Source organism: Myotis myotis, unplaced genomic scaffold (genome assembly GCF_014108235.1).
Source record: "Myotis myotis isolate mMyoMyo1 unplaced genomic scaffold, mMyoMyo1.p scaffold_m19_p_2, whole genome shotgun sequence".
Lineage (NCBI taxonomy): Eukaryota > Metazoa > Chordata > Mammalia > Chiroptera > Vespertilionidae > Myotis > Myotis myotis.
In genome coordinates, this window is record NW_023416324.1 from 212,630,016 (window position 1) to 212,700,506 (window position 70,491).

Consider the following 70,491-nt stretch of genomic DNA (forward strand, 5'->3'; position numbering starts at 1 on the left):
CATCTAGTACAGTGGTCGGCAGACTGCGGCTCGCGAGCCACATGTGGCTCTTTGGCCCCTTGAATGTGGCTCTTCCACAAAATACTGGCTCTTCCACAAAATACCGACTTCTGCGCATGGGCCATGAAGTTTCAATTGCACGTGGTATGTTGTGGAAGAGCCACACTCAAGGGGCCAAAGAGCCACGGTTTGCCGACCATGGATCTAGTAGATGAACCAACTACTTTATCATTTGGGACTAACTGCGCGTAAAATAGCCAATCGACTTTTAAACCCCCCACGAGCTCTGCCCAGGTGACTAAGAAATGCCTTCGCTTCACTGACAGCAAGTTCTTTTTTTTTAAAACGAGGAAGTTCAAAGACAACATAAGTTCACGCTGCCTCTTTCAACACATGAACTCCGGTGACTGCTTCTCCAAACCCAGGAGTCGCAGGGACACCATCAAAGTCTCTGAATTTACAGGGAAGTTTCTTCTCTGGGGCTGTGCCCGGCAGCTTGGTGCCATCACAGCTTGTCCACGTCCGCACACTCTGAAAACGTCTGACCGCACCGGCCAGGCGCGCCCGCCTGAAGTGGAGGGATGGCCGCCGTAATTCTCAAGAGAGGCCCGAGCCCCGTGTTGGCTCTTTGGGTTCCACAGACAGACAACCTCCCGGCGACCTACAGAGCGACACGGGGCCTGCCAGAGACACGCAGCTGTACAAAACCCTGAGCTCAGAGGGGGCCATCGAAGACCACTGCTCCCGAGATGCGTTCACTCACAAAACCAACAACCGTCGGCCACGCTCTCACGGATGGAGAAGCCGGCAGGGAATTACCCGCTGTGCTGCCGCAGAACGTTCCCAAGAGGGATTAAGATAGAAGCCCAGGAAATGTGCCTGGTGGGCAGCAGAGGCGGCGTTCATCCTTAATCTGTTTCTGGCTTCACAGATACAGGCTGTCCCGTGGGCTCGGCGGCCTCAAGGAAGCAGCACTCCCTCCACGTCGGAAGCAGCCTTCCCCTCGTCCCGGGAAACCAGCTCCAGCTCCGTCCCACGGAGAACCACAGGCTTATCCAGCGGGTCAGAGTCTCAGAAACAAACTACCAGGGCCTCACCTTCCACAAAACAAACGGGTTCCACTCTTGGAGGACAAGTAGGGCAAGCATCAGGACGCCCATTTTACAGGTTAGAAAACTGAGGCCCAGAGAGGTCCAGCAAACGGTCCAGAGTCACACAGCCAGTAAGTGAAAAGCTGGGGCTTAGAACGGGTCTTCTGGGGCCCCACCCATCGTTTTTTTTTTTTTTTCTTTTCTTCTAGAGATTGAGCTTTCCAAATTAAAAAAGCAAAAACCCAACTTTTAGTAAGACTTGCTCACTCACCTTGAGTGTCCCTCTGTAACTGTTAGACACAGGGGCCACCTGGTCCATGTTCTTGATTCCAAAATCATTCATCTTTAAAAAAAAGAGGAAGAGGAGAATAGTCAGAGGCAAGTGCTCCTTTTTTAAGGAGTCTTCGCTGGCTGCAGACCCCCTCCCCACTCCCCGTCAGTCCAATCCTACAACTGTAAAATCATTCAGTAACATCGTTCAGAACCGAATGCCAGGGATTCTTATTTAAAAGGCCCTTCTCACAAAGGCTATGCCATTTATGTCGCTCAATAATAATGCCGATTCCCACTGAATTCCACTTAGAGATGAGGCACACCGATAAAGGCACTTTCCGGCTGGCCGCCCAAGGCAGCCTGTGTCCCTCCACAGGAGGGGCTGCTGTTGGGGGGGGGGGGGGGTTGAGGGGGACCCAGAGGGATGCTAGGGGACCAGGGCTACCTCCTGTCTGCAAGAGGGGGATCCTCAGGGTTGGGGATCCTCAAGGGTGACCCCCCAGGCAGCTCCAGGAAAGCATGCTGGGTGGGGCCAGAAGGCCCCTTCCTCTTATTGGAGGAATTTCTGGCCCAGGAAGATCAAAGGGAGACCTGTGGCTTCAGACCAAACCCTCTCTCAGGGTCCCACCTCCTCCCCAGATCCTCCGGGTCCCAGATCCTCCCGTGTTAAATACACGGCTCCAAACACGTTAGCTCCGTGAGTCGCCCAGCTGTGCCCTCCCTCAGAGGAGATTCTAAGCGCAGACCTGCCTTACTTGCCCTGATAGCATCTGGGCTCATGCTAGACCTGCGATCCCAGGGTGGTGGCCACAGGCCACATGTGGCCGGCCGATCCGGCCTGAGATGCGCTCTGCATGTAAAATACACATGCAGGTTTCAAAGATCTCACAGGAAAAAGTAAACCCTCTCAGTAATAATGTTAGGTTTACTGCATGTGTATGTAACAGCTTGCATATACTCAGTGAATGGAAATCTACTGAAATTAACTTCACCTATTTTATATATTTAACGTGACTATGACCGCATTTATAGCTACATATGTGACTTGCAACGGAACCGTGCTGAGATAGGCCGAGAACTTATTTGGGGCCCTAAAATGGAATTGGTTGGTTATATATTAGTAAGTGAGAAGGGTACATAGATAATGCCACCAGGATGCTAGAGAAAAAAACCCAGAGAAATGAAAATGAAAATTCATTTTCAAATAAGCTGGGTTAGCATAGCTGATCGTAACCTTTACCCTACTGGCTTTCTGGCCGCGGAACTGAAGGCTTACCAGGCAGCTTTAGGGGTTGGCTAATTGCACCCGCCCGCCCCGCCCCATCTCCATGGGGTGTTCCCGCCTGTTACAACTAAGACCTTCGAGTAATTAAAATATTGCTTAATATTGCGCAACTGATAGCACTTACTGGAGGTGGCAAATAGCATATTTCCCCCTAATTGGTTTTTTTGTGCTTTCTTGTTTTTTCTTTATGACCAATGTTATAGCTAAACCAGACCTCCCAACGACTCAAAACACACACACACACACACACACACCCCTGTCCTGGCTGGAAAGGCAGCGTGGGAGGTGAGTGTCTGCTTCAGGGGAGGCCAGAGGCACTGCCCAGGGCTGTTAAACCCTCCAAGTGCCGGTAATTATGGGGGGGGGCAGTAATTATCCTGGGGGGCCAGAGGAGCCTGGAGCCCTGGGAATAATAATAGTGCTGTGGGGGGAGGGCCGGGGTGGGGAGGGGCTGTCCTGGATCCAACGCGGCCACATTTGCTCAACCTCCACTTGGTGAGCCGTGTCACCCACATGCACTCAGGCATCAATATTCATGCGACGGTGGCTGCACTGACAAGGCTCCTCCTCGCTCAGGGCTGGGCCTGCCGACGCTGAGGGTGGCTGTGACACAGTGCGGCCCAGAGACCTCCGGGAACGTGCCCAGGATCACACAGCTCCGGTGGGGGCTCCTCAGGGGCGCAGTGCGGACCCCATGGCAGCGGAGAGTGGCCCTCAGTCCTGGGCGCCCCCATGTGCCAGGGTAACCCACCACGTCCTACAGGCCGGACAGCACACAGACGTTGTGAGACCCGGCCCCTGCGTGCTACTCTTTAAGGTGAAAGGCTCCTTAATTCAGAGCTTTCTGTCATTGATCTGAAAGTTAACCTGTTGATACAGACACAAGCCTCAAGCAGAAGACCCATCTGCCGATGACCCACCCAGGCCGACTCCTTTTCCGCGGCCGGTTCGCAGAGGCTCGGTGACTTGGAAAATGGAGAATAAGTTCCCACCTTCACTGAGACGGACAGAGAATGGATGTGGAAGGGGCGATGGAAAGCCGGGCGGGGGTTTTTGTGTACAAATACTTGGGGGAAAAGGCAGTCTACCCCGCCCACATGAAGAGCTGTAATTACTCCTTACAGAACAGAATTCTTTTGTTGTCCAGCTTTTAATTTGTTTTGTAAGAACCATGCAGAATCAAAGTGGATTCAGGCAGACACAGAACTAATCAAATTTAAGTTCACTTCTTTTACTCAACATGGCTCCTTAAGGTGGCAGACAGGCCACAAGTCCTTTCCATATAAATCAATTTCAAGTGTGGGTCCCTTTGGTGTTGCCCTTTGGATCGCTGCTGGGGGGAGGGGGGAGAGAGAGAGAGAGAGAGAGAGAGAGAGAGAGAGAGAGAGGGAGGGAGAGAGAGAGAGAAGGGAGGGAGGGAGGGAGAAAAGGGGAAAAAGAGGCAGAAATGTAAGTGCTGAGGATGGTTAAATTTTTAAAACAAGCAGAACTTGCCTGACAACCGTACCCTTCTTGGAACAAGCGATCACTTATGTGAGATTAGACCACAGGTTTGTATTCGGGCAAATTTGTAAAGAAAAAGAAAGGAGCACCCCCCCCCCCACAATGTACTTTTTGAAGGTTGGTGTGCTTTTTCCTTTGAAAGTTATCACTTTAGTGAGAGGAATGACTAATCCCAACGATGAGTGTTTGCTATTCCCTGCAGGACCCACGGTGCTAGCATTTACTGTACTATGATATTACTCAGAATTTTAATAAACCTTAACTTGGAGATTTATCTGCCTGATGGGTGGCGGTGTGGGCAGGCAGATGGCGCACAGGCGCTGCCATTGTCCGGAACACATATAATCTCTTAGTGGTGAATGACAATAAATTACCCTTATCTCCAAGGGGACTGCTCACTGCTTCACTTTCTAATAAGGAGCGCGTCCACTACTTCAGGCTACCTTGAAACTGAATACAGGCCAATATAAAAAGTGCCTTATGCTTAAAAAACAAACACACAAAACAACCCTCAAATGCACAAGCGCTCGCTGATACCTGCATTAAAAAGACTTCAACAGGGAGAAAATAAAGACAGCCCTGCGCACCCATGTCCCCACTTCCCACAGCTCTCGGCGCTCGCCTCGCAGGGCCGAGGGGCCCCATCCACGCCCGGGCGCCCTCAGGGGGTCTTGCCCTCCAGGCCGGACGCGCGGGCCGCCCCGGCTCTGCTTCCCCGCGCCTCCCTCGCCGGCCGTCCGGGCCGGGCCCCGGCCGGGACCGAGCAGGTGACCCCGGCTCTGCGTTTCCCGGGAGCCGCAGCCTCCAGGTGTTTCAGGAGGCGGGCGCCCCAGATCCGCCGGGTCCGGCGCGCTCCAGTAAGTCCCCCGCAAACGCGGGCGCGCCGGGGCCCTCGGGCCCCCTCTCCCGAGTCCCTCCAGCCCCTTCGCGGAATCAGATCGGCCGGGCGTCCCCTGGAAGGACCCCCCCCCCAGTAGGCCCCCGGTTCCCTTTAAAAACAAAAGCAAGCGAGACAAGCCGGCGCGCACTCCCGCCCCAGCCGGCTCGGCCACCCCCGGGCCGCGGCCCAAGTTCGCACCAGCTCCGCGAGTCACGATCGGGCCCACCCCGCACCCTGTCCCGGGCCCCGCGTCTCGGCCGCCCCCAAAGCCCCCCCGACCACCCGGCCCCGCAACACGAGCCCGGAGAGGCACGGAACCCAGACGCGCGGCGCCCGGTCCTAGGAGTCGCCGCCACCCCGCCTGGACCCCGGCGTCCCGACCCGTCGCTGCCGGCTCCCGGGCCCGGGGTCCGAATCCCCCGGGAGAGGAGCCGGCGGGCGCTCTGCACGTACCCCCCAACCCGCGCCCGCCCGCCCGGACCCCGCTCTTACGGCGCCGCTTGGGCAGGGCCGGCGCGCGGTCGGCGGCAGCTCCTCGAGGCCCGGGCTCCTGGGTGAGCGCGCGGCGGGGAAGATCGCGGCCGGGGCGCGGGGGGCGGGGGGCGCTCCGGGAGGCCGGGCGAAGGCGGGCGAGCGGGCGAGCGGGCGAGCGGGCGGCTCCGGGCGCTCGGGGCTGGGCTACACCGCGACCCGCACCGCCGCTGGAGGAAGTAACCGGCCCGGCCCCTTCGCGGCCAGCTCTTCAGGATCCAGGCGGGGAGGAGGAGGGACAGGGGGAGGGGAGGAGGGGCAAAGAGAGGGGAGGGCGGGGCCGAGGGGCGGAGAAAGAGGAGAGGGGAGGGAGGGGAGGGGGGCGGGGGCGGGGTGGGACGGAGTCGGGGTGTCTGGCTGGACCTCGCCGGCACCCGCTGTCGCCGGGCGCTGTCCCCGCTGCGCTGAGCCGGGTGGTGCTCCCGGGAGCGGGGCGCGGAGTCTCCCCTGGGCTTCCTCCCCTTGGCCCGAGGATTTGACATCAAACGCGCCGCTCCCATTCGGCCGGGGCCAGCGGACCGAGCGGCCGCAGGACTTGGTTAATAAAGGGCCCCATTCTTGGGCCTCTAAGTAGACTTTTTGTTTCTGATCATTCTTATCCTGAAAAGACTCTAAATGACATGATGAGCGGACCCTTGGCTGGGTCGCTGAGTCCGCCCGGCTCCCGGAAGCCCGGTCGCCTCCGTGCCAGCGGCGCCCCCTAGAGGCGAGCGGCGCCTTAATCGTGACCAACGTGAGCGTCTCTGGGCTAATGCGCAGGGCAGTTCTCCGCTGCACCATTGTTCCCACTTAAACAGGGAGGGTGAGGGGGCGGCGGGGGGGCCGTAAATAACTTGCCCCGTCGTAAGACGTACAACTCCCGCTCATGGTCAAAACCATCAGTTCCCATTTTTAGCAGAAAATACTTGAGTCGGTGGCTAGAAATGTGTGCATTTCCTATGCAAATTCATGTCAAGATTCTCAATATTTTGGAGGGCGATTAGCTGGATATAAAATAAAACAGCCCAGCCTAGGCTAGGCCATGGGACTTAACATCGATGCATCTCAGGGACCCAGTGCTGTGAAGGGAGAGGAACGGCCTCACTTCTCTGTTACCAAGGTTCCCGGTTTCCATGGCAACCCTACATCCGGAGTTATTGGGATAATTGAGATACTACCGGTGCCTTAACGTTTCCAGGTACCTGAGGGTCTCCAGGTATCATCACTGCATGGGCCAGCGACAGGGTCTACACGGCTGAAACAACCAGGTGCAGAGGGGATACTGAATTCATCCTGGTGGCTTCTCAGTGTATATTCAGGCCCCATCAGCAACCACAGATGATAGGTCAAGAAGAGTTTCACCAATGGAATACAGATCCACCGTGAGTTACCATGGAGACACGGAGAGTATGATACTTTTTATTTTGTAACGGTAGCAGAAAATACTGACTCCTCTGGGCTGCGGTTTTAGCTAATAGGGGGGACCCCCCACAGCCCTTAGTAGTGTCTGAGAAGCTGGGTAGTGTCACCCAACCATGGGGTCAAGTTCAGTTGCCTAATGAGACTGCCTGTCCACCTGCTCAGGGCTGAGTCACTGAGGTCCAGGGACTTTGGGAAGGCACGGTTTCTCCTTGAGGCTCTGGTGCAGCCGGGGGGGGGGGGGGGGGGGACAGGGGGGCACTTTGCTCCCCCTGGGCCATTTCCAACATATCTGAGCAGAAAGACGTCAAAAGAAAGGAGCATGGCGACTTCCAGGCAATCCCTTCCTGACAAGCAATTTTCCTCTGCTCTAAGTGGTTAAACCTTGGGCTCCTCTCCTCCGTAGACGTGTGCTAAGCAGTCGGACAGACAGGAGCAGAGCAAGGACAGGGCTGGGGACAGTGGGTCACCAGGGCGAAAAGCCCTGGGTGCCCAGCAAAGGGTGGGACCTCACCCCCAGGGTGACCTTTCCTCCCCTAGCGTAGGGATAGTCATGCAGTTTGGACCCCTGACCTTTCCTCCCTAGAGATAACATCTCGGCCTCGGTTGTATGTCAGCTCCAGGCCCAGAAAAGCAGCAAAACCAGACCAGCGACCCCATGGCTGCCTCAGGACCAGCTGCATTGAGGAAGGACCCCCTGCCCTGGTGCCAGCCGCCTGGTCAATCAGCTCTGAAAGGACACACCTGGAAAGCTGCTGAATATTCCATTAGGAGCTCCTGGGACCTCCCCTCAAATCTCCACCCTTAAAGCCCTAGGACTGAGGACCCAGTGTGCTTGCTCTCCCTCCTGGGAGCTGCCAGAACCTTTCCCTTTTCCTGTTCCTGTTCCCTCCCCAGACACCGCCCCCCCCCCCCCCAGGCTTGTTACCATTATCATTACCTTCCTCACTCCCAAGCTTCCAGGGCTCTTCCTCTACCTCATAACTCCTTTCCTCAGCCCGTCTCTTCTACGAATGACTTCCTCTACCTCTGTGACTTTAGAAATAAATATTCTCTTCTAGTTGAGTCTTGGCTCTGAATTCTTTCCCAGACAGAACCCAAGTACCGAGGTTGCTGAACCCAAGTCCAGTCTGACCCTATGGGTCTAAGACCCAGTGCCATGGGCGCCGCCTGCAAGGGAAGAAAAGATGATTCTGGAACCTACATCATCAGGCTGGAATGGACACTGGGCACAGAACCAAGTAGGTCAAGAATGTATCAGTGTTGAGCACATGGTAGAGAGGCTCAAAATGATCTAGCTATTACGTTTCTTTTTCCACGCTCTCCTCTGGGAGCATCTTATGAAAGAGACCCTTTGGGGAATATATATATATCCTAGTCCGTTTGGCTCAGTGGATAGAGCATCTGCCTGCGGACTGAAGGGTCCCAGGTTTGATTCTGGTCGAGGGCACATACCTTTGTTGCAGGCCTGATCCTCAGCCCTGGTTGGGGCATGTGTAGGAGGCAACCAATCGATGAGTCTCTCTCACATGGATGTTTCTCTCTGTCTCTCCCCCTCCCTTCCACTCTACAAATCAATGGGAAAATATCCTTGGGTGATGATTAATTAAAAAAAAAAATACACACACACACACACACTCGTCCCTACCCTCTCAGTGGTGAGTGTGTGAAACCCTATTGAAAATGATGAGACCAGAGCACACATGGCCGAACCGAGAGGGACAGGAGGCAGGGGAGGGAGCCCAGGTCACACCACCTGGACCCGTGACTCCCACGCAGGCCACACCCTGAGTCCCTCATCCAGCCAGCACCCTTGTCCTGGGCCCTACACTGTGGCCAATCCCGCTCTGTGCCTGGGGGGTCGCATGGTCATAGTAAAATGGCTTATCCTAGTTCTGGGGGATAGCAGGCTTCCTAACATTTCTTACCTCTCTGTTATTAGTCGGTTTCCTAGTTACTCAGCTGCACTAAGACCTGGGCCTGGCTGAAGCCTGCGATTACTCATTGACTATTATGGCTTAATTTACCGAGCTTCACAGTAAATCAAACCCAATAAAAGTCCGGCCCTTGTGCTTCAAGATCAAAAGTCGAAGGTGTTAGGAGGAAATTAACAGTCAGAAGTCACCTGGGCTGACATGATCAGAGGCACCGTGTCCGCTGAGCGCAGAGCGGCCTCTTTTCCCTTAGAGAGAAGCCCCCAGGGGAGGGGGAAGGGAGACTGCAGGGGGGCGCGTGCGCTCTAAAGGCCAAATGTCTAGGGAGTAAATTGCAGATAAAGAGCTCTTTAAAGTCCAGACGTAATTATTAAAAATGATTAGCTTTCCAAGCCATCCCGTAAAAAATCAGTAAAAACGTTTCCTTAGAAACATGTCTGTTTCCGTTGAAACCCAGCTCAATAGTCAACATACAGTTGGAGGTGGTTTCCCATGCAAGCTGAACAGACGTCCTGGGTCTGAGCGGTCTGATGTATTCACTCAGCAAACAGTGTCACCTGCTGAGAAGACAAAGGTGAGGAAGGCTTAGAGCTAGAAAGAATTTCATTCATGCATATTGGCACCTGTGTCTGCTTTGCTGCCCATTCACCCGCCTCCCTGGGTGGGGATTAGAGGTAGCAGTTATTCCACTGATACTTGTTGGGGGACAAGGAACGGATAAAGGGAAGCTTTATACCATCCCCAACCCCCACCCCCTCACCCCATCTCTACCTCCCACCTCCAAGTGTAGGTACAACAGGTCTAATATCCACCTGGCCCTCCACTTCATGCCCATTTGTAGCCGCCACAGGGACCAGGAACCCTCAGCTGACCTGGGCTCACCTAGCTGCCTCCCAGCCCCCCAGCAGGGTGGTCCCAAACTGGGCAGGGGCAAGCAGTTCTACCCAGGAGGTCACGGTTTGATCCCTGGTCAGGGCACATGCCCAAGTTGTGGGCTCCATCCCCAATGGGGGCGTGCAGGAGGCAGCTGATCAATGATTCTCTCTCATCATGGATGTTTCTATCTCTCTCTCCCTCTCCCTTCCTCTCTGAAATCAATAAAGATACATTAAATAAATGAGTAAATAAATAAATAAATAAATAAATAAATAAAATTCCTGGGAATAGGGAACTAAGGTGGGACTCTCCTGGAAGTCCAACCCTTTTCCTAAGGTCCCACTGTACTCGCTTGCAGCCTCATTTGTCCCTTCGGCTCCCTGCGGGCACAAAAGCATAATCACGATGGAGCCTCTAATCTTAACCTGTGAAGGGCAGCTTGTGGGATCCGATGTCCTGAGGTCGAATCCCAGCTCAGCCTTTCACTGGCCCTGCGACGGGGTTGACGGTGAACCCCGGGGCAAGTTGCTGAACCTCTCTGGGCCTCAGTTTCCTTCCCTGTCAAATTTGCATAACAACAGTACTTTTGGGCAGGACTCCCTGAGGATGCAGTGAGTTAATGTTTCTTAAGCACTGAGAACAATGCCCAGCGTATCATTAGGCCGAGGGTGTGATGAATAAGAGGCCCCTGACGGCGGGGAACCCCTTCGCCATCCGGCAGCCTCCCTGACCTCGGCTCTCCTTCGGACCCCAGGCAGGATTTCGGTCACAGCAGGGAGTGGGAGATCAATAGGGGCCACGCCTACCTTCACTATAATTCTCTGGCCTTTGGTGGTAAGAGACGGTGGCGTGAAACACTGGATTTTAAAACTGGAGAACACTTTAGAGCAGTGGTTCTCAACCTTCCTACTGCCGCGACCCTTTAATACAGCTCCTCAGGTTGTGGTGACCCCCAACCATAAAATTATTCTCGTTGCTACTTCATCACTGTCGTGTTGCTACTGTTATGAATCGTCATGTAAATATCTGATATGCAGGATGTATTTTCATTGTTACAAATTGAACATAATTAAAGCATAGTGATTAATCACAAAAACAATATGTAATTATATATGTGTTTTGCGAAGGTCTTAGGCGACTCCTGTGAAAGGGTTGTTCGATCCCCAAAGGGGTCCCAACCCACAAGTTGAGAACCGCTGCTTTAGAGAGTTGATATATGAGACCAACTCCTGTTTGTCTAAGGCCGTGGTCGGCAAACTGCGGCTCGTGAGCCACATGTGGCTCTTTGGCCCCTTGAGTGTGGCTCTTCCTAAGCCTTAGGAGTACCCTAATTAAGTGAATAACAATGTACCTACCTATACAGTTTAAGTTTAAAAAATTTGGCTCTCAAAAGAAATTTCAATCGTTGTACTGTTGATATTTGGCTCTGTTGATTAATGAGTTTGCCGACCACTGGTCTCAGGAAACTGAGGCCCCAGGAGGGTCAGTCCTCCCCATGGCCCTGGGGCTCCCTCCTGGCAGTGGGGACCACAGTCCTCCCTGACAGCAATTTGCCCTTATAAGGCAGTCCCTGGAATATCTCTGGCCGCCCAAATCCCCCGTGTTAGTTATTAAACTGCATGGGGACAGGCTTACGGCAAGTCCCAACAACAAAACCAGCAAGAGGACCTGTTGCATTCTGTAGCATCGATAATCCCTAAATAGTCAATGTGTCTGAAGTGTGAGTCAGACCCATACAGCTGGCCGTGTGCGTGTTTTCTGCATCACAGCATGGTTCCCACAGAGGCCCCGAACTGAAGAATGTGCAGAGCGTGGACTTCATTACTGTCACACCAACGGGACACTCAGCCACCGGTCTTCACACACACATACATGTACACACACACATTGCACACACACGCACACACACGCACACACACACACAGCGTCCTCAGGGTCGTGCCAGGCAGTCTAACAGATGACTGTTATGTAAGTTGTGTGCCACTTTGGGTGACAAAATAAAACTGGGCTGAACATTTTAAAGCAGAGGTGGGAATGCCCGGCCTACAGGCCATATAAGGCCCACAAACTCATTTGGCCTGGCCCTGCGTAGGCATGACGGGTGAGTTCATTAAATGTTTGACCACTGATAGCAGGCTAATGTTTAAGCTGATAATTCTATATGGCCCTCGAAAGATGTTACAAATATCCAAATGGCCCTTGGCAGAGAAAAGGATCCCCACCCCTGTTTTAAAGCGAAATAATGCACCAGCCTTAAGCAGGCGAGTGAGTGAATCCCTAGGACTTTGAGTTCTTCACGTCACATCCACACTTTTGAGGGTCGGCTCTCCAGCGGCTGCAAGGCTTTCCCCCACTTCTTTGCATTTGCGAATTTGGGTATCTGTGTCTTTCAGGCCCACTGAGCGATCAGCACCTCCTGTTTGTCTCTGAATAAGTCTCCTCCCTCGTGAGCTGTGCTCCAAGTTCATGCTTTCTTTACCCCTAAATGCCAAACCAAACTTCGCCACCTGACCAGGCCTCTGGTTCCGCTGAGCTGCCCTCACAGAACGAAGACCAGGGACGCCGGTCCCCTCACGCCCTCCACAGCAGCGCCTGCGTTTCTCAGTAGCAAGGAGGACGTTGGACTGTGCCTAGTGAGTCGTGCCTTCCTGTCTCTATTGTCACCCTGTATGTTAGTGTTTGTATAGAAAAATGAGTAGATATTTATCTGCACAAACCCCCTGCTTAGGAACAAAAAAAGCAACTGTCTGACATTTTATTTACTTATTTATTCATTCATCCAGTTTGCTGAGATATAACTGGCATGATTTGGCATTTTAGAAATGATTGCTCAGTGTGATGTGTGAATTAGAACACTCATACTCATTTCTAAAGACTTCTAGACATTACGTCGCTTCTCAGGAGAGTAGCCAGAGGGGTCCTGTTAAAATATCAGTCAGATCAGCGAAAAACCCGTCAATGGCCCCAGTGTGACTCAGAGGAAAAGCCCAAGTCCCTACCAGACCCGTGACCTGGCTGCCCTCCATCTCTGTGTCTGCGCCTGTCGCCTGGATCCTGGACCCCTTCCAGCCACCGGCCGCTGTGTCCCCAGACACCAGGGAGGCCCTTCCTCACGCTGTTCCCTGTCCTGGGAAGCGCCTGCCAGATGCCCCAGGGCTCCTGGCCTCCCTTCTGTCAGACCTGGAGGCACAGCCCCCTCTGCTGAGACCTTCCCTGGCTGTGACCTAGAAGGTCAACCACTCCCCTCTGCCCAGCGCGATTTCTTTCCTGAGGCCTTATCCCTGCTCAGCACCCTTCACTACCTCCCCAGCAGGAATTCCGCCCTAGCGGTGGGGATTGTGTCTGCTGCCCTGCGAGGCTCAGAACAGTCCCAGCCACGCAGCGCTCCGTAAGTCTTTGCTGAGTGAAGGACGAACACGTCAAATGTTGGTTTGAGCACCAGAGATGGAAGTCAAGAGATACGAAGCTTTGTAAGAAAGTGAGGAATCTTAGTCCGAGTAAGAAAGTTGTGAGTAAATTTTAAAAATCGGGTAAAGAGTGAAAAGTTGAATTAGGCAGTGACGTGGATCTTTGACGTTCTCTACACGGAAAAGGGATTTATGAAATCGCTGTAGCAAACTCTCCAGCCTGGGGGAGAACGTGCATGTGTGATGGTCATTACACATTGGAATGTTAAGTGCGATCTTGGGGGCGAGACGGCATCGAGCATTCATGCGAAAGATACCATAACAATGGGAAAATCAGAACTTACGGGTTCCACATTGAGTATCAATTACATGTTAATAATGGTGTGAAGTGGCCAGAAGACCAGAAGGGACCAGAAGGGACCAGAAGGTCATCTTTGGCTCGCCTGTCCCTCCTCATTTCTGGTTTTTTCCAGATTCCTTCTCTGGGGTTCCCCGATGTGGGATCTGATTCGACCCCTGTTCCTGGGTTGGTAAGAAAACGGGGCTGGCCTTGTGGCCCTGCGGGCAGGGACCAGAACGCCCACAGCCAGCTCCACGGTGTTGTGGGGATGGGGCTGCCTCCTGACCAGCCCATGTCACTGCTGGGCCCCAAGAACCCCTGGTCCCCGCTCTGTGCTGCCCCAGAACCCGCCCCTTCGCCGCTCTGATCTCTTGGATGGAGCTGCTGCCTAGGTCTCATTTCTTCCCTCCAGACGTCTCCCCTGCCTGCTGTCCTCACCCCCTCCCTGCCCAGCAGCACGTCCATGTTCTGCCATCTCAGGACAATCCACAGAGTGACGCCCGGTCTGCCCGTCCTCTGTGCATGGTCCACACCGGGGTTTCCTTCCAACCAGCTGTTAGCAGGTGTAGCGTCCATGCGGAACCTTAGTGCTAACCAAGACCTTCTCCATCCTAGACTGTGGGGGCCAGGAGGGTGGCAGCGGGGAGGCCAGCCCGGCGACTGCAGGGGGAGTAAAGGGAGGTGATGGAGCGGCTTGGACCAGGGAGTTTTTGATGAAGAAAAGCGTTTCCTATCTCAGACACCCACACCACCCTTGACCAGCTGCTCATGGCAAGGTCCTGGGAGCCACCCTGGATTTCTCTTCTCCCCCCAACCCCATCCAACCCCAAACAGCAAACCCTGTGGACTCTACTCCCACGGCATATCTCACGCTCTCTGCTTCTCTACTCTCGCCACCACCTTGCTCACCTTGACCAAGCACCAATCTCCTGCCGAGCACCCCTCTGCCCCAGCCCTCCTGTACCCCCTCCTCCACTCAGCAGCCAATAGGGTCTTTGAAAAAAACAAATCCTGTGATGCCATCTCTCTCCTCAGAATCCTCTAAAAGCTTCTCACTCCACATGAGCTGGAATCCCGACTCCTTTCAATGCCCTGGGAGACCTGCTCTCACCTCCTCTCCCATCCTCCTCTCCTCGCTCCTCATGCTCCAGGGCACCAGCCTCTACTCCCGCCTCAGGGCCTTCGCACTCGCTCTTCCCTGGAATGCTCTTCCCCGTCCCTGCAAGGCTGCCCCTTCTTCTCATCCAGGACAAATGTCACCGGCTCAGGGCAGGCTTTCTGAACCCCAATCAGAAGGTGGCTCACCTTCCCATCCCTGTCACATCATGTTGACAACGTAGTTCCTAGCGTTTGTCACTACAAAATTTCCCTGTTAATTTGCCTTTGATTAGATGTGTTCCCCTGTGCACTTCATGATCAGCATAAGGTAATTCCTCAGGGAGAAAGTTCTGACAGTTGGGAGAGAGTAGACTTTTGCCCACCTTGTTCATGGCTGCGACCCAACACCTTCAACAGCATCGGGCCTGTTCTAGGCGTGGACGAATGTGCGTTCGGCGAGTGAATGAATGAACTTGGCTAGATTCAGTGCATCATTCCGGTCTCTCAGATCTTTATACCCCTGGAGTTCTGTTATCCAAAGTATCTTCCCTCACTAACGGCTCTGATCTCCTATAACCTTGGCAAACAAGTCATTGAACAAATAGTGACTCAGGCCAAGCCCCCGGTATGTCACCAGGACGCTCCCTCTGGGTGAGAGTCACCTGGATGATTAACTCCTTTTGTATAACAAGCCCGGAAGATAGTAGACATTATGGGAACTATCCTGGTGAAGAACAAATAGCGACATCTGTCACAGTCGCCTTATCTGCTTTTCCAGTAAACCTCTCCGCTCTAAAACAACAAAATATCCATGTGCAGCATGGCACTGGTCCACGTTTCTGCAAATCTTCGTAATGTCCTGCGCAACAGAAAGCTGCGGGTTCTCATATCTGCCCCCGAATTCAATCCGTTGTGTCTCGCATGTCATGCAGCTTCTGGGAAACCCACTGTACCCCGTGAGAGGGCAAGCGTGAAAGAGGCGAATACCACCTAGGAAAGTCCTTCCCAGATCCCAGCCAGAGGCTCGGGGACCCCTAGGGTTCCGGGCCCACACTTTGAGAACCACTGCTCTGATGCATCCAGTCTCATATTTCAGACGAGACAGCTGAGGCTCCCTGCAGGATAGAGTGAGTTTCGGAGGTGTCACGCCTTCCTACTTTAGCCCAAGGTTCTGGCCCCGAATAATGTGTATTTGTTGCTTGATTTTTAAACACAAAGCAAACACCCAGGCATTACCTTATGCTGATCATGAAGTCTCCACTTTTGAAATAAGTAGGTACGAGCCCGATGGCCATGCGCAGCCATAGGAAGTGGCGTGGGCCCGAGCGCACGGCTGTGAATGGTGTGTTTCTCGTCCGTCTATCTCTTGGGCGGGTGTGCACAATGCCCCTTTGTGCTTTCTGAAAGGCCTGTGTGTTTGAGGTGCAGCCTTCTGTCCCGCGACAGGAGTCAGTACAATTACACTGACTATTCCCTTTGATGAATGGAACAAAGGTGAATGAAGCTGAGTCCCGACTGTAATGAAGGCAGGTCGTGAATGAGCGGCTCGGGGCCAGCGATCACACTTGGGAAAGCAGCCCACCTTCGGAACAGGTACCTGTGACACACCTTGATCTCCAGGTTGGCTTAATCACAGCCAACTAGTGTGAACGGGCCAAGTGCCCTGGCTCGGGGACCAGAGGGACATGGCTGCCAGGGGCCATGCGCAGCTTTTGGTTTCTATTCTGGGAAATGAGTAGAACGCCCTTGGAGTGAGTGTGGTCCGAACAAACAGTGCCTTCACCGCTCCAGGTGCCCAGCCTTAGTCATCCAGACGGTATCAAGATGTAGAAAGTCCTGACAGTTGGGAGTGAGTCACTTGTCCCCAGTCAAGGCCAATGAGACAAACAGAAATGAAGTAGGAACATCAATATGGTTTGCTTCATGCCGTGGGTCTGTCTGGGACTAGCAAGCAAAGACTTCACACCAGGAAGGCGGCGTCGGGCAGTCCCCAGACCCCGCACCAGCTGTTGGGGCCCATGGGTTGGTGGGGATCTCCAAGCCCTGCCAGGACTACTACTACCCTAGTCCACTATTCATATGCCAATCTCTCAGGGTGGCCCTCCTGGTAGAATGTAAACACGTGCAACCAGTCACATGGGGGTCAGGCTGAGGGGCTGCAGGGGAGGAAAGGGGCGGGGACATTGTAAGAGGAAGAAATGGGGTGCTCTTGGGAATAAGAAGGCCAACTCCAGAGAATTTAACGTTTATTCGTTTAACAAACAGCTTTAAGTTAGAACCAACATTTTAAGATTCTTGTTCCTTATTTTTAGACATTTTTGATAGCATAAAATAATTGGGTGGACAAAGCTTTTATGGCCATTACAAACTTGAATAATTAAATATTTACCATGTTTCTTAAGACTCTGAAGTAAGTTGAAGGAGATGTGTAATGTACTATATTCTATAAAACAACAAAAAAATTATCTTCATGTTTTCTCTTTCAAATTTTCAATTCTTTCATTGATTTTGGCCATAAAGCAACGTTTTAATAAGCATGGATGGAAAACCCTGGGCCTATAAATACTGTGTCATGACAAGGCTCGATACTAATGCCAACTTAAGAGTCCTTGCTCTAAAACCTAGAGAAACTATAGAGACAGAAGTTAGAATCTGTACATAGTTTTACATCCTATTTACTGCTAACATTAAATGGTTTAAAGAACCATAGGCTTATTCCTATGGAAATGACATTTGAATACCCTTCTCTCTCTCAGAATAAGAATTTGACATTCTTCTTAGTGACCCACCTTAGTCACGCATCTATTATCACTTACGATGAGTGATGTTCACTAAGCTAACACACTGATGTTGGGCTCTCTGTATTGGGCCAGTACCGTGGGTGTGGGCAAGAGGGGAAGCTTTGCTTTTGTGATTCTAACTGTTTGTCCGTTTTCCCAGGTCCCATAAGGACTTGGACCCCTTACTCAATCTGTCATATTCATCCGACCAGCCTAGCTCTACCCAAGTCGACACACTGTTTTCCCAGGGGTGTGACGGAGTGAGGGAGAAAATGCAGGCTCCTCGGGGATGCATGTTGTCCTAGTTCTCCTTTACCTCAATCCGCTCAGCAGGTATAGGTGCTCAATAAACAGGAACAGATGCAGAAGAAAGAAGAAAATGTATTACGATGCCATTAAACCACACCTTTTTTGAGGAAATCCACATCTTGATAGAGAACACTGTTCTTTTTAGTGGTTGCTTTGCAGTGGTCTCAGACTTATCAGTGGGGACAGTAATTGCAGGAGAAACTTAAGAAAAGACGCAGACATAGAAGCTGGCCCTCCCAGGAGGAGAGGGTAGTCATGCCCGGACCTCCATCGCCCAGCCTCAGGCCAAGGGTGACCACTAAACCCACAGCTGTTGATATACTTTTTAAAAATATATTTTTATTGATTTCAAAGAGGAAGGGAGAGGAAGAGAGATCTAGAAACATCAATGACGAGAATCACTGATGGGGATCGAGCCCGAAACCCAGGCATGTGCCCTGACTGGGAATAGAACCGTGACCTCCTGGTTCATAGGTCAGTGCTCAACCACTGAGCCCCACCCACACAGCTGTTGATACTGTCGACCTAAACTCCTAGGCCCAAGATGGAACTGCTCCTGCCCGGGGTGCCACATCAGCGAATCGGAACAGATGGCTTCCGTGTCCCTGTGAATGCTGTGCTAGACCAGACACACAGACTCCAGGCGGCTAACCCCCAAACTCAAGCCGATTCCTGGCTCTGTGCTTACATCCTGTTTTTCCTTCCTAATCCCACCAAAGCTTCCTGCCTCCTGCCCATTTTGCCGCTCTCCGAGTGCAGACTGTCTGCTTCGTGACGTGTTCGTTGAAGTTTGTCTCATCTAAACTGTTTTGGATGGGATTCTTTAATAATTTTTAACAGTAGCTTTGGGGCCTATTGAAAGGTAAACTGAGGCGTATACAATTTTTAAGAGTGGACTTGAGCAAAAATCATTTGCATTTGGCAGTGCCAAGCAGAAGTGGAGAGGAGCGCTCCCTGGGCAGCCCGGGAAGAAAGAGACTCTCAGAGAGAGTGCGGAAGGAAGTTCGTGATTGGCTGTGACCTAGGGCTCGCTGGCTGTTTGTCATCGGTTGCCCTGGCATCCTGACGTCCTAACCTTGAGGCATTTACAGGCGTGGGTTTTGGTTTGCTGACCTAGGCTGCCGTGGCAGGGGGATCACCTCCGTCCAATGGCCTCCTTGTTTAATTAATTTCACAGGGCTAAGCTGCCCAACTTGGCATTGGAAACCTACAGAAACTGAATTCTAGGATCCCAACCTTAAGAGAAATAGTTGGCCAAATAGAAGCCACATTTGAACAAAAATACAGTAAGAGGGCACATTTTTTATTTTTTGACAACTAGATTTTTTTTTTTTTAAATATGTTTTATTGACTTTTTACAGAGAGGAAGGGAGAGAGATAGAGAGTTAGAAACATCGATGAGAGAGAAACATCGATCAGCTGCCTCCTGCACACCTCCTACTGGGGATGTGCCCGCAACCAAGGTATATGCCCTTGACCGGAATCGAACCTGGGACCCTTGAGTCTGCAGGCCAACGCTCTATCCACTGAGCCAAACCGGTTAGGGCAGACAACTAGATATTTTAGTTTGTGTTTTACAAGTGTGTGAGTCAACTCAGTGTCAACCCAGTGGAAGGAAATACTCGCACTAGACCCAGTGTGCGTTCTGTTTTGGATGGGATTCTGAAGGCAACCAGGCCACGTGGGCTTGGTCCTGGCATGGGTCAGGTCTGGGCTCTGCCATTCACTAGCTGTGTGACCTTGGGCTAGGTGCTGACCCTCTCTGGGCCTCAGCTGTAACATGGGAATCATAGCATATACGGCAATGATGCTGTGAGCGTCAGTAGCCATCTTGATGCTCGATGGATCTATCTATCTATCTATCTATCTATCTATCTATCTATCTATCTATCATCTATCTATCTCCCTCTGTACACCAGGCCACATACGCAATGTGTTGGCACAGTCTGTGTTGGAAACAGAAGCTCTGTTTTTGGGTATACCATATCCGAAAATAATGGAATTTGACGCTTTTGGATAAAATAAGATAGTTTCCTTCTCTAATTTGAGAACCTGGTAGAACACGAGAGTTTGAGAACCTAGTACCACGTAGTGAACATCGGAGAGTGAGCAGAAACGGAAGGGATTAGCTTTCCTCTTTTGGCCGCTCTGCTGTGTAATAGAACGGACATGACCTTCCAAAGCTCAGGCTAGTCCTATCGGATGGCGGCCGGAATCATCTCGGGGAGCAGCTGCTGAGCACGGCCTGTTTCTCACTCTGTAACAGGGAGCTCGTGTTCTGAGCCCCCATCAGGGCTGCGGGGAGGATCGGGGGCAAGGCTTGCTCAGAGTCAGGCGGGAGCAAACACTTTCAGCGAGACCTGCCCCTCGCTCCTCCGAAGGCCTCTTTAGTTCTCTACGTACAAGCAGCCCTCCTCCTATTGCGCTTTGCTTTACTGCGCTTCACAGGTCCTGCAATTTCTTACAAATTCAAGATGAGACCCTCTGCCACTCGCTAGCTGAGGGCTCTCAGATGATGGTTAACATTTTTTAGGAAGAAAGTATTTTTTTTTAACTTTGGTATGTACATTGTGCTTTTAGATATAATGTCATTGCATTTGATAAACTACAGTACAGTGTAAACATAGCACTTATGTGCACTGGGGAACCAAAATATTCACTGGCTACTGGCTTTATCACAGGATTCGCTTTATTGCTGTGGTCTGGAGCCAAACCTCCAATATCTTGGAGGCGGGCCTGAGACACTAAGCAGAACCTGATGCCTGGTGAACAAAGACTCGAGAAGTACCAGACCACCTTCCAGGTTAAGAAACAGCTGGGAATGGAGGTTGAAATCACCCAGGCAGCTGAACGTGTGGCAATCATAGAAGAGGCTCTGCCTCCCCCCGGGGTCACCGTGGACACGTGATCGGAACTATTTCCAACCCCTCATTTGACTCTCGTGAAGACGGAAAGGGTCACTCCTCCAAAAGTCAAGCATGGAGGTACCATAGTAACCGGCAACTCCGCTCCTAGGCGGAACCCGAGAGAAATGAAAGTGTTTGTCCACACGGAGACCGTCCCTGAGCGCTCACAGCCGATCATTCGTCACAGTCAGAAGGTGGGAGCAACCCAAATGCCCGTCAGCAGACGAATGGATAAGCACATTGAGACGTATCCACACCACAGACCCTCACGGGGCCATGGAAGGGAATGAAGTGCCACCACCTGGTGTATGATTCCATTTGTCGGAAATGCCCAGGATATCAAGCCTCTAGATTCAGAAGGGTGACTAGTGGTTGCTTAGGGCTGGGGGGGGACTGGAGGGGGAACTGCGTGATAGCGAATGGGAACAGGGTTTCTTTTGAGGTGATGAGAATATTCGTAAAAAAAAAGAAGCCAGATACACAAGGTCACACATTGTATGATCCCATTCATATGAAATGTCTACAGGAGGCAACTCCATAGAGGCAGAAAGCGGATGAGTGGCTCCTAGGGGTGAGGGGAGTTATTGTTTGGTGGGGACAGGAAATTTTCCAGGGGTGAGAACAAGACTGGAAACTGGACGGAGGTGTGCTGCACAACGTTGTGAACGTGCTAAGTGCCGCCGAATTGTATGCTTTGAAATGGCTAATTGTAGGTTATGTGGGTTTCACCTCAATTACAAAAACGATGAGAGCAACCACAGCACACGGTAAGTGCGCAGTGACTAAGGGACCAACAACCACGGAGGCCTCTGTCCGCCACGCCAGCATCCTTCTGGCACCGTTACTCACAGGCCTTTGTGAGGCCTGTTTGAGACCCTCCCACTTCCAGAGGCACCACAGCGTGCTGCATCACATACGTTACAATGCACCACATCACATCTTAAATATTTTTTGAATGTAGACTAGATTTTTTAAAAAATGACATTGTTTTCAAAATTAGTTGGCTACAAGGTGCTAATTTAATCTATTGTGCTACTCGAGGATTCTGAATTCCGGTGAATGGAGAAAATCAAGCTCGCAAATTGCTTTCAAACGTAGTGGGATTTGCACATATTCAGACTCCAACCATCAGTGAATGGAGACAGCGATAGTTTGTGCACATTTCACGAAACAATTTTGACCTCGTCCTTTTCCTTCCCCATCTGGGCTTTCAAACATTTGCACACCCCGCCCACAACACTCTAAGCTGAAAGCGTAGCCCTGGATGCCTAACAGACAAACCAGCCGCCCTCCCAACCCCCCCCCCCCCCCCCCCCCCGCCCCCAGCAAGTGCCCTTTGGGTTCCTGTTCCATTATTTGCAAATAACCTTGACAGAAGACGGAGTCCAAGCAGGTTTCGGTGTGGAAGGCCACGTTGAGCTGTTACTCCAGCTCTGAGGTTTGGAGGGTCTTTAATGTGGGAGGAAGCTCGCTGAGGAGTGGGGCGGGCCATGGTGAAACAGGGCAGGGTAAGTGCCCACCGCGAGGTGAGGGCTTTAAGGCAGATTCTCCGAAGAGTCGGAAAGTCGTGGAGAAGAAACCACCCTTGATGCTATCTATTGAGTCGGGGGATCCTTGGCTGTTTATCTCAATGGCTTTTTCTGAGAAGATCCAGTAATTAGCACCAAAGTTAGTGGCTTCTATTTTCCCGGACAAGGGCTTCTGGGAAAAGCAAAGCCATCGAGGAGCAGGGGGGCGGCGCAGCCAGCCGTGGGAGGCGGCTTGAGAGTGAAGCCACGTCCACGTGGACAGGAAACTGTGGGTGTAGACAGTTTCTGCTCCTGAAGGTAATCCGAGGCCACGTCACAGAGGATTTAAATATTTGCAGGAATTAGGGTTTTATTTGGAGGAAGATGACACAGCCAGAGCTTGTCCTGGAGCACGGACGTGGCAGCGGACCAAGGACCAAGAGGCTGATGAAGCGGATGCTGAAATAGTTGAGGCGAGAGGGATGGAGACTTCAGCTAGAGAGATTGTAGCATTTACTACCCACGAGCTCATTCGCCCCGAAAACACTGAGCTGGGTTTCGTCTGAGTGGCAGGCACTGTTCTCCACGCCGGGCGCTCGGGGACCAGGGCGGGCCAGGACCTGTTGGTGTGATGCGCCCCCGAAGCTCACGCTGTGCACACGTGTGGGATGAGTGACGTCATGCCTGTGCTCAAAGGCCTTCTGAGTCCCAGACTTGGATGGTTTCAGGCGAAAGTCTCAGCAGCCTCCAAGGTGCAGTCCTCCGTGTTAGTGTCCTGTGGCTGCCCTAACAAACGACCACACACTTAGTGGCTGGAAAGAACACAGGCTTATTCTCCGCCATTTCTGGAGGTCGGGAAGTCCTCATGTCAAGGTGAGCAGGGCTGCATTCCTGGTGGCGTCTCTAGTGGAGAATCTGTTTCCTGGCCTCTTCCAAGTTCAATGGGCCACCTGCATACCTCGGATAATGGCCCCTCCTCTGTCTTCAAGGCATAGTGTCATGCATAGCATCTTGAAACCTCTCTCTCTGACCTCAGCTTCCATCACAATAGCACTTTCTTTGAGTCAGAAGATTCTTGTGGTTGTATTTAGGGCCCACTTGGATAATCCAGAATAATCTCCCCCTCTCAGGTCCTTAACTTAATCACGTCTGCAAAGTGCCTGTTGCCATGTGAGGTGACATTCGCAGGCTTGGGGGTCCAGACTTGGACCCCCACGGAGGGCTAGTAGTCCGCCCACCACACTCTCCACGACTGGGTCTCACTCTTCTTCTTCGTGACCCCTCTTCCTCTCTGTTCCTCCGTAGAAGTTTCCATCCCAACGAAACTGGTTTTCTCATCATCCTGCCCCCTACTCATACTGGCTTCCAGAATTCTCTCCTAATATCCTAACCCTTCTCTTGACTCTTCCAAATTCTCACCATCTGTGAAGGCCTCTCAGACTCCTCTGGGAGGCCCCCTGGGAGACTGCAGGCCACCTCTTCCTGTGCCACCGACCCTTCTCACTGACCGTAAAAGTAAGCTCCTGTGAGCTTGTTTATGTTTCTACCTTCTCCTGTTGAGGCAGAGGCTGAGCCTCGGCCATTGCTGGTTGAATCAGCTGCGTTTAAGAGCAATACATTCTTTTACCTTAAGAGCAAAGAGCGAGGAGAAATGCATACCATGTCAGTCACCAAATAAATGCACCGAATGAATGAAACCACAGTGTGCGAACTATGAGCAGCATGGGAGGAAGGAGTGGGGACCAGGTGTGGCCTGCCGGTGGGCTTGGACGGGAACTCAGAAAGACCCCCCTAGCCCCCGAGTTTTGAGGCCCTGGGTGGAAGCTCACGGGTCCGGGGTATTTTCCAGGCTCCCCTCCAACAGGCAGCCGTGCCTCGATTCAGGGAATGAACGGAACAGCCCTTTCAGCTCCCTTTTGCTCTCAGAGTCGAAAGGGGATTGGGTCTGGGATGAGCATCCCTGCATCTCTTTCATCCTGCTTCTCTTTCTCTTCCCCAGTGCCACCCTTTGGGACTGATTTTGAATGAACTATACACCTGCTCAGGAAAATGCCCCAAACAGGTTACTCCAAAGCACCCTGCTCGGCGGTATCTATCTATACTTCCCAGAAGCTAGGTGCATCGTCAGGATACTAAATGCGAATAAACAGTCTCCAAATCTCAGTGCCTGGTAATAAAGATCTGCTTTTCCCTCCTCCACAGGCTGATGCCGCCGGGCAGCCCCCTTGGGCTCTCCCCCAAGTGGTAACTCAGGGATCCCGTCGGCTCACACCTTTGAAGCCACCGTCTTTACGTAGGACCCTCGGGTCCTGATGGAAGAGGCACAGGAGCACCGAGGGTCCTGCAAGGAGCTTCATGGACGAGCCCACAAGGCGCTCCCACCCCTTCTGCCCACTTTCCCTCAGCCTGGACCAGTGAAATGGCAGCCTAACTGCAAGGGAGGCTGGGAAATACCCCTCCCATGTGCCCAGGCAGCGGGCACGAGGCCGGGATGTCTTACCTTGCCCAGCTCTGCTATAGCGTGTCTAGACAGACCAACCATTGCCTGTGGCTTCACCCAACTGTTTGGTTAATACGGCATTTCATCCAATACTCACAGATGCCTGGCAGCGTGGAGACGAAGCCTTCAGGTCAGCTGACTGGTGATGGCATCATATCGACACGGTCACGGACTGCTTCTGCAGCCCCGGCCAACGTGCCTGGCCGGTGCGCACAGTCCAGTGGTAATTTCCTAGGAATAAAAAGGCTCCGTTTCAGGACGAGGATAACATGTATCCTAAAGTGATTTGTGACTGGGGATTTGTTTTGACTTTCTTTTCTAATAGTTTAAGAAAGAACCAGGCAGGCCTGGCCGGCGTGGCTCAGTGGTTGAGCGTCGACCTATGAACCAGGAAGTCACGGTTCAATTCCTGGTCAGGGCTCATGTCTGGGTTGCAGACTCGATCCCCAGTGTGGGGCGTGCAGGAGGCAGCCCATCAATGATTCTCTCTGGTTTTCTCATCATCAGTGAAGGCCGAGGGTTTTGAGGCAATGAAATACAATAGTAAGTGTATAATCGCCCGTCTACCCTATAGCGTGACTCTAAGGCCCACAGGCAGGGACTCTCTGAGGTCACTCCCCATCGGCTGGTGTGGAAAGAGGCCTGTGACGTGCATTCTCTCTCCCTTCCTCTCTGAAATCAATAAAAAAATATTTTTTTTAAAAAGAGAGAAAGAACGAGGCAGACGGTCATTTATAAACAGAGACGGCCACCTTGCTGACCTCTTACAAGCCTGGACACCCCTTGTGGCCCTGATGGCCAAGGGCACCAGGCTCCTCTCTGTGGATCCGGCCACACTCTGGGTGGGTGGGGAGGGAGTCGCCAAAGGTGACCCCCAGGCCAGCTCTCCAGCCTGTTTCACCTCCAGCACCGGCACACTCAGCTCAGTCGGGCCCTCCAGGGGCTCTACCCTCCTACTGGGGAGAGCTTGGTCTGGGGTCGGGGGCTTCGCTGTGCCTCCTGGTAGGAAGGGGTGGCCGGCGCTGGCAGAGTCTGGTAGAGTTTTTACCATTTAAAGGGGAGTATGGTCAGTGATGCACTTGTGCCCTCTCTATATCCCTTTGAGGTTGAAAATATTTACTCTTGTATTCAGCGAGGGAATGTCTGTGAACTGCCTCCTGGTGCCTCACATGCGAAAGAATGTCCATTGCTCTGCTTATAAAAGGCCTTCTGCCTGGTTGGCGTCTTGTTGGTCATCTTACTGAGGTGCCCCCCCCCCCCCCCGAAATGCACATTTGTTGATCATCTTTCTGGTCTCGGGTCCTTGCACTGAAAGAGAATGAGGGGCAGGCCTGTTCCCACTGAGAACCCCTCTCACTCCAGAACCTGCCGGCTCCTAACTTCTTCTCCCACTGATGTCAGCATGGCCAACCCCCAGATTCCAGTGACTTCTTTCCCAACGCCTCCCACTTGGTACTCCTTGAAAAATAGTCGGAGGCAGGCTGAGTACTGGAGTGTTCTGGAATGCTCTTCAGTAAATCAATGAATACCATGAGAATGTATGCGTGAAGGACGTATCACGACACAGGGAGTGGGCGCTCTCTTTGTGTTGTTCACACACCTGCTTCCCAGGGCGCAGCGTACCTTCCTTCCCGGAAACAAAATGCTCCCTCTTCTGCTCCTGCAGCCCCAGCCTGGCCAAGATTCACCGACTGGGGAAGAAATGAAAGCCATGATGTCTTTGAACTTAACTGTTTTATGTGTTTTCGTAACATGATGGTCTGGGACATCTGTCTTTGCTTAAAAGCTCATCTATTTATATCAACAAGCGTTTACATTGGGTCCCTGGACACCGAGTCACACGGACGCAGCACGAAGTGGGCTTTGACTACAATCCATTTGGAAAAATATGTGGCATTTGCTTCGAACCCACTCCTTCCCCAATAAAGTTAAATCCCAGAAATTTGTAAACTGTACAGTTCCGTGTATGCAAAAGACATCCTTTCAGCTTTTGCATAACACGTGACTCATGTGATTGTTGTGATGGCTGAGCGCGTGAGTCATTTTCGTACTAGGAGGTCTGGAGGACTGTGGGCCGGGGGAGCCAACTGGCTTAGAAGGCTGGCAATGGGATTACTCATTCAAACAGAGACCTGTGGAGGCTGGGAGCCACGGCCCAGATGTTTACAGAAGCACTGCCTGGGCGTGGAGCACGGAGCGGGGGCAAATTGGAAGTGGGTGGGGAAGACGGGGTTGGTGTTACGGAGCACAGCAATGCTAACGCATGAGACTCTGAAGGACAACTGAGGAGGAGAAACCCAGGCTGAAACCACACTCCACCGAATTCTCTGCCCACTCTGCCCATCCCACCCATTGGTGGCACACAGGAAATGTAACCCTATCCAGCATGTATTTGTCCGTATTTGTGCCTAAACAGAGTTCATTTTGATGGAATACAATTTGTGAAGTCATTTCTTCTTTAGTCTATGAACTGACATCCATAAGTTATATACTCAGGGACCTCTTTCCTTGGAGATTTTTTTTTTTTTATTGATTAAGATATTACATATGTGTCCTTATCCCCATGTTATCCCCTACCCCCCCCCCCCCCCCCCCGGCTCATGCCCTCACCGCCCCCCCCTGTTGTCCATGTCCATTGGTTAGGCCTATATGCTTGCATATAAGTCCTTTGGTTGATCTCTCCCCATTACCCCCACCCTCCTCTACCTTCCCTCCAAGGCCTGACAGTCCAATCAATGCCTCTCCATCTCTGGATCAGTCCTTGTTCATCAGTTTATATTGTTCATTATATTCCACAAATGAGTGAGATCATGTGGTATTTATCCCTTAAAGAATATCCTTCAGCATTTCATATAATCCTGGTTTGGTGGTGATGAACTCCTTTAGCTTTTTCTTGTCTGTGAAGCTCTTTATCTGACCTTCAATTCTACATGATAGCTTTGCTGGGTAGAGTAATCTTGGTTGTAGGTTCTTGCTATTCATCACTTTGAATATTTCTTGCCACTCTCTTCTGGCCTGCATGGTTTCTGTTGAGAAATCAGCTGACAGTCATATGGGTACTCCCTTGTAGGTAACTACCTGTTTTTCTCTTGCTGCTTTTAAGATTCTCTCTTTGTCTTTAGCTCTTGGCATTTTAATTATGATGTGCCTTGGTGTGGTCCTCTTTGGATTCCTTTTGTTTGGGGTTCTCTGTGCTTCCTGGACTTATAAGTCTATTTCTTTCATAAGGTAGGGGAAGTTTTCTGTCATGATTTCTTCAAATAGGCTTTCAGTATCTTGCTCTCTCTCTTTTTCTGGCACCCCGATAATTCCGATGTTGGTATGCTTAAAGTTGTCCCAGAGGCTCCTTACACTATCTTCATATTTTTGGATTCTTTTTTCGTTTTGCTTTTCTGGTTGGGTGTTTTTCACTTCTTTGTATTTCAGATCTTTGACTTGATTCTTGGGATCCTCTCATCTGCTGTTGGATCTCTGTACATTATTTTTAATTTCAGTCAGTGTATGTTTAATTTCTGACTGGTCCTTTTCCATTTTTTTGGCATTCTCATTAAGGTCCTTGAAGGTCTCACTAAGTTACTCGGAGGTTTGTAGAAGATTCTTGAGTAGCCTTATAACTGTGGTTCTGAACTCTATGTCCTCCATTCGTTTGCTTTCCTCCATTTCTTTCATTTGTGACATGTTTCTTTGTCTTCGCATTTTTGGCTGACTGCAAGGACCCGCTGAGTCTATAAGAAGAACTGCTACAGCGATATCAACAGATTTCTCTGCTTTGTTTGTAGTTTGGAAGTTTTGGAGCTCTCTGATCCAGCTGCAGTTTGTTCGGCTGCAGAAGCGCAGGTGCCTCCTTTGTGCTGCCGATCACAGCTGGGGAGGGGATGTGAATTGAGTGGGGCGGGGTCTCAGGGAGACACCAGGGCGGAGCAAACAATGGTGTCGTCACGTCTCCGCGACTCACTCCTCATTTCTGCGCCCCGAGTGCCGTGCGCCCCCACCGCCTCAATGATCCCTGCGAGCAGCTCTGTGAGAAAGTCACCCTCGCTTTCCAACCCACTGCAGGACAGTCCCGTTCTTCCCATAGGAGTTTGGGACCCCGGCGTCTCCCTGTAAATGAGTTCAGTGCGTTTGAGAGCTTGTATCCCCTTCCGATTGAAACAAACCGCGCACCCAGGTGCAGCTGCCTCACGCGCGCCTCCGTACCTCTGTTCTTGGCGCCTCTGCACCTTCTACCCGGTCTCAATGCGCTTTTTTCTTTCCTTCTAGTTGTAGAGCTTCCACTCGGCCAGCTTTCCCGTGGTTCTGGATGATAGCTGTTCTGTCTTATAGTTGTGGTTTTAATGTTGTTGTGCGGGGCAGCACGTACAGGTTTGTACCTTATGCCGCCATCTTGGTTCTCCTCTGAGAATTTTTTTATTTTTTTTAATTTTTTTTTTTTACACTGAATAAAGCTACTTAAAGTGAATGTACTCAGAATGGGGACCACGATTTCACAGATCCTGTGGGGGGAAAGTGTGACAACTGGAACGTCATCTTGGAAAATAAAACTAAAATGATGGCAATAAGTGTTTTCGCTTTTCATGAATGAATCTCAGGTTGTAATTGCAGCACCAGTGAACAATTCCAGCTGTTCCTCAATCACGCTTTCTCAGGGCGTGAGACCTCATGTCCTGGGCAGGATTGGAAGTTTTGCTGTGTATTAGTTTGCATCGTCTTTGCACCGTGTTTTCAGAGGGTCTCAGTCCCTGCCTGTGCATGAGACCAGTGTTGACACTGACCCACCAGCCTGTGGTCAGGACTGGTATCCAGTGTGGAGGGGTTTGAGTGCCACTACTTCTGTAAAAGGTCAACTTATTACAGAATATTTGAGAATTATGGTAACTTTGGTTTGTTATACAATGTTATCATAGTTCTAATTTTAGGAGAAATACTCTAATAAAATACTCTAGTAACCTCTATTGGTAGTTATTAAGGGCAAGGCACTTTATCGCCAATAGTTCATTTAAATCCCATGATGACTCAATAGTTTAAGCATGACTGTCCAGTTTTATAGATGTGGAAATCAGAGGCCCAGAGAGGTTAAGTAACAGGCCTGAAGTCACACAGCGGCTAATGGAGGCGTGCCTGCTTTCAAAGCCTGTGACCCTAACCTCGCCTCCAAGTCCACTGTGCTGGGTGGTTACTTATCTAAAGATCACATTTACCCACAGACGGTAAGCAGGCCTCAGTTTTCCAAGCTCTGAATCTCCGGCCTTGACCAAAAGGAACCTCTCTCAATGCAGGTGAAAGGCAAGGCCAGTGAGGAGGCGCTGGCTTGGTTATGCTTTTAATTCCATGCAGCTCGGTTACTCTCCAGGGCCAGCTCTCCATCGGGCCACGGGGCACCTCAGTGGCATATTCCCGCAAGGAACAGGTTTCCAAACCATAGAAATCCTACCCGGCAAAACCCATCTCTACAGGTCATGTGCTATCTGAGACAAAGGCACTGCAAGGACACACAGACATAACCGTTTTCAGACACACCCTCCAACCGTACTGCAGCTTCTTTGATGTCAACCAACGGATCCAGCAGTGTGCAGGCCGGGACAGTTTTCATCCGCTCTTCCCGTGTTCCCGGCAAAACGAGAGACTCTTGCAAACACGTCAAATCCTTCGTGGGTGCTGAGAGTACCACGTGCACTGCCAACAGGCAGGGGGAGGAGAGCAAGTGGAGGGAGCTGAGTCCAGGTGTTTCCTATGGTGGCTGCTGATTGGCTGCTGGGCCGGTTGCCCCGCCCATGGAGAGTGATGCTGTGTGACCACGTGATGGCTTGGACCAAGGAGACCAGATCTCCAGGACAAGGAGGACCAGTCGGAGGCTTGCAGGTTACCTCTCAAGCAGGTGCCTCCTGAGCCCAGAAGCCCTCCGAGGTCTCATGCCGGCCAGGCCATCTTTCCAAGCTCAGCGTCCTCGTTTCTGATTTGCAAAAAATAGCCACGCCGAGCGCGGGAGGTATTGGAGAAGCAGATGCAATTTCAGTGGGGCAAATAGGTGAGTGTTGTCAGCGATAAAAAGCTGATTTCTAGGGAAGGGCTGATGAGGAGCAGCTGGCTTTGCACAGAGGTTAATTGTCCCCGCAGTGTTAGTGCTCCTTGAGTGTAAAGGCACGTGGCCATGTCAGAAGGCACTTTTGGGCATGAAGACATCTGGACCTACAAATGCGAAAGGAAATCCAAGCCAGTAGGGTCCAGCGTCGTGCTTGAAGGGGGCAAACCTGTGGACTTGACGACTCTCCGAGCACCTCATGCGGCTGCTAGGGGGTGTCCTCAGTGACCCTAATACCCAGCCCTGTCGGCCGTCATAGTGATCAGAGAAGTAATGCACGTGCCATGTTTGGGTTTGAGTGCACGGTCACCCCATGGCAAGCCCGGGGAATGCACCGGATTCCAAGCCCTGCTACTCATCAGTGGGGGGCGCACACTTGGATGTGACTGCCTGCAATTAGGCCTCATTAAAGCCGCCCACCTAGAGCATGCTGCAAGCCTGGCCTTTACACATAGGGCTGGCTAATGAAGGTCATTAATAGGCACGGATGACGTAGTGGATGGTCGCTTAAAAAACACATCGGGGCCAGCAGTTTTCTCATTTCTAACAAAAGCAGGGAGGGCAGCTCGAAGCTTATTTGGAAGGAACCCCTCACTGGGCCTCCTGGCTGGCTGTGTCAGGCTGTTCAGGTCCCTGCTGTGCCCTGGGGTGGGGGTGGCGTGGGAGGAAAGCTCCCTCCCTGGGCAGGACAAACAACGGGGGCGGGGGGAACTAGTCAGTCTCCCCAGACCTGAGGCTTGGAGCTCAGCCTGACCAGCCGCAGGTGGCCACGGCCCTCCTTCTGGGACTGAGTCTTCGTTGTCGCTGGTGCTGTGGTTGCTGCTTGGGTTTTTCTAAGGCCACAGGGAAGCTGTTGCTGAAACTCCGGGCTCCCCTCAGCCTGTGACTACCTGCGGCGCATCAACAGTCCATGTGCACGGGCCCCAGGGATGCCCCACATTCCCCGCCCGCTGGTGGGCTTGGAGCTTCCCTCTCCCTGAACAGTGGGGACCTTCAGAGCAGGTGCGGGGCAGCCGCACGCCTCCCTCTGGCAGCGCCCCAGCTGAACCCGGGACTCATCGTCCACACAGCTGGGCCTGGGTGGGGTGGGGTCGGGGGTGGTGACAGGTTAGACGCAAGCAGGGCCCAGAGGCTAATGTGTAGCGGCTGGTGCCGGTGAGAGAAGAAAAGGTGTTTTCTGTCTGTGACTCTCCCCTCACCGCCAGGCTTGAGCTGCATTTTATTCACAAAAAGTCAAGAATAAGTGTGTGCATGCGTGCGTGTGTATGTATGTGTGTGTGTGTGTGCGCGCACGCATTACCAGGCCACTAACCACTAAGAGGGTGAGTTTCCATCCCCTTCCTGTAGGCCTGTGCCCCAGGCTCGGGGTGGCATTCTCAGGCTGTGAGTAGGTCACTGTGAGGCCGTGGTGCCTGGAGTAGTTGCGTGAGGGCTGCCCTGCCCGCCGGGGCCTGGAACCGCTACTGCTCCTCCCCTCACGGTTTCACAGGTGAGGTCAATCCGTGCTGACTCCCACGTGGGTTTTTCTGGGAGGAGGGGGCGGGGAGTGACTTGATTGGTTTAGACGCACAAGAAAATTATGTGACTCTGTGTTTCAGATGTGCTTCTGAGGTTGGTGAAATAGGGGTTCATGCCCATTATAAAGCAGAAAGCAAGGCCTGCAGCAAAGCGGCACCATGGGGTTCCTGCCTCAGCACTGCTGACAGGCTGGGTCGGGTCGGTGTTTGCTGCGGGCTGTCCTGTGCAGTGGGGGACGTTTGGCTATGATTTTCCTCCCGCGAACCCCTGGTCTCCACCCGCGAACACCAGCAGCACCCACACCAGCTGAGACAATCCACGATGACGCCCCATGTCCCTGGGGGGTGGGAGCTGATGGTCCCCCTCAAAAACCCAATATAACAATGAATTGGGGTGCAATGAATTCTGCCCCTGCGATGCCTCGGATGTCTCGAACACATTGTTCTTTTCTGGTTGGGAAGGTAGATAGGCTATTATTGCTTCCATTCACCACACGAGAGAGCCGGGTCTCAGGGAGCTGAAGTGGGTTTGCTCAGGGTACACAGCTGGTAAGAGGATCAAGTCTGCAGCATTTCAATTCAGCACTTGCCCCCTTTTGTCAGAGGTTCTCCATCAATGGTCCTCAGAGTCACTCATAGGGGTTCAGGAACCCTAACCATGATGAAATAACACCTCGGGGAGTTACAGCACCACGCATGCATGTATTGCATGTAATAAAAGACGAAATCCTTTAACACTGTTAATGGACTCGCAGTGCCTTTCGCCAGTATAGTTCTTGGTTAATGAAGCAGCCGCACAGACACGTATGGAGTGCCTACTATTGTCAGAAGCTGGGGATGCAGCGTGAACAAAACAGAAAGAGCCCCTGTCCTACACAGGTCATGGGCTGCACTCACATACAGGCCATTCTCATGGCATCTGTTATAATGACTCATAGGTCTTGGGCCCGTGGTCACAGCCAGGCCTCCACATCGCACTGCCCACACCTTCGTCGCCTCCATCACCGTGGTCCACCGTCGCCAACGTTGCAACAGGAGCACGTCTCTCTTGGGGTCTGTAGACCATCCCACCTGCAAGAAAACCCCATGTAGATTTTTCTCAGAGTTCATTGTCTTGTGAGGAGAGAGAGACAACACACGAGTCAAGTAGTAACACAGTTGAGAGGACACAGTGTGAAAGAAATAAAGCAGCTTAAGGGGGCGTGCGATGGTGGTGGAGGGAGGGTGCTGGAGACCTTCCCTCCTCCGGATGCTGAGAATGCCGCCACCCAGCCTCGCCTCTGGAGCAGCTGATGCAGAAAGAGGGTTTTATGAAAGTCCTCATCCTGCCTGGCTGGCGTGGCTCAGTGGTTGAATGTCAACCTATGAACCAGGAGGTCACGGTTCAATTCCTGGTCAGGGCACGTGTCCGGGTTGTGGGCTTAATTCTCAATAGGGGGCCTGCAGGAGGCAGCCAATCCATGATTCTCTCTCATCATTGATGTTTCAATCTCTCTCTCCCTCTCCCTTCCTCTCTGAAATAATATATATTTTTAAAGTCCTCTTCTACTCGCAAGATGTTCCCTCCACAGGGGCTGGGTGGCAGGAGGGAGGTGTCGCTGGAAAAGTGGTTTTGTTCACAAAAGCAGCGAGAAAGGGCTTGAGAAAGCATTTTATTTCCGTGATGGAACTGGGGTTTTTATAGCTGGAAGAGAATGAGGTATGTGTTTACTAGAACAGGGGCCGTTTGCGGGGGAATATGGTCATAACCCTCTTAAAGCACAGGCAGTTCTCAAAATTACTCCGGGCGCTGCCGACAATGACTGATTTTGGAGACAATATGTCAGCGTTCTAAATTTAAGGCTTCGAGTGCGCTGGAAGGAAGGAAGCCTGCTTAACAAAACGGCAGCACTTACAATATTTGACTTTCTTGCCCAAGAAACTCTCTCACGTTCCCATCGGAATGATTACTTGTGCGACGCCCGAGTTGGCAAGATGCACGCGGCGGGCTGTGGAGGAGCCGACAGGCACCCAGATATTATCGACGGAGCAGATCCATTTCAACGTTGTTTAAGATCAACAGACCTTCCTAGCTTTCAGCTAAAGATTTCTCCTCGCCAGAAATTTCTCCACTTACATAACGAGTGATGGATGGCTCAGGCTTCAGATGAGTTCCACATTCGATTTACAAGCTATAGCTTGTCTTCAAAATGTAAAGCACATTCGGTTGTAAACCAAAGGCTGGGAACAGAATGTTCTCTGGACTTGGAAACTCTCTGTACTGCACCTTCCTCTTTAAAAAAAAAAAAAAAATATTGTAGAACTTGTCTAAACAAATTTAGCCCAGTCTTGAACCAATCCTAGTTAGGACCAGGGAAATGATAAGCGGGGTGGGGGTGGGGGGGGGGTAAGATGAGATATTACATTTTTAGCAAAATCAACTTGATTATCACCCCCAAGGTTTTCATGAATTGTCCATTATGGGAAAGGCGCGGATTAGTCGTATTTGCTGTTTTCAGAAGAAGCCGTGCGTGGCTGTGGGCCCCCTGCCCCCAGCACCACCGCCTCTCCTCCCTCCTCCCACTGAGAACTTCTTGCTTGCTGCCCTCGCCAATGGCACTGGCCATCAACTGTTTCAAAAACAAAGTGAATTTACTTTTCCCGGAGACACAAGCAGTGGAATTGTATGAATTATGGAGTCCACTGTGGCCGACTGCGCGTTCCGTGTTGGGTGTGGTTTTCCGTGTTTTGCCCAGGAGGCCAAGTTGTCACTGGGGCCACCGAGAAAGTGCGCCCCCTCCTGGGGGAGGTGGGGATTTGTCCTGACCTGACCTACCCGGTCAGCAGCTTCCTGTCCTGGGAACCAGGCCTTACTGGGGTGTCAGCAGGGGCACAGAGGGGAAAGTCCCAGGATTAAGGAGAGTCATCACTTGTACTTTCCTTCTCCCTGTGCGGCTCGTGTGGAGGTTTATCTGCGTCTGTCAGGAGATGCTGGCAATGACACTGGAGGAGACCAAGGCTCTGAGGGGGGGGGGGGGGACAGGGGGAGGGAGTGGCTTCCTGAGGGGGAGAGGGGGAGGGGGAGGAAGGGGATCCTGCAGAGGCCATGTGAGTGCAGAGTCTGGGTCACTTATGTGTCTGCTGGCTGAAGGCCTTCTCTCCTCTCCCATGTGACAGGACCCCCCACAGAGCCCAGCCATGGAAGGTTCTGGCAAACGCACGTTCCTACCCTCCCTGCCATCCCTACAAACCACTCCTCTTGCTTACAAGGTCTGGAGTGGCTCCCATCCTGCCCGGGCAGCCTTCCCTCCAGATGGGAGAGACACGCAAACCGCAGCAACTTGACTCCCAGAAGGTTGTCAGGATCAGATATCATGGCTTCCAGCCCAAGGATCGTTTTCCAAGATGCTTCCACTGGATGGGGAAACGCTGAAGTGTGGGAACAGGTCTCAGCAGAGAGCAGCGAAGACACAGCAGAGGGGAACCGCGGAGGCCAAGGGCAGGGTCAGTTCCCAGCACGCTGGGTGCACCCTGGGTGGGGTCAGGCCCGGGAGGGAGGCTGCCTGACCGTGGGAAGGACCAGGGGCGCCTGCTCTCATTGGCCAGGGCATGGATGTCCTCTGTCTGGTCCACATGTCTTGCCACAATTTTGGCTCCTGGGAGAATAAGAAAATGGCTCTTTGCAGGAGGAGAGGGGAGGATGGATGAGAGGAGGTGGCCGGGTGGGACGGAGTTTGGGGATGCTGTGATGGGCAGGCCGGATTCAGGGGACATAGATGACATGTGTGATCACAGCAGGGAAATGTAAGCGACAGATGGAGGAGTCATTGGAACCTGTTGAAGTTGGAGGAGAGGCGGTAGGTGACATGGACCCAGTAGGCTTCCAAGAATGCGATGAAAGGAAGACAACAGGTCCAGAAAGAGACGAAAGAAGCAGAGAAGAGATAAGAGCAGACCCTTGAAATAGTGCAACAGAGCAAAGCAACTCTTGGTTTGCTAACGTCATCTGATTCCTACCTGTCAGGAGATCCCACACCCGCCCGTTGGGGGGGAGGGGGAAAGCGTCCCGCGCCCTGGCTTGTGGCTCTGGGCACATGTCTTTGAGCTCACAGAGGCCGCTTCATGGCTCACGGCTTCCCTCGTGGGTGCGTCCTGAGTGGTGCTGAGTCTTCCTTGAGGTCCATTTAACACTCTGTAAGCAAGAGCCCTCTTCTTTCCTTCCTGTGTGGTACATCTATGGTGGTCCCCGAGTCACGCCCTCTGGGTTCTTCAGACCACATCGGGTGCTCCCGTCTGTGATGGACTGAACTGTGTTGCCCCAAATTCTCATGTGGTAGCCGTACCTCCACATAGGGCTGCATGTGGAGATGGAGTCTTTAAGAGGTAAATGAGGTCATTAGGGTGGCCCCTAACCCAATCTGACTGGTGTCCTTCTAAGAAGAGCAGAGCCTGGCTGGCGTGGCTCAGTGGTTGAGCATCAAACTATGAACCGGGAGGTCCACAGTTCAATTCCCCGTCAGGGCACATGCCCGGGTTGCAGGTTCAATCCCCGGCGTGGAGCGTGCAGGAGGCAGCGGATCAGTGATTCTCTCTCCTCATTGGTGTTTCTCTCTTTCCCTCTCCCTTCCTCTCTGAAACCAATAAAAATACATTAAAAAACAAAAAGAAGAACAGATTAGGACACAGGCACATAAAGATGGACGACCAGGCGAGGATACAGGGAGAAGCCGGCCACCTGCTGGCCAAGGAGAGGCCGCGGAAGGCACTGCCCCTGCTGACACCTTGATCTTGGACGCCCAGCCTCCAGACGGAGATGCAGCTGTCACTGGCAAGCCCGGGACTGTGGCACTTTGACGACAGTCCCGAGCACACTGACCCCCATGCAGAAGCACAGCGCGGGGGGCTGCAGGCGCAGGGCTGCAAATGCAGACCCCGGGCCTGGGGGACCCCCACTTGGGACCAGCTGCAAATGGTGATGCTTGAGACAAGAGAGAGTCACGTTGAGGTTCTGGACTCTTCTTTTTCTAAAGAGGGGGTCCCACATCAAATCACAATTTAAAATATATATGTTTTTATTGATTTCAGAGAGGAAGGGAGAGGGAGAGAGAGAAACACCAGTAATGAGAGAGGAATCCTTGATCGGCTGCCTCCTGCACGCCTCCTGTTGGGGATCGAGCCTGAAACCCGGGCACGTGCGTGGCGGGGAATTGAACTGTGACCTCCTGAGCAACCAGGCGGGCAAGTCACACATTTTAAAACGCAGCCACATCTCCCCTCACATCTAGACGCGCTAGACTCTAAGATAATTTGAAACAATTGTTACATATTTATTTAAAAAATGAGTTGTTCCATGTTTGGCTAAGGAGCTAGGCAATCAACCTGCACCCTTACGGATGGCTTCACTTTATAAAATTGAACCTACACGTTACCATTAGCTTTTTAAAACATTGATACACACCATGTCGTGTGCACCCCTAATGAAACAGGTTGGTTCTGTTTTTACAGTTTTTATAGTCTGGAGACTGTTGATGTTCTCCGTTCACTAAACCTTACACATCTTGTGAGAAGCCCGTGCCCAAGGCCTAGGTTGGCTCTGGGTGAGAGCCACCCGGGCAGACAGGCCTGCAGGTCGAGCCCGCGGGTCCATAGCCAGACCCCAGGGGCGTGTCCTGCTCCACCCCTTCCTGGTGACCTGAGCAGCTCGCACACCCTCCTGTGCAGAGTTTCTTCTGCAAAAATGGGAGTGACACTGACATTACCCTCTGCGGGAGGGGGAGGGGGGGCGGCGGGGGGGGGGGGGGCAGGCTTAGTTACCGGAATCACAGGCGCTCGCTCTCGCTGTGGAATAGGAGGGTGGGGAGGACAGCCCGGGGGTACCCAGGGGTCAGGCAGGGCTCCAGGAGGAGAGGACCCGGAGAGCGGGGACGCCCCCAGAGCGGGCGGAAGGGAGCGCCTGGCCTCTGGAGATGAAGGCCAGCGGGGGGAGGGGGGAGCGGGGGGGGGGGGGCAGGCACCTCTGCAAGTGGGAGCAGGAAGAATCGGCAGGGGGAGGGGTACGCGGTCACCACTCTGCGCATGCCCGGACGTCCATCCGGTTGCATGGCTTTTGCCAGTTAGTGAGAGACCATAAACACGATCTCGGGCCGTGCAAAGCCGTCTTAATCACCAACGGGACAAATTCTGGTTGTTCGGAGACCTTTAGTGCCTTTTGCCAGAACATAAGTGTTGTCGCCGTGTAAACGTCCAGGGAAATGTGTAGGCTGCAAGCGCACGTTTATCTCATGCACTGCGACAGACACTGGACACATGGAGCATCGGTGCCCTGTTTCTTTGTAAAGAGCCCCCAAGAGCGGCGTGAGCAGCGTCCTGGCCTCCTCGCCTGAGCAGCACCTCTGCAGCCCGCGGGCTCCGTGCTCTGTGCTCGCACAATCAGCTTTCAGCGTTTCAGCCTCTGCGATCAGTGCGATCAGTGCGTGAAGTGCCGGCGAGAGTCCCACCGGGAGGAGCTGTCTGCTGGCGTCACTTCCTCGGGGACCCTGTCCCCCCTTCGATGGCACCGCCGTCCTCACTGATGCCGGCACCTGGAGTCCCCGGGCCAGCGCCAGCGCCCACGTTCCCGCGGCCAGCTGTGCCTTCTGTGAGGCCAGGCTCGTCCCATTCAGAATTCACTTCCAGCGCATCGATGTTTGCCCTTGGCCGCCCTCTCTTCCTTTCATTTTTCTGGCTCTTTCCATGATCCATTTTGTAAATGTGTGGGCTTATCAGTGGGATGCAAAGCGGCGACACGCTCCATGCTTTGCTGTGTGTGTGTGTGTGTGTGGTGGGTGTGACCTGAGCCACAGCTGTGCAGTGACGGGTCACCGGCCGTCGGAAAGAGGTGACATGGTTATTGTTTGTGCAGCGATGTGGGGCCGGGGCAGCTGGCGGCAAGGCTGGGCTGTCTCAGTTACCCGTAGTGAGTGCGTGCGCTCCCGTGGCCGGAGCCCCCCATGTGGTGGGAGCCACTGTTGTTCTACTGGCCTCGGTGACTGCACAGACAGGGGCAAGGCCAGGCTGCACGCTTTCACCTTCCACACTGGTGACAGGAGCTCAGCACGCTGCTTAAAAAAATCCTTATCCATGGGTATGTTTTTATTGATTTAAGACAGAAAGAGAGAGAGAAAGAGAGAGAGAGAGAGAGAGAGAGAGAGAGAGAGAGAGAGAGAGAGAAACATCAATGTGAGAGAGAAACATTGATCTGTTGGCTGCCATGCACCCGGACCAGACTGACCGGGGATCAAAACCAAAATGCGGGCCTGTGCCCTGACCCAAATGGAACCCACCACCTTTAGGTGCCTGGGATGACGCTCCAACCAACTGAGCCCACCAGCCGGGCAGGCCTGACTTTGTGAAATGTGTCCATTAACGGGGCCCTGGTACCGTTCCCTAGCTCTGGAGACCACCTTTCCAGCTGCTAACGGTGATCTCAGTTGCTATCATCCGCAGAGCAGGGAGGGGTGTTCGGGGAGCCGGGATGAGGGCTGTGAGTACAGGCCTGGCCACTTGCTGTTGGGGGACTTTTTCAAACCCACTGTGCCTCCATTTCCTTTTTTTGTAACATGGAGGTTGAATTAACACCTCCTCAGGAGGTATTCACCAGCGTTAAATTAGGTAATATGCACAACACATGTACAACAGAGACCGGCCCACAGCAGGAGCTGTGTGTGGACTTTCCTTTTTACTCTTTAAAAAGCTCACACTGGGCATCTCCCGAGTCCTGGGCAGTGCCAGCACACCACAGGCATTGCCTTATCTCACCCCCATAACATCCCAAAAGGCGGCTCTCTAGCCCCATTGTCCAGACGAGGAGACTGAGGTGTGGAACGATGTTTAACGTCCCCTGGCCACATGGGACTTAAGACTGTCTGACTCCAAAAGAGAAGCTTTTCGTCACTCTGTTGTGCTCCTCCGGCGATCAGATCCCGAGGACAGCCTTCCCATGTGCATAGCTAAACACGCAGTAGGTCGACATTATGCCTACATTGTTTAGTGTATGAGTCAGGTCATATCTGCACTTGTCCTAATCACAGTCACAAGGACGTTTCTGTCCACATCCTGAGGAGGAGGCTTCTGCCCTGTGGTCCATTCTTGTTAGTTTATATACATGCTGGTGCCAGGACAGATGTACTGATCACAACGCCGTCAGCTTACCCCCTGACCACGCTGGCCATGATGCAGGTCAGTAACAATTTCCGGGCAGCTTCGGATTACATGTCTTTCAATCTACCGCGAGGTGTAACCAGGCCTCCTGGGGGGTCATCGCGTTCGCTCTCTAATTCGATTTGGAAAGAACGGAAGTGAGATCTCGCTGCTCTGAGCGGAGCAGGCGCTTCAGTGCTTCAGGAGATTGTCAGATCTCGGTGTAGGTGTTTTTAATAAGTTCCCCTAATTGCATTTCCTCTCCACTAACAGAGCAATGTCCCCCCCTAATGGGCCTAATCTTCCTGAATTATTCTCTGGTTTTAATTGTGCCGTTTCCCACGAGCACCTAACTTAATTATGAGGTTGTAATGCCCGCTCCGTGCAGAGCTGGCCACCCGTTCGGAAGGCTGCGTCCAGATGTTGGGGGTGGGGAGCCTGCTTTCCCACGGTCTCAGGGGGCAGCAGGACACTACCTGAGGGCACCCCTGCCTCCGTCCGCAGGGCTGTGGAAGGTGAGGGATGGGTGAGGGATGCGAGGGCGCTGAGCAGACCCTGCCCTGCCCCAGGACCAGTCCAGAGGGAGCGCTGCAGGCTGGGACCCTCCGTCCAGGGCCAGGCAATGACATCACTCCCAAGCCCGCGCGCTTTGCCTGACACGACAGCCACGCTACTGGCCGGGAGCCCTGCAGCGGCTCGGGAAGCCTGTGCCCCCGAACAGTGCGTGTGCAGGCGTGGCAGGTCGAACAGTTATTTCTGTAACGGCTTCTAAAGATGTTATGCTCCCTGCCCCCAGAAGGGAGAGGCCGCGGGAAAGGGAAGCGCGTTTTTGCGTGGGATGGGGTGCGGGGAGGGGAGATGGAGCTCTTCCTAGGGGCCAGGTTTCAGCTGCAGGGCCCTCCCTCGCCTCGGGAAGCGCTGCCAGCCTTGGAGGCGCTGGCCCGGCCCTGGATGTGGGTGTCTGTGGGTCCCCTCCCCACCTTCTTTCTCTTTTAGGGCAGTAGGTCCCGAGTGCCGTCCTCACCCCAATCCTGAGCTTGAAGCCAACGCTGAAGCCGCTCGGCCTGTGTGAGCAGCTCGGGGTCCAGATCACCTGGGGCGACAGCGGGTGCTTCCCAGGGTGCCCTTGGGACAATGCCCAGGACAGGGGAACAGGGGGAGGGTCACACAGGGGAGGCAGACGCGGCGCCCCTTACAGATTCTGCCTCAACAATGCACGGGGCTTGGCTGGAGGAGCCGTGTGGAGCCTGCACCAGATCCTTCTTCCATTTTCTTGGTGACGTATCTGCTGAGTTGGGAGGAGGGAGACGGGGAGGCCTATGCATCAAGGTAGGGAGTCAGGCACACCAGGGCTTCCACTGGGTAATGAGTGGCCTAAGGGCAGAGCCAAGGACAGAATCGAGTGCTGAACTGGACCGAATTCTGGATCTGCCACTGGACTGAGGAGGCTGGGAGGGACCCGGCCATTCGTGTCTGCCCTGCAGTTCAGAGATTGAGGCCCGCACCCTGTTGTGAGGGCCGTTGAGGAGGTCACTAAGGTTACATGAGGTCATGAGGGTGGGGCCCTAACCCCAGGGCTGGTGTCCTATGGAAAGAGGCACAGGTATGAGAGCTCTCTCTGCACATACCTAGGAAGGGCCATGGAGGAGTTGGTCGGCACCTTGATCTTGGATGGCCAGGCTCCAGAACTGTGAGAGACACATGCCTGTAGCTTTAAGGCCCCCAGTCTGTGTGTGGCATTTGTTACGGCAGCTCGAGCAGATGAATAGAGTGCCTCAGAGACGGCCCCAGCGGAGGGTGGTGGATGGAGGAGAGGCCCCACGGAGGTCAGCACCACCTCCCTCTGCAAGTGACTCGTCTCTCTGTGCTCCTGGCTCCTCAGCTGTGAGACAGGGTAGTAATAATAACTGCCCCGCAGGGATGGCGTGAGTCTTAAACGTGCTAGTATTTGTGAAGAGCTTAAGACAATGTTTCTAAAATCAAATATAAACCAGATAGGAACTAACATTTATTGAACATTTATTGAACATCACACGAAGCATTTTATTTTTAAAAAAAATATTTTTATTGATTTCAGATAGGAAGGGAGAGGGAGAAAGAGATAGAAACATCCATGATGAGAGAATCATGGATTGGCTGCCTCCTGCATGCCCCTTCCTGGGGACCAAGCCTGCATCCCAGGCATGTGCCCTGACCAGGAATTGAACCTTGAACTCCTGGTTGCTAGGGTGACGACGCTCAATTACGGAGCCACACTGGCCAGGCCACACGGAGCGTTTTAGAGATAACACGTCATTGAAGGGTGTTGGGAAACAGTCCCTGGGTCCCGGCTGTGACACGTTCAGTGACATGCAAGACAACCCACATGCAGTCGCTAGAGTGGCAGGAGGAAGCCGGAGCTACCAGCTTTAGTCCTAAGCTCCCGACACAGGCTTCCTGCTCAGCGTGGGGCAGGAAGGTACATGTGGCCAGGTGCTAATTACATGTCAAGCCTAGTAATGAAATCATCAATACTCGCAGCTACACAGAGCGAAGAGAAGCTGATGGCGTGCGTTTGGCTTTCCTAGGCAGCACCACTTACTCATCAGACCTCCAAGAGGGACAGTCAAGAGGCTTTGTTCCCTGGGCATGGATTTGGCGGGGCATGGATATTTTTAAATGACCCTCAGCATCTTCCCAGGCCGGTGACTCAGGGACCCCATGGGGCACCTTCCGGGGGTGCAAAGGGTTTGTTTTCTAGAAGAGATTCCTGGCTATTTAGCTACTTTCGAAGAACTGAATTCTCCTTTCAACCGCAGTCTCAGTATAGTGTTCTGCCTCGTCACCTCCTTAGTAATGCTGTTCGTTTTAGATTTATGGTATTTTTATTTTGACTTGTTTGAAGCGCTCCTGACTCAGCCGTGCATCCGGGACCTGTAATCACGTGTGTGTGTGTGTGTGTGTGTGTGTGTGTGTGTGTTTGAGGGGGGGCGGTTTCATGCTTCAAGGAGGAGGAGTGTGTCCAGGTCACCCTAGTGACGCTCCTCCTAAGGACCAGGGTGTATGAGAGAGCAGGAGCCAGCCCCGCCTGCGCCTCAGAAACAGCCTGACCACAGCCAGGCACCAGGAGAGCAGTGCCCACCCGCAGCCCGTCTCCTATCAGCCCCTGTGCTCCCACCCACCAGAGAGCAGTGCCCACCTGCAGCCCGTCTCCCATCAGCCCCTGTGCTCCCACCCACCAGAGAGCAGTGCCCACCTGCAGCCCATCTCCCATCAGCCCCTGTGCTCCCACCCACCAGAGAGCAGTGCCCACCTGCAGCCCATCTCCCATCAGCCCCTGTATCCCACCCATCAGAGAGCAGTGCCCACCCGCAGCCCGTCTCCCATCAGCCCCTGTGCTACCACCAGAGAGCAGTGCCCACCTGCAGCCTGTCTCCCATCAGCCCCTGTGCTCCCACCAGAGAGCAGTGCCCACCCGCAGCCCGTCTCCCATCAGCCCCTGTGCTCCCACCCACCAGAGAGCAGTGCCCACCCGCAGCCTGTCTCCCATCAGCCCCTGTGCTCCCACCCACCAGAGAGCAGTGACCACCTGCAGCCCGTCTCCCATCAGCCCCTGTATCCCACCCATCAGAGAGCAGTGACCACCCACAGCCCGTCTCCCATCAGCCCCTGTGCTCCCACCAGAGAGCAGTGCCCACCCGCAGTCCGTCTCCCATCAGCCCCTGTGCTCCCACCCACCAGAGAGCAGTGCCCACCTGCAGCCTGTCTCCCATCAGCCCCTGTGCTCCCACCAGAGAGCAGTGCCCACCTGCAGCCTGTCTCCCATCAGCCCCTGTGCTCCCCACCAGAGAGCAGTGCCCACCTGCAGCCCGTCTCCCATCAGCCCCTGCGCTCCCACCAGAGAGCAGTGCCCACCTGCAGCCTGTCTCCCATCAGCCCCTGTGCTCCCACCAGAGAGCAGTGCCCACCTGCAGCCCGTCTCCCATCAGCCCCTGTGCTCCCACCAGAGAGCAGTGCCCACCCGCAGTCCGTCTCCCATCAGCCCCTGTGCTCCCACCCACCAGAGAGCAGTGCCCACCCGCAGCCCGTCTCCCATCAGCCCCTGTGCTCCCACCCACCAGAGAGCAGTGCCCACCTGCAGCCCGTCTCCCATCAGCCCCTGCGCTCCCACCAGAGAGCAGTGCCCACCTGCAGCCCGTCTCCCATCAGCCCCTGCGCTCCCACCAGAGAGCAGTGCCCACCTGCAGCCTGTCTCCCATCAGCCCCTGTGCTCCCACCAGAGAGCAGTGCCCACCTGCAGCCTGTCTCCCATCAGCCCCTGTGCTCCCACCAGAGAGCAGTGCCCACCTGCAGCCCGTCTCCCATCAGCCCCTGTGCTCCCACCAGAGAGCAGTGCCCACCTGCAGCCTGTCTCCCATCAGCCCCTGTGCTCCCACCAGAGAGCAGTGCCCACCTGCAGCCTGTCTCCCATCAGCCCCCGCATCCCACCAATCGAAGCAGATGCCGGGATGTCCTGGGAGCGGGGTCCTGAAGATCCAGTGGGGCTGGGATGGCCCAGGGGAGGGGCTGGGACACTTGCCCACCAGCATGGGAGACACTCAGCACAGCAGCTCTGGGGACAGCGGGACGCCGTCCTGGGTAAGTCCTGGAGGTTCCGGGGCTCCCTCCCCATGGAGCGGCCACCCCCTGCCCGCTCACCGCCCTCCTCCCAGCTTCTGCGCTGCCTCGTGGACTCCCTCTCAGACCCATGCTCTCTGCCTGGTGACTGACCGGCGGTTGCACTCTGCTGATTCCCCTTCAAGGAGCGTGGGCCACGGAGGGCTGTCCAGGGCCCAGGCAGGCAGGGAGCCCTGCCAGCTTGGTGTAGCGCCCGCCCAGCCCCCTTCCCAATGCTCCTGGCGACCTGTGGCAGCTGTGAGGCCCCCGCAGCAGGAACCACTTTGGCAGGAAGACCCTGGGGGCCCCTCCATGACGCTTCCGGTGTGTGTGTCAAAATCTCGATTTGGAAAAGAGATAGTAACGAAGGAAAGATGCCAAAATCATCTTCGCTGGGGCAGGATTATCAATGTATCAATGATTCTTCTACTCTGCATTTTCCAATTCAAAGATAATTTTTAATGATGACGGTCACGCATCAGTGTGTGTGTGTGTGTGTGTGTGAAAGAGAGAGAGAGAGAGAGAGAGAGAGAGAGAGAGAGAGAGCGCGCTAATTTGCCTGATGGTGATGATATTTATAGTTCACATAAAGTCTGGATGGAACACTTCCCCAGGAGGAAAAGTACAAGATTGGGCAATGGGTTCTGGGCTCTTGCGTAGCAGGCGCTGCGCTGCTGGCTTTGTGTTGGTTTTCCTAAAGCAGATGCGCTCCCAACGGGACTGCTCCTCAGACAATGGTCTCAGGGTGCGTCTGGAACGCGAGGGGGAGCCGAGGGGGGGAAGTGGCCACCGTCCGTGAATCCTTTATTTACTTAACAAGCATTGAGATCGCACCGGGTTTGGAACACCAGTCAAGACACGGGGTCTTTAAGAAGTTACGATCTTTGCCTTCCTGGTGCGTTACACACTCCACGCAGACAGGAAAGCAGAGACGCAGAGGTGGGACGGATGCTGTCACCATGGTGACACAGAGACTGCTGCGCTGCAGCCACAGATCAAGGGCTGTGAGATACGGGCGGAGCCCTCCTGTGGTCACGAAATCGACTCAATCTCTGTGAATCCCACATTGCCAAACCTTCCCACAGGACGTGCTTTGCCACCTTGCAAAACACCCGCAGTCCACCCTTGGGGAAATACCGCCCGTTAGTCCTCCCAACAACTGGGCCCAAGTTGACCCTCAGCTTCCCTAAAGTGGGTGCCGGGAAGTCTGGCCATTGGATTCGGGGACCACACTGGTCTTTTGCATGAAGGAGCCAGGCGGCTGGGAAAACCCCTGGTTCCCTTCCTTCCTCAAACGACCGGTCTCTTGAATGTATTGAGCAGAGGTCACGCCCTTCTGTGCGACGAGGAAAGGTCAGATGTAAAGAACAAGTGGCAGATAAGGCTGGGAGGGCGATGAGATACAGGACGTGCCGGTGAAAGATAACAGACGCGAAGTGGAGAGGGACCTTCGTCTCGGGAGGAGGCGAGGGCTGGGGCCCTGCGGGCTGGTGTTTGCAGGGGGTGCCCAGATGGCAGCCCGGGGCTCCTGGCACGAGGCTGGTATTCTGGTATTCGCACTCAGAATAAAACCCACACCTGCTGCTGGCATCCTGGGCCCCGTGGACCCGCTCCCGCCGCCTCGAGATGTCCTGTGTCTGCCCCACTACCTCCCGCCACGCTCGCCTCTCCGGTCTGGGACTCCCAGGCTCCCTGAGGCCCAGGCCCCTGCACACAGCTCAGCCCAGGGCCTGTCCTTCCCTCCCTCGGGTCTCCTCTTTCCTGTTCCGCCCTTGAAGCCGTGGCCCTGTCACTCAGTCCCAGGACACCGCCCTCTCCTCCTTGGAACCAGCAGTGCTAGCAACCCATTCACTGGTCGCTCCCTTCTCTCCTGTCGGCTTCCTGCCGTAGAGACCACCCCTGGGGGCAGGCACAGTTCTGTTTTGTCCCACTGGAGAAGCAGGCTCCTCAGTGCCAGCCACAATATGACCCAGGAGGTCATGGTTCGATTCCCAGTCAGGGCACATGCCCAGGTTGCAGGCTTGATTCCCAGTGTGGGGTGTCCAGGAGGCAGCCGATCAATGACTCTCATCATTGATGTTTTTATCTCTCTCCCCCTCTCGCTTCCTCTCTGAAATCAATAAAAATAGATTTTTAAAAAAGAAACAGGCTCTGAAATATTTGCTGGGTGAATGCACGGCTGATCACGTTTCACTGGGCTCCTGAGAAGATTCAATGATTAGTACAGAATAGGTGAGTGAGGAAAAGCTGTTCATTCATTCCCTGATCTTCATTCCTTAGTGATCGATACTAGACTGGTCCCTCTGTCGCCAGGGGCCCCAAGGAGGTGCTGAAAACCCAGAGGAGGCGCAGAGGTGCTGGTGCTGGTTCTGGTGACTGAGGGCCCACCCCTCAGGGAGGGTGTGGTTGGCTGGGTGGCGGGGGCCAGGTGGCACACTCGACACTGGGGAGAAAGACAGCCTCCCCTGGCTCCTGGCATCCCATGGTTCTAGCCCACAGCCTGGGAACAAGGACCGTGGGCAGGCTCTGCTTCAATCTCTCTCTTTCAGACAGAGTTCGAGGCCTGAGCGGTGACGATCTCCCTCCTGACCACCCCGCCAGGACCCCGGACCTCCTCCAGTCTGGGGGGTCCAGGTCCCGCAGCCATGGGTCCCCCTTCTGCTCGGGGTCTAGGAGAATCTCCTAAATCCCTTGCATAGACACAAAGTGTGCTCACCATTGTCGCATTGCGTCAGTTCCCATGTTACCCCTTCCAATAAAAAGACGGACAAGATTTCCTTCCATTTCCCCACAACCCCTTCGATCTGCCGGCAGGAACCTCTCCTAAGAGATCTGCAGTGTGAAGGGCAGAGGCTTCTGTGGGCACTGCTGACGGAGGGAAGGAAATTGTTCTATTTTCACACTTCCCCGAAGCCTGGGAGACAAAGCCACGCCTGGGGGTAATTTTAGAGGCTACAGGGAAGTCCGTTTTAAGGGAAAGAAAACGTCTTTGATTGGTGCACATGGAATCAACTCCAATGATTTCCTTCATTCTGCAAGTTGTAGGAAGGCCGGTGCCGTTTGATTAAACACACAGGCGAGCAGACAGAGGACAGTCCGGAGGGTGTGGCTTCAGGTCGAGGCCCTGTGAGAGCCCACGAGGTTTGTTTTTCATCCTCCAAGTTCACTGCTTGAACGAGGCTCTTACTTGGTTTGCCGCGGGCACGCTGAACTGGTCACGTTTTCCCAGAATCTTCCAGAAACTCTGCTGCTAGATTCCTCCTTCCCATCGCCACCCAAACCCTTGTCTACCGTTCTCGTGGACCCAGACTCTCAGGATGCATTCTTCATGCTCTGCGTCCGCCTCTCCGGAAGGAAGCTTTGTCCAGGGTTGATGCTGACGGTTCAACATGTCCCAGTGCCGTTTCCCGAGAGGCGATCCTCTGCAGACTCTGGTTTGAAAGCCTCAGACCCCGGGCCTGAGTGGACTCGGCCGGAAGGATTTGCCCAATGTTAGCGCTGCGGCCGGCGCCAGGGGAGCTCTCCAGTCTATGTTTGTGGGATGAGGACATCGGACTGTCAGTTAACGGGGTAGGTGCCCTTGGTCGGCGTCACCTGCCATGTGCTGGGACCTGGGACTAGCAATCCTTTTTTTTTTTTTAAAGACATAGGGGTGCTTCACTTAAGACATTAAATCGAATGTCTTTTCAAGTGAAAAAGAAATATCTTCCTTTCCATCTTTATGCTCAAATTCTTTTTTAAATTGATTTTTAGAGAGAGGAAGTGAGAGAGAGAGAGAGAGGGAAACATTAATGTGAAACAGAAACATCGGTCAGTTGCCTCCAGCACGCGCCCCGCTGGGGATGGGAACCTGCAACCTTTTGAGGCAAGGATGATGCTCCAACCGACTGAATCCTCCGGCCAGGACTTCACGTTCAAGTTCTCAACCTGGGTTCTCAAAGAAGACACCAAGTGCAGTAAGCTTGGAATCTTCCGGAGCTCTGTGATTCTTCAGTACGAGGACGCCTCGCCCCTCGCGGCTCAGCGTGTCCTTTTCTTCCCCACAAGGTCGTTTCCATATCCAAGTTGCAGAAAAATATTCCCAAGTACCCCCAACTCAAAGATGCCTTTTAAAGTACATTCTTTTACTAGTATAATAATCGTGTCCTGTCTTTTTTAGCAGGGAAATCTGAATTTGTAGTTCTAAAAGGCACTTCCAGCACCATATTTGAAATTTGACAGAAACAATATTGCAGACAAAGCAAAATACGTCATACACATTTAGTATTTTGCAGACATGTTGGGCTATATAAAGACTAAAGCCACAATATGTCTGAAGAATGTATTCTAATGTAAACACCATATTCTGTCAAATTATCTGTATGACAAAATCAAATTTATAAAAGTGATTATTTTTCTGATTCCAACATGATATTCACGTGAAGAGGCAGTGTGGCCTGATGGTTAAGGGCCCTCTGGATCAGAAGCCGGCTTTAGAACCTCGGCACCCCCACTACCTAGGGGTGCAACCACGAGCAAGTTATTCATTCTCACATTCTCACTCTCCCTTGGTTTGTCCATCTGTGAAAAGGGAACATTTTGTCATCTAAGTAAAATGGCTTTTGTGAGGAGTAATGAATGGATACCGGGAAACACTTAGAGGTTTGCTTTGCACAAAGTAAGTGCTCAACTAACCTTGTGGACACTTGGCAAGTGGGAAAGGCACAACAGAGAAGGTAAAAGCCACCCATTTCCACCACTCCCAGAAACTGCAGATAGAACTTTAGCACTTCACTTTGTTCTTTCTCTATCCATTGTGTAGTGTGCTTGAGAGTGTGCTATTTATTAAAATGCTATTTAAATCATTTGTAAACATCCTGTGCCCCTTGCACAATTTTCTTAACTATTTCCCTGTTGTTGGACACTTAGGTGGTTTCCAAAAACATCAACAGACGTTCGAAAACACGTTGTTCTGTCCTTGTTACGCGACACTATCTTTGAACCAAGGAGCTGTTCGTCCCCCTCTGCTAGGAAAGCAACACGCATTTCGGGAAACCTTAAGAGAACATGTATGTTAGACACAGGCCTGTTGAGACATGGTGGGAATGAAGCATTTTTACTTGTGTGTTGGGGAAAAAAAAGTGATCGGGTATGAAAAATAATAACATTAGGCATTTATATGGAGAACATATAAATGCTGAATATATTTCAGCAGGAAACCTATCTCAATGACGTTATGTGTATTAACTCGGACCTCACGGCCACCTCAAAAGGCAGTTCTGTTACTATCTCCATTTAACAGATGAGAAAACTGAGGCCCGGAAAGGTGGATGCCTTTCCCTTGGTCACCACTCTGCTCGTCTGCAGAGATGGGATTGGACCCAGGAAACGACCTCTGTGCCTGTGTCCTCAGCCACTGGAGCACCCATCTTTCAGGCAGGGTGCTTATTCTGCGTACGTAATGAGGAAGGCTCCGCCCCCTGCTTTCCTTCCCTTTTTCTTTATTCGGAAGACAATAAAAAGATCAAGTCCATTGTGGTAAACTGATACTTTTTCCTGGATATAATGGCCGAAGCGTGGATGGCTGTCACATGATGCACCATGTAGGCACTTGGCTTCTGCACGCCAACTGAGAGCTGGGTCAGAGTATCAGTGGGTGGCTTCCCGCCCTTTTCTCACTTGGATTATGGTGTAACTTTGGAAGAATGATTGCATTGTTTTCTAACAGGCATTTTCTCCCCTTTTCTTTCTTTCTTTCTTTCTTTTCCTTCCTTCCTTCCTTCCTTCCTTCCTTCCTTCCTTCCTTCCTTCCTTCCTTCCTTCCTTCTTCCTTCTTCTTCTTCTTCTTTCTTCTTCTTCCTTCTTTCTTTCTTCTCTCTCTCTCTCTCTCTCTCTCTCTCTCTCTCTCTCTCTCTCTCTCTCTCTCTCTCTCTCTCTCTCTCTCTCTTTTTCAGACTATTTCACCGAAGTTTGCGTCTGCTGTGGAAGTTGTACACAACTGGCACAAAACAGAGCATGGACTCTTTTCTGTGTAGGCGTTCCCCAATCAGCCACCAGGACACACGTGAGCACCAGCTTTCACAGTTAATGGGTGAGGACCCAGCATCCCCGTGCCCTCTTGGGGCTATAGGAGTGTTGAGGGAGGGAAGAGAACCCTGTGCAAATACATGTATAGGGTGTTTCCTAGGGGGAAAGGGTCTCTGGCCCGGCCAGCCTGGCTCAGTGGTTGAGCATCAACCTTTGAACCAGGAGGTCATGGTTAGGGCACATGCCCAGGTTGTGGACTCGATCCCCAGTGTGGGGCATGCAGGAGGGAACCTATCGATGATTCTCTCTCATCATTGGTGTTTCTCTCTCTCTCTTTCTCTCTCCCTTCCTCTCTGAAACCAATAATAATAAAAAAAGAGTCTTCATTTTGCCTTATAGGACTTGGCTTCTCCCAGAGCACTGCTCCTCTGTGTGTAGGAAACGAAGACAAGAGAATTTCCGGGGGATTGGTACACAATGGAACAGAAAAATAGGGAGTGACACGACGGACGGAGGGTCAGGTTCTTTTCTCTGACCTCCAAGTCTGTCTTGAACGTGAGCGTTTCTGGGAGAGGGAGGCCCTTTCCTACTCACTGTGTTTCACGGCTCGGCCTGTGAAAAGGGGATCTTGTGCCAGAGAGGCTGGCCTTTCCTGTCTGGTTCTTCCTTATGCACAGCTCGAGCCACAGTGCTTTCCCGCCCCAACGTTTCAAGGAACCGAATGAGGTTTTTTATAGCCACGACTCCAGCCAGAGGTTATCTACAAACTGGGAATGAACCCGCATGTGGACAATGCCAGAGTGTATTCAATTCTTACGAAGGGCAGGGTGCAAAACAGGCTTCGTTTTATTGAAAAGATTAGGTATTTGCCTTTACATTTTCAGGTTTCGGGAACATTCCGTTTTGACCGTCTTCCCCTGAAAAATATGCACTCAAGCAAAATGCCCATAGCCCAGCTCTTAGGACAACTTCCTTCCGTAAATTAAACTTTTGCCTACGTGGCCCCGTTTTATTTTTCCAGGTTTATTTAAACAGAGGCGATAATGACCTGGATTTAAACTCGCACCCAAAGGACAGAAGATCTTTTTACTTGCAAAAGGCGATGGTGATTTTGTGAAGTAATAAGACCCCGGGAAAAACAAGCCCCTTAAATCCATTTGCATACGAAAGGAGAGCCAGTGTACCTTGAAAAGGACTCTCCTCGAACCCGGTGGGCAGAAACCGGGGTGAATTTAAAATGCTGAATCTTAATCAGGCGAAGATTTGTTTTTCCCCTCCACGTGGCGTGGCTCCCTTCTTCGGGTTGACCTCACCCCTGCTGCAGACTGGGCTCGGGCGGGGATGCCCTGCGCTCCCGCGGGCTGCCAGGTGCCCTCCGCTGCTCCCAGGGCCAGACTTGGCACCTGCTGCCCCCAGAGGAGAGGAAGCTCCCCGAGCCGTCATTCTTCCCCCCCCCCCCCCCCCCCCCCCGCCGCCGCAGCGTCCTCCCCCCTTCCCCTCCCCCCCACCCCCGTTGCTGTCTCCTTCCCACCGCCACCCGGCGTTTCCCCGCATCCTTTCTCTGACCTGCGGCGCTAGCAGCACCATTTGCCTCGAGCGCCACCACCTGGTCAAAATGGGAACACCTGCGCCGTCGCTGAGGATTATCTTGAAAAAGGCCGAGGGGAAATGTCTAGTTTTGTTTCTTTTTCTTTCTTTCTTTCTTTTTAAATATATTTTATTGATTTTTTACAGAGAGGAAGGCAGAGGCTCCCCTTTGAACAGCTCGAGCAGGAACACGTGTCTGGTGTTGGATTTGTCTGCAGCGAGGAGCGAATTCCTCATCACGTGGGTCATTTGGTGACTGCGTGGGTGAGGAAAACCACAATTTGACCGTGATCTGGAACTGTTCTGGCAGGTTCCCAGGGGTGCAGTTTCTGGAATCAGTGAAGACAGAGTGTGTGGTGTTGGCCTTGAAAGCGAGTCTGTGGGACTGGGGGGTGGGATGGGTGGAGACGGGACGTCCCAGGCTGGGGTGTCTCCCCCAGGCAGGTGGGTGTCTTCTGGTTCTGGGTCCACCTTCTCCTGTTTCCAGGGAAATGTTATCTGTGGTTCCCACCTGGTTTGGTCATGAATCTTGGGCCAAGACCCAGCCGATCTGGGCCTCTTTTCCTCATCTGTACAGTCAGGGTTCCGTGCACTGGGAGGGACCCCCCGCTTCATCCGCCCGGTGGGAGGGGACAGTAGTCAGACCTTCTGGGGACACCACTGGGCAGCAGGGACCACTGGCCTCGGTAGTCACACGCACGGCCGCTGAGCCAGCAGGTCCGCCCCAGGGTTGGTCCTGTGATGGAGACAGACTTATGCTCATGCTCATTTACTCCAAAATGCTGTTTGACAGGCTACATGTGTCAGAGCAAAGGCATTGCTGAATAAATCAAGGCAATTTGTTCAATGGAATATTGTGTAGACATTACAAATTATGTTTTCAAAGAACATTAGCACAACAAATGTTCATGGGATGATATTCAAATTGTAAAAAATAAGCCAAAAGGTTGACTTGCAGGATACTAATTTTGCATCAAATATTGGAGATATATATTCATGTATTTGCAGGAAAAGAAGTCTGGAGGGAAAACAGCCCCATGTGAACAGCTCCTAGGTGATTCCTACAGTAATACTTTCTCCCACAGCTCTCACGTGACCTTGCTCTCTGTCGGAGCCCGCCTGGCTGAAGCAGCTCCACGTTGTCCATTATCACGCTTCCCCATTATCCGGACTCACCCATGGGCCCCGGGTCCTCTTAGCTGCCCAACAGCTCAATACCTGACTCTTTAAAATATATATACATATGTTTTTGTTAATTCCAGAAGGAAGGGAGAGGGAGAGATAGAAACATCAACGCTGAGAGTCATAAATCAGCTGACTCCCGCACCCGCCCACCCCCTACTGGGGATCAAGCCCACAACCCTGGCATGTGCCCGGACCCGTGACTTCCTGGTTCACAGGTCAACCACTGAGCCACACCAGCCAGGCATTACCTGACTCTAATGTTCCTACCTTTCTTGAGAGAGTCCCTGTCGCTGCCCCTTTAAATTTAGGCCCTTGCTCTCTGCTCCCTACAGTCTGTTCAGCCAAGATAACATAAGGGTGTGCATTCCTAAAGGTTCGTAGGTTGTTTCATCATGATCCCCCGTTCGTTCCAGCAGGACCTCTGGGTGCTATGACCACAGAGCGCGGCTCTAACCGCGTGATCCGGGCTCTGTGACTGGAAGCCCCAAGGAGGCCAGGGGGGCCTTGCAGAGTCCCCTGTGGGCCAGGCAGCTCCGGGTTCTGCTGATGCTGGGCTGGCCCAGGGCCGTGCTCCCTCTCAGCCTTCTTTGCCTGAATGACTTTTTTTGCTTTTTCTTTGAAAAGTAGAGAGGTTGTTTGTTTTTTTTTTGTTTTTTGTCACAAATAGGGGGGATCATAAAACCCAGATGCTTTAAAAACAAATAAATGTATTAGGGCTTACCTTTCTCCATAAAAATGGACTTTTCTAAACCCTATCTCGGGAGTGTGCAAGGCTCCGTGCCGGCTCGACTACCTCTGGGGTGTATACATGGGCGACGCAGCCCCCGAGGGATGAGCTCCGCCTTTCAAACAACCAGACTCTGCTAGTGATTAGCCTGACAGATGCAGTGAGCGGTCCAGGTGAGTGGCACTACCACAGAAATAAAAAGCTGGCTCCAGGAACCCGTGTCAGCAAGGTTTTGGGGAGAAGCTTTGCTTTCTGGTCAGTGCCTTTCAAAGGGACAGCTTTGAGGCATTCATTGATTCCGAGGTGAAACCCTGGTATCTATAATAATAAAAGCATAATATGCTAATTAGACCGGACATCCTTCCAGACGACCTTCTGGACAAAGCCAAGGCTGTGAGGGAAGCCCGGGTCCTGGGTGCCAGAGGGAAGCCAGTGCTGGCAGCCAGGGGAAGGAAGGCCGACTCTTGCACGAATTTCATGCATCGGGCCTCTAGTTTAAAATAAAGTAATAATAGCTCAGGTTTCCGCTAGCCCAAGGCCTCTCCTGTATTTTCATGAGCAGGTGCAGTGAATGAAAAGCCATTCCTGGAAGTTATTGTGGCTCTGAAGGATGCTCCACCCCTCACACAGCCCACTGCTCTGCACCCTCACCCTTCCTTTCCCGGCTGAGCAGGAATGAAAGGATCCGATCAACACATTAGCAGCTGCTGAACCAGAGATGGATGGTCTCTGCTTCCTCCTGGGAAGGGACCAGCAGCCTTGCAGGCCGGTCTCGGCAGCAGGCAGATCGGATCGCCATGCAGTGTCACTCAGCGGGCCAGTGGGGCCAACCAGCGAACAGGAAACACTGGGCTGACATGAAATGGCCTTTGCAGGTACAAAACGGCCAGATGTTGGTGACTGCACCTGGTTCACCTGCCCGTGCCTCCTCCAGCCACCCCAAATGGAAGGCAGCGGACAGGAGTGCCCGGCTGCAGAGCTGGGCTGTGGGGTGGGGGTGGGGGGGCAAGGGGGGGTGCATTCTCAGGCTCCCAGAGGGTCCACTCAGAGGCAGGGAGCTAGAAGTCACGTCCAGGGTGTCACAGCCAGATGGAGACCGGCTAAGCTTTGACACGGAGAGCTCCCCCCAAAGGCAGGGCCTCAACCCAGGAAAAGGGCCATTGCAGTCATTGCGGTCTCTGTGTGGGCCAGGGGAGCGCACAGTGGGGCCACGGGCCGGGTGGACATCATGCTGGGGTTAACCGTCTGTCATCCCCTCACCGCCCCGAGGTCACTTGATGTCACAGATACAAAGTTAAGCATTTCTACGTCTGAGCGGGTGGCTGGTGGCTGATTAGGAAATGTGGTTTGAGGAGGCGAGATGGGTTGAATCGTGTCCTCCAAAAAGATACCTTGCAGCCCCACCCTAGGGCTTGTGGGGGACCTCATGTGGAACCAGGTTGTCTGCAGACGGTCGTGTTAACGTGTGGTCACACTGGGTGACCGAGGGCTCCAACCCAATAACTGTGTCCTTAGAAGAAGAGGGACAGAGACACAGACCCCGGGAGGATGCCGAGTGACCACAGAAGAAGTGTGGTGTCCACACCGAGGGACTCCAAGGACTGCCAGCCACCACCAGAGGCTGAAGAGGCCGGAAGGACCCCTGAGCCTTCAGAGGGGCAGGCCCTGCTGATCCCCCATCTCAGACCTGAGGCAGGAAGGACGCCCGCCCCCCCTGCCCCCCCTGCCCCCCCGCCCCCCAGCCTTCAGAAAGGCAGGCCCTGCTGACCCCCCATCTCAGACCTGAGGGAATGCATTTCTGTTCTTTGAAGCCCTCAGTTTGTGGTACTTGGTTCCGGCAGCCCCAGGACACTGAGATGGGGGCCGGGGGGGACCTCGAAAAGCTAGCAGAGGGCTGTCTGAAAGAGTTGAGGCTGCCCTTCAATTCCAGAATCTTCGCTCTACTCCCCACCTCCAGGGTCACCCTTGTCGGAAACAGTGTTAGTAACGAGGCCTCCTCCATCCCAGAGGCAATGCAGGGCAGTCAAGGTCAGCCCAGCGAAACACTCCGCACGGTGTTTTAAAGAAAGAAAAAAGATTTCCTTCCTCCCTTCCTTTCTCCCATCTCCCTCCCACTCTGCCTCCCTCTCTCCTTCCCACCCTCCCTCCCACTCTGCCTCCCTTCTTAAATGTTTCTGGAAGCCCTGTGCCCACCTGCAGGTGATGGGCTCACAGGCAGGTGTGCCAGGCAGACGTTAGGAAGCAGCGCTGTAGGCTCTGGCTTGAACTTGAACAGGCGGGCGCGGGGTGATCACAGCATCTGCGCCTTCGGGGTGGGGAGCCGCCATCCCTTCCCGCCTCTGGATCTCCTCTCTGTTCCTTCCCCACAGAGTTCCCAGGGGCCGGGCCCATCTCATGCTCCTTTCAACGCCGCGCCGACGAGTGTGAGGATGGATGGGAACGGAGCCCCAGCTGCTGCGACTTACTGGCTCTCTTCTTCCATTTATTTATTTTTTTCATCTTCACTCGAGGATATTTTCCCAGTGATTTTCAGAGAGAGTAGAAAAGAGAGGGAAAGACAGAGAGAAACCTCGATGTGAGAGAAACACATCTATTGGTTGCTTCCTTTACGCGTCCCGACCAGGGCCCAGGCTCGGGAGGAGCCTGCAACCGAGGTACGTGCCCTTGATGGGAATCGAACCCGGAACCCTTCAGTCCAAGGGCTGATCCTCTATCCACTGAGCCGAACTGGCTAGAGCTTCCTCTCTTCTCTTAAATACCCTTGTGATGACAGGAGGCCCACCTGGAGAATCCGGGATCCTCTCCCTACTTGAAGGCCAGCTGATTAACAAACTTAATTCCCTCTGCTACTCCAACGCCCCTTTGCCTTGTAACCCCACGTGGTCACAGATGCCAGGTGCTGACACCCGTTGCTCTGTACCCTTTACCGGCTTCCTTTCCTTCTCTGCCTCTCTACCCCACTTCCCTACTGGTCTTTCTTGGGGTCATTGCCCACATAAACTACTTGCCCTGGAAGTCTTATGATCTGCTTGTGCAGAAAGCCAAACCAGAAACACTGCTTAAAAGGGAATCAGTGCTTTGAACCACAGGCCTAGGACTGCAGTGCTTCCCCCTGACTTAGTTTCTCCCTGTCTCTTGGCTCTTCCTTTCGTCTGTGGACCTTCTTTTGCCACCGGTTGGCAAAAGGGCTAAGGTGACTCCAAGTAGCCCAATCACCTTCCAGATTCAATTCCACTGGGAAGCATAGCTCTTGCTGATGTCCTGAGGTTCACTCCAATTGGCCAACTTCAGGTCACGTGTCTATCCCTGAGCCAGTGGTGGAGGCTGGAGGGTTGCAGTGTTTTCACTGGCTGTTTACATCCTCACCCGTGGAACTGAGGGCGGAGCCTCAGCCAGGCCCTGTGGAGCAGGAGTGGAAGAGGCAGCGGTGAGTGTGGGGAAGGCCATAACAAACACTAGTGGTCCGGGTCTCTCCTGCGATTTCAGTCATGCTACTGGGGACGGCACCTTTCTGAGAGTTTGCCGCTGGAGGATCAGCTTCTCAGCTTGCTCACGTGGCCTGCCAGTCCCCTCTGGTTGCTGGCAGTAGCCCTTGGTGTCTGTCTTCACCGACCTCTCTGTGAACTGCTTGAGCACCCTCACAACATGGTGGCCGCCTCTCCCCGAGCGAGGGAGGCCGCGGAGAGCAGGACACCACTGGTCACATCTCTTGTGAGCCAGACCCCAAGGGCCAAGTGGTCACTTCTGCAATCGCCTCCTGGTTAGAGAAGTCAGCCCTCTTCAGGTTGGTTGTGAAGGAGGTGGGAATCCCTGAGGTTGCTACCAAACACAGATAAGTTATATTTGATGGATATGCGGATTACAAGGTCCTACACCTTTCACAGCAGCTACAGTTATTACGAGTCCCGGTCACTGTTGAAATCAACATCTCCGGCGTGTGATGAGCCCCATCACTCATTCCTGGGTTCTATGGGGACAGATTTGATCGTGGCCCACTGGGTCCAAATGCTAATCCACGTGATGGTCGTTGACAGGTGTGTGGGGACTGGCTGCTCTTGTTCGTAATTAATTTAGGGTCCCCTTGAACAGATGCTGCAGAAAGTTCCACACGCATCGCTCCTCTGATGCAAGCTAAAAAGGCTGGCATGGTCTTCCCGTGCAACTCAGGCCCCGTTAATGAAGGTGGGACACGCGTAACAGCTGAGTGACCTGCCGATGGTTTCAGCTGAGAGTGGTCACGGCAGCCAGCTGACCGTCTTGGCCAGGGAGGCATGGCTCCAGCAAGACCTGTGTGCCTCACAGGAGAGCAGGCGCTCAGAACTGTCGCTTTTATGATGATGTCGATGAGGGTGATGGTGAAGGATCAATGACTTGAACGAGAAAAATGACTTTCCACGTCAGAAATGACAGCACATTCGGTGTTAGTGTGGAGATAGAGAGGCTCCTTTGGCACCCAGAGATGTTCACATCCCTTTCCAAGCATTAACACGGGACACGGGAATCTGTGCCTCCCGCACCACTTATAATACGCATTGCAAATTCACGAGGCGTAGCCCTGGGAGTCAAGCTGTTCCTCCCCTGAAATGTGTGAGTTAGATCAGCTGCACATCCACTCAGCATTTCTCGGGCTTCCTTTCTCTGTAGACTTTCCTCCTCCCCGAAACGGCTCCCCCTCAGCCTCTTCTAAGCCACCTGAGGACAGGGGAGGGGGGGGAGTGTGCATCTGTGGTTGACTGTGTGAATGCACAGTCAACCGTGACAAGGAATGACTGAAAGTCAACGTTTCTATAAACTTTATTTTTATTTTTCAGTTACAGTTTACATTCAATATTATTTTGTATTAGTTTCAGGTGTAAGGCATAACGTTTAGGTAATCATAGACTTCACAAAGTGTCTCCCCTGATATTTCCAGTCCCCACCTGGCCCCATACCGTTATTACAATATTATTGACTTTATTCTCTACTCTGCACTTTACATCCCCATGACTATTCTGCAACTTATCACCCTGCATTTTCTTAATCTCTTCACTTTTTCCAACCATCAGTCTGTTCTCTGTATCTGTGAGTCTGTTTCTGTTTTGTTTGTTCATTTATATTGTTCTTTAGACTCCACATGTAAGTGAGATCATATGGTATTTGTCTTTCTCTGTCTGACTTTTTTCACTCAGCATAATACCTTCTAGGTCCGTCCATGTTGTTGCCAATGGTAAGATGTCATTTTTTTATGGCCGAATAATATTTACACAAATACGTAAACTTTTTACAACGCCCCTTGCAATTGACAAACCATCCTGGGGTAGAAAGGGCTGTGCTCTAAGAGCTGGCAGAGTGAAGATGTGCAGAGATAGACACTGACCTTGGGCTTGACCTTGGGGTGGGGGAAGAGAGCCCATGGCTAAGTGGGAGAATAGTGTACGTGGACCCTATTTTCTTTCTGTTTTAGGACTTATACGTTGTTGAGCATAGGACACATACATGCACCATCGTATTTTTTGTATGTGTTTCTTTCTTGGCCAATTCTAGTGTGACATGGGCAGAGAGAGCACCAACAAATTGCATTGTTTAATGTAGCATAGCAGTTAAAATTGGGAGGAGAGGTGTGGGGACCTTGAGGTCGTTGGCCTTGGAGTGTCAGTTTTTAAGATAAAAAAGTTGGTCAGGGGATCCGTAGGGCCATTTTCCACTTCAGCATTTTAGAATTATCCGGCAGGGTCCCTGCTTTAGGGTTCTCAGTGCCTCCTGCCTCAGCTGACTGCTAGGATGCCCAACAAACACACTTAAAGGAGCCCCTTGGGAACAAAATGCCCAGGACTGTGAGGGGGGCAGGCACTCCGCTGTGTTCACCTGTCACTAGTACACCCTCATCTCCAACTGCTTTCACCTGTAGACTTGGCCGCCGCTGAGAAATGAAGTCACTGAAGACTGGGAATCTAGGTCCACAATAATGACTAATCCTTCTCTACACCCACATCTAGAATCCATAGTACTGAGGAGGAAGCAGGGGAGGACAAGCTGTGGGAAGGGCAGTGCTTTCCCGAAGCGAGCTTTGTTGAGTTTACTTAAAGACGATGTGCAGATTTTGCCTGGTTTTGGTGCCGTTCTAATGTGCAGGGAAGGGAGGATGCTGAGCGGCTTAGAATTATCTGGCAGAATGCACGGCCCAAGGGAGGAACATTTGGAAATGGAGAGTGACCCTGCCAGGTGTGTCAGAATCACAGGGACGAGGGAGGTGGCCATGGGTCTGCATTTGGGGAATCCTTTAAGGAGCCATGAGGCACATACACACACACACCCTGCACAATGCAGGGTAGGGCCCATCAAAGAAGAGGTGGAACCTGGCAGGTGTGGCTCAGTGGTTGAGTGTTGACCCATGAACCAAGAGGTCACGGTTCAATTCCTTGCCAGGGCACATGCCTCACTAAAGAAACCTCAATCTCCCTGGCTCCCAGCCCACGGAGGAAGCCAAGGGTGGAGCGTCAGGCGTGGAGAGGCACCTGCTGCCTCAGGCGGGCAGGCCCTCCCCAGTCACCTGGTGACCCTTTTCTTTACTCGTGGATGGCGGTTCTAAGGACGGAGTGCAGCAGCCATGTCATAAGCAGCGTGTGCCATTGAAGGAACATGCCAAATGCATGGAGATGTCTGGCCTGAAGAAGAAACCAGGGTTTCCATCAGTCAAAGTCACAGGGAGGTTGCCTTGAGAGACGGACCTCCACTTGTGCTCAACTGCCTCTCACACGGCCCACCTATGTTGCAAGGCCAAGGTCATTTATCGAGAGTTTTATTATTTAACTAGAGGCCCATGAATTCGTGCACGGGTGGGGTCCGGCCTGCCCGATCAGGGCCGAATGGGCTGGCCCGGCCCGGGGTGGGGGGGTGTGGGGGGGAAAGGGACACGAGAGGTTGGCCAGCTGCCTCCCAGACCTCCCAATGGGGGCGGTGGGGGTGATCAGGGGGGGGGCCGCCCAGGGGGAGGGGCCATGAGCGGTTGGCCGGCTGGCTCCACCCCCTGGTCGAATTCCTGGTGGAACTCTTGGTGGAGGGGGCAATTTGCAATATTAGCCTTTGTTCTGAGGACTACCCGAAGGCTGGCTGGTACTGTACACACCAGTAGACAGAGCTTGTAGTGAAGATGTGCGGAAGACAGGACCCTGCTCTGGCTGGGAGGCTCAGTTGGTTGGAGTGTCCTCCTGTGAACCCAAAGGTTTTGGGTTTGATCCCTGGTAGGGGTGCATATGGGAGGCAACCGACTGATGTTTCTCACATTGCTCGCTCTCGCTCTCTCTCTCTCTCCCTCCCTCTCTCCCTCCTTCTCTCTCTCCAAAAATCAATACATTAACAAAGGAAAGTAACTGGCACAATGAAACGATCTCAGTGTGTCAGGTATCCAGGGGCCCAGCCCCCATGACGCACCGCCTGGCCTGGTGTGGACAGGGCCCGGGAGGAGGGGGCGGGCTTCCGGACCCCACGCTGGGCCTGGGTAGTCTTCCCCGCACTCAAAGCCCAGCAAAGCCAACTAGTCGGATTAGAGTTAAGAGGGGGAGCCTATTACATTTCTTTATGGACGGCTGCCCGACTTCCCTTAAGCTTGTTCAGATTTATTTTACACCCCGGACACCTTAATTAGTGCTTATTTCTAAGTCGTCAAGGGATCATTTCGGAAATGAAAAAATATGGCTTCTCTGTTTCTGTAGACCTTCGAGTTGCCTGCTCACTCTCTCCCCCCTCCCCGTTTTTAATTTATTACTTTCTACGTGCCCTGTAAGTAGCAGATGTTTAAACACTTTTTAATCCGGGAAACGGCAAAGTGTAAGTGCCGGTTTGGCAGGCGGCGGGCCCCCCGAGCCCCCGGCTGTCGGATAAACCTGATCCGCGCGCGATGCCCTCTCCTGGCCCGATTCAGGTCTCCCCGCCTGGCCCCTGCTGGTCAGAGGTCTCCTCCCAGGCTCTCTGGCTGTGGTCCCAGCACCCCTCCACGGGGTGCCTTGAGCCAACTTTAGGATCCGGCCGCTCTCCTACATGCCCCACATCTGGTCCGTGGGGCACAGCGGTGAGCCCTGTGGTCGGCTGTGCCAGTGTCCTCACGCCCATGCTGCCGGCCTCCCTCTGCTCCCGTGAGGTGAGCCCGCGGCCCACAGCTTCCTGCCGGTGTCAGGCATCAGTCCACAGGCCCCCCTAGTCCAGGTACATGGAGCCAGGTCTCCCATCCACCTGTGGAAGCGGGTCTCTCGGCCTGAGATGAACAGGGACACAAGTGCCACCCACCACCCACCAGCCCCGAAAGGATTCAGCAATAAGGAGCCATGGTGGGGTGGGGTGGGGTGGGGGGGGCGGTTCCAAGTTGTGGCTGCCGTCAGCAGGGCAGGGGTGAAGCTGAACCTTCCAGAAAATGAGCATCACTGAAGAGCCCACCGTGTGAGTAAGCAGGGGTGGCCTGGGTGGGGGTCAGTGTCCAGCAGTGAGGTGTGTCCCCCGCAGGAATGACTGGGGGGGTTGGGGTGCCTGAGGTTCGCTGCACCCCCACTGCCTCTCACACCCTCCTCCTCACGTTGATCTTTCCATTGTGTTCCCCCTTTTCACTGACTGCTACACATTTCCCCCTGAAAATAGCCTTCCATTGATTTTTCTTTCCTAAAAAACAAGTTATGTTCACCGGGAAGTTTGAGAAAGCACAGGCAAGCAAAAGTAAAAATCTTAAAGTCACACCCAGGTTAACCTTTTGTTTACTCACTGCCTCTCACTCCCCAGACCGAACAGATAACTTGTTACTTTTCCTTCGTTTTTGTTTTGCTAAACATGGACCTACTTTCCCGAGCCTCTGACTGCCCTGAACCAGGGCGGGAGGCCTCCTGCCTTTGACCCGGACGCATGGAAGCGCCTGGGACCGCGTTCTGAGGTTGCTTTTTCCCCACCAACACTCTTTTCCCAGTTATAGTGTCCTTGTTTGTGGCTTTGCATGCCATTAGGGGTACCCGTTGGGGTTTGCTCGGGACGGAGGGCAGTTTGGGTTCACAGCAAACTTGAGCAGAAGGCACGGAGATTTCCCACGCGTCCCCTGTCCCCACGTGTCCCCTGCCCCACTAGCAGCGTTCCCAGAGCGAGACATGTCTCACAGTGGGTGAATCTGCGTGGACACGTCGTCACCCCCAAAGTCCACAGCTCACATCAGGCTCACTGTTGGTGCTGGGCGTTCCCCGGGCGTGGACCAACGTAGAGTGACACGTGGAACGCCAGGATAGTGTCACACAGAGCGTTCTCACTGCCCTGCGATGCTCTGTGCTCTGCGGTTCATCTCTTCCTCAGCCTACCCCCCCCCCCCCCCCCCGGGCGGCAAGTGTCCTTCTGTTGTCTCCAGGGCGTTGCCGCTTCCAGAATGTCACACGGTTGGAAGCGTAAAGCAGGCTTTTCAGGTTGGCTTCTCCCACTTGGTAACGCGAGCTCAGGGTTCCTCCTTGGCGTCCCTTCCTCCAGTCCCTGCAGTGCTGAGTAACCTTCCGTCGCCTGGAGGGACCCCCGTTTGCCCACTCACCTACTGAGCGACATCCTGGCTGCCTCCAGGTTTGGCAGTGATGAATAAAGCTGCTCTGAACCTTGTGTGCAGGTTTCTGTGTGGACATAAGCACGTAACTGCTTTGGGCAATTAACAAGGAGCCGGAGTGCTGGATCGTATGGTGAGAGTAGGTTTCGTTTTGCAAGAAACAGCCAAACTGTCTTCCCAAGTGGCCACGCCGTGTGGTGCACCCACCAGCAGTGACTGAGGGCCCCTGTTGCTCCAGGTCCTTGCCAGCACTTGGTGTTGTCAGGATTCTGGATTTGGGCCATTCTAATAGGTGTGCAGGTTAACTGAGTTTTGAAATAAGGAAAATACAAAATCCAGAGGGCAAAATAATTCCTACGCTGTTGCCAGGCATACATATGATTATTAAAGTTCAATATTTATGCTTGATCTATTTTGATTTTTAAAATATTGGTGTAACAGTGCGTGGTTTGTTGGATAATCACTTTCATTGTTACTTGATAATGTGCCATGATAATTTTTACACACAATTTTTAAAATACTATAATAATGTATCATATAAGCGACTCTTTTTTTAACCTATTTCCTAGTGTTGGAAAATTATACTGTTTCCAAATTTTTACTATTATTAACAAGGCTGAGGCAAACATGCTGGTGTTTGCACAAGTCCTTTGTTATTGCCAGGTAATAAAGTCCTGGAAGCAAAATATTAGGGCATTTACCAAAGTTTTTAAGCTTTTGATATATGTAACCAAAGAGCTTTATGGCAAGGTTAAGTGACTTTATATTTCCCACCATATAAGCGTGTGCAGTTCCTCAAATTTCACCGATGTTAGGGTTGGTGAGGTTTCTTAAATCTTTGCCAATTTGAATTCTATTTTACTGCTGCTTAATTTTTATTCCCTTGAGGCAGGGGCATTCCTTTTGGAGAAGGAGAATTGTTTTCTCAGACGGCAGAGGTTCCTTAGGCAGGAAGCACCCTGGGGTGTGCCGGGCCAGCTCAGCCAAGGGTTCCAGGAGCCTGGGGGGTGGGGGAGAGACAGTGAAGGATGTAGAAAAGACAAAGAGAATAAGCTGGGGTTTGGTGGATCTTCCTGTGCCTGGCTGAGGCCACAGAGAGAGATCCAGACCGCAAGCTGAGCCTTTATTGTATAGCCAGAGGTAAACAAGGTAGTGGTCACCATAGTTACAATGTTCTTGTGACTTTCACTTGTTTTGGCAGCACTTGCTGCACCTCCCACAGCCCATTAGCTACCTAGGAAGGATCTAGGGAGCATCATAAGGTCAAGCCTAATTATGCTAAGAGGGCTGTGCCCTCTAAACTGGGACTTGGGGTTTTGTGGCTTTGCCAACAGGTCAGTCTGAGGCTTAATCCTATAGCCACTGCCCACACTGGGGCAATGAGGAGACATCGGGTGCATGGGGAGGGTGGGAGTCTGTGGGGCAGCTAAGGCTGAGTGCGGCACCGGAAAAAGTCAGGACTACTGCTCCTTCCATGGGAGAGGTGGGGGCAGGGATGGGCACGAGGTTCCCCGGAGGCAGAGAGGCACGTCTATTCCGCCCTAACCTTTGAGCCTTGTCCCTTGCACCTGGCGCAGCCCTGGGCAGTGGTACCCTGCTCCGTGGCTAAGGCACTGGTGCCGGATAGTTCCTCTGAACCTTGGAGGGCTTGCCAGGGGCATGAGGACCTCGAGGTCCACCCTGGAGGCAGAATGGATGAAGGTCCATATGCCAGTCATGCGGGAGCTTGGCAAAGAGGGCCTGGACATCTGCTGGTCGCTTCTCCAGCGTCAAAGGTGAACTGAGACCCCCCCCCCCCCCCCAGTGCCTTCCCATGGGGATGGAGCCGGTGGGCAGAGACAGGGCTGGGAGAGGCTGCCTGGGAGGCCGGACACCGTGCTCCCATTCAGGTGAGGGCTCGCAGAAAGGGGCGCTGTCCCTGCGGGTGACAGTGCGCAGAAATCTCCCCTCTCATTGTCCCATGCTTGTCACCGAGGGGGTCGCCAGAGGTGCAATGTGGTAACACCTAAAACCAGGCTCTATGGAGGTGCTAGCTGGCACTGGGCAGGGCACAGGGCTCTCCCGTGCCCACACGCAGTCCTACACGGGATACTTCATGCTGTTTACAGTGTGTCTGCAAAGGGGACCAGCGACTATCATGGTCTGTTTTACCGTAATAACAGGGAAGTGCTGTCTGTCTGGCAACAGGGTTCTCTCAAACTTGACTTTCCAAACGTTTAGTGCTTGACTTTGCCAAATAGCTCGTGTCCCCAGAATCCACTTCCGGGACTGGGAGGGCTCCTCCCTCCTCTTCCGTGTGTCTGGGCCTGGAAACCTGGTGTGTGTGTGTGTGTGTGTGTGTGTGTGTGTGTGTGTGTGTGTGTGTGTGATGGATCCTGCTCGCCTGAGAGCAGACTCTCTAAGTGAGCCAGCCACCGGGTCAGCCCCCGGGACGGCTGAGTGGTCGTGTCACTTGCTCATGGATCATCCTCACTGACACATGGTTCGCCGCTGCAGACAGAAGCGACAGACGCGTAGCCTTTCTAGAACGCTTTCCTAGGCAGCGCAGAATCACTCAGGTGTGCCGAGTCCATCTCCACAGGCATGAGCATGTTCGATGTAGCGATGTCAAAACTCTTCCTTGGTGTTTACTCAGACTTCTCCCCGCAGAGTGTTGAACGAGATGCATTTTGTAAACAGCTCAGAGCATCCTTTGGTGCTCACTGACGGGGTTTAATGTGAGCAAATTTGAAACGTCCTGGATCTCTGATCCCTCATGCATCTCCTCGTCGGGAAGTGGGGGAACGTCCCAGTGGGGCAGCCCACTCATCACTCTTCCGGATGATTAACACCTTCATTCATCTAGTCATTCACCAAACATGGCTTTAACACCATCTGTGCCCCGTGCCTCGGCTTAAGAAGAAGATGATGAAAGAGGCAAAATCAAATAGAATCCTAGAGGCCACAGCATGGGCTCTGTTGAAAGCCAGGAAGGCTTCACAGAGGAGGCGGCTTTTGAATTGGGTCTTGAAGGAGATACAGAAGCACAGTGGTACCAGAAGTAGGACTGAGAGCTGCTTGTTGCATAAATATCTCACCTGGCTTCTCCGGAAGGTGATCCCTGACTGAGAATCTTTTCAACATGTGTGCTCAGCGTTCTTCCATGTGCAGGAAAGAGCATGCCATGCCCGGCCGGTTTGGCTTTGTGGTTGAGCATCTATTTATGAACCAGGAGGCCACAGTTTGATTCCAGGTTAGGGAACTTGCCTGGGTTGCAGGCTCGATCCCTAGTAAGGGGCGTGCAGGAGGCAGCCAATCAATGATTCTCTCTCATCATTGATGTTTCTCTCTCTCTCTTCCACTCCCTTCCTCTCTAAGATCAATTTAAAATTATATGTATATAATATATGCATTTCATGAGCAAGCACACTTCACCCGCTTCCCATACCCTATTCGGATGGCCAGTGCCATTTTAAAATGCTGAGTTTAATAACACTGTGAGCCTCCACTGTCTAGGCCTTAGCTGTTGCCTGAGGTGACTTTGTTTTGCTGTAAAGGTGAGGTATGTTGCATTCGTTAGCTAATATTTTGTAGGTGGGACACGTATGGTTTTATTTTTGACTCTTCACGCATTTTTTCCCGTTGAATTTTTAAGGGATGAACATTTAGTGGCAACGGTGCCAAAAGTAAGAGCGTCTTCATAACGCACACGCAGGTGTTATGCACAGACGCCCTTGAGCAGGGTAGCAGCAGGAGAGGCTGTCTTTCCCTCCTGCGCTGGAGCATGGGCTGTGAAGCGGGAGAGAGCGGGTTCTAGCGGAGGGAAGCTCGGGGGCTCTGAGCAGAGAGGGTCCTTCTTCTAGGTACAGTTTGAGAGGGACGGGCGGCGGGGACCAGGACGGGCCCCCTCCGGTGGCGCAGGTGGGAGGTGGGGCGGTGAGAAGGGTCAGAGTCGGTGAGGGTGACAGGATTCCGTGACAGGTGGATCTGGAGCAGGAGGAAAGAGGGAAGGGGACCGTCTCGGTTTCCGTCCTGGGCAAATGGCGCGTCCCAGGAGGCAGGGCGGGTGGATCACAGGGGCCACGTGGGAGGGCAAATGGTGTGTCCCAGGAGGCAGGGCGGGTGGGTCACAGGGGCCACGTGGGAGGGGCCTATCCATGGCTCAGTTGGTCTGGCGGTGAAGTGGGAAGTGCCTCCCTGAGGCTGAGTTTCCCAGAAGCAGAGCCTGAGAGGGGGTTTGTGCAAGTGGTTTGTAGAGTGCACGCTGAGGAGGACGTGGAGTAGGATGTGGAACGGGGCAGGGGGCAGGGGCCGGGCGGGGCAGGGACGTGGCTGCAGCCGAAGTCTCCTCTGAGCCTCACCCCACAGGGAAGTCTGGGGCCGGAATGTCACCGTGGTGCTCTCCCTCCTGGATGCACAGAGGCTGAGCTTTTTTAAAAAAATATATTTGTATTGATTTCAGAGAGGAAGGGAGAGGGAGAAAGAGATAGAAACATCAACGACGAGAGAGAATCATGGATCGGCTGCCTCCTGCACGCCCCACACTGGGGATCGAGTCCGCAACCTGGGCCTCAACCACTGAGCCACGCCGGCCGGACGAGGCTGGCTTCTGTGTGCCCCCAGCAGCCAGTCCCTGGCTGGGGCACCCGCTCACCCTTCAGGGCGATGCTGCTCCCAGGTTTTCTGGGTGAGGTGCCTGTGTGGCCTGGGCATCTCTCACCCGCGAGGCAATGCTTCGGAAAAGGTGCAGTTGAGCAAGTGGCGGCCGACGGCGCCTGGCGAGGGGCGCCGGGCTGGCGAAGGCCGCGCACAGCACCTGCTAGAGTGAGACCACCAAGCGGACGAGGACGAGGACTGGGCCGTGGAGCTCAGGGTGGAGTGTCTGTCCTGGTGCCGACAGCCGGGGGGTGCTGCGGAGAACATGCCTGCAGGTCCGTGGATAACAGAGAAGGGCCTCAAGCACAGGCCGTGGCCTCCGTGGTCAGGGTGTGGGAGAGGAAGCAGAACCCACCAAGGAGGGGAATGGAGAGGCCGGTGGGGCAGTGAGACGCCCAGAGCTCAGGGGAGCATGTGTCCCCGGAAGGGGCGTGACCGAGGAAGAGGGGGTCTGAGAATGGACCCCTTGACGGGGCGACCGCCGTGAGAACATTCTGAGTAGAGCAGCGGGAACCAAAGCCGGGTCCGAGCGGGCTCCCCGAGAAGGCATCCCGCCAGCGGGACGGACGGACTGGAGAGCGTTTGCTTTGCTGGAAGGCAGGGTGACGGGCGGGGGGACAGGCAGTGGTGAGGGACGGAGACTGGGCGGCAGCGGCTGGCTCCTTGGGGCTTTGCACCCCGTGTCAGACACTGGGATGTGAGGCTGTGGGAAGAAACCGGGGAGGGATTTAAAGGAGAGAGTAGCTGGCGGGATTTCTCTCTCATTCTGGGCATATTTCCTGCCACCCACGCCCTGTTTGAAGCTGTGGGAAGTCACAGGGGTGTGTCTCCGTAACTGTCACTCTATTTTCCTGCAGCGGAGACGAGATTTCACCTTTCTACGTCTCCAGCCAGCTTGGATGCTCACTTTCAATTTCTTTCAACCTTTTTTATTTTTGAGTAAAGGATGCCAGAAAATGATGCATAAACGCGAAAAGTTGGAGAATTATAAAAAACGTATCCCACGGTAAAGTAAGGCAGCCTCAGTGGGCCCATCCCCTCTCTTCCCGGGGCTCCCACAGGGCAGGATCGGTCCACCCCGCCTCCCCGGTCCCGAGCCGTGGCCATAGCAGGTTCATGTTAAATGAGGAAGCGATGAATGAGTCCTGCGCACATTTAGTGAGCGCACGTCTTCCCGGGATGGCTTTGTGCGCCCACGCCACCGAGCCAGAGCGGTTGTTAAGTGACATGTTTTGGTCTATTTGGGTATTTTATGTCTGCCTCCACTGAACGCTGGTAGGAATGGTCTCTCTTTTATTGGGATAAAAAAAATGGAAAATTGCCCTGCCCGGTTTGGCTCAGTGGGTAGAGCGTCAGCCTGCGGACTGGAGGGTCCCGGGTTTGATTCCCATCAAGGGCATGTACCTGGGTTGCGGGCGCATCCCCAGTGGGGAGTGTGCAGGAGGCAGCTGAATCGATGTTTCTCTCTCATCCCTCTCTCCCTTCCTCTGTAAAAAATCAATAAAATATGTATTTAAAACAAAATTTTAAAAAAATGAAAAATTTTTCAGAGGGGAAAGTTTCTTAAATGTGAAGTCTTATTTTTACTTAAGTTAAACAATCAGGCCCTGGTCGGGTGGCTCAGTTGGAGCATCGTCTGGACACCAAAAGGTTGTGGGGCATTTCCCGTTCAGGGCACTTACCCAGGTTGCAGGTTCTATGCCCGGGGGGGGGGGGGGATGGGGGGGATGAAGGGGGCGGGTGGCGTGGGAGGCAGTACAGGAGGCAACGATGGATGTTTCTCTCCTACGTGGCTGTTTCTCTTTCTCT

At 53.1% G+C, this 70,491-nt stretch overlaps 1 protein-coding gene and 2 long non-coding RNA genes across 4 annotated transcripts in view; 1 reads left to right on the plus strand and 2 right to left on the minus strand.

Moving 5' to 3' along the window:
* Nucleotides 1-5,657, minus strand: part of ETS2 (ETS proto-oncogene 2, transcription factor) — a 17,756-nt gene extending 12,099 nt beyond the window's left edge. The window contains exons 1-2 of one of the 2 annotated variants that reach the window (XM_036352641.1): nucleotides 3,772-3,909; nucleotides 1,363-1,434 (exon numbers count right to left, since the gene is read on the minus strand). In XM_036352641.1, the coding sequence (XP_036208534.1) occupies nucleotides 1,363-1,434; nucleotides 3,772-3,822 (123 nt within the window). In that variant the 5' untranslated portion in view covers nucleotides 3,823-3,909. Of the gene's footprint in view, nucleotides 1-1,362; nucleotides 1,435-3,771; nucleotides 3,910-5,524 lie in introns of those variants that run through there. The other variant, XM_036352642.1, reaches the window with a different exon arrangement.
* A 250-nt stretch (nucleotides 5,658-5,907) lies between these two features.
* On the plus strand, nucleotides 5,908-8,021 carry LOC118677498. The gene is made up of 2 exons (XR_004974406.1): nucleotides 5,908-6,924; nucleotides 7,579-8,021. It is a non-coding gene; the product is annotated as an uncharacterized LOC118677498 (long non-coding RNA).
* Nucleotides 8,022-33,267: 25,246 nt separating this feature from the next.
* On the minus strand, nucleotides 33,268-35,480 carry LOC118675914. The gene is made up of 3 exons (XR_004973973.1): nucleotides 35,462-35,480; nucleotides 34,332-34,487; nucleotides 33,268-33,286 (listed from the first exon to the last, which is right to left on the minus strand). It is a non-coding gene; the product is annotated as an uncharacterized LOC118675914 (long non-coding RNA).
* Nucleotides 35,481-70,491: the final 35,011 nt, after the last annotated feature.